Here is a 67,449-nt window from a genome sequence, read left to right on the forward strand (position 1 = left end):
CCAAGCTGGGTGGTTTCCTTGCAGACGTCTCATGACCCAACTAGGTGACATCCTCAGTGCTAGGAGGAAGAGGGGGTGGCAGAGAGAGGGAGGAGGAGGAGGAAGGAAGGAAGGAAGGAAGGAAGGAAGGAAGGAAGGAAGGAAGGAAGGAAGGACTGTGGGGATCCTCGCTGCTGTCCAAGCTGGGTGGTTTTCTTGCAGACGTCTCATGACCCAACTAGGTGACATCCTCAGTGTTAGGGAGAAGGGGTTGCAGACAGGGGGAGGAGGAAGGAAGGAAGGAAGGAAGGAAGGAAGGAAGGAAGGAAGGAAGGAAGGAAGGAAGGAAGGAAGGAAGGAAGGAAGGAAGGACTGTGGGGACCCTCGCTGCTGTCCAAGCTGGGTGGTTTCCTTGCAGACGTCTCATTACCCAACTAGGTGACATCCTCAGTGCTAGGAGGGAGAAGGGGTTGCAGACAGGGGGAGGAGGAGGAGGAGGAAGGAAGGAAGGAAGGAAGGAAGGAAGGAAGGAAGGAAGGAAGGAAGGAAGGAAGGAAGGAAGGACTGTGGGGACCCTCGCTGCTGTCCAAGCTGGGTGGTTTCCTTCCAGATGTCTCATGACCCAACTAGGTGACATCCTCAGTGCTAGGAGGAAGAGGGGGTTGCAGAGAGAGGGAGGAGGAGAAGGAGGAGGAAGGAAGGAAGGAAGGAAGGAAGGAAGGAAGGAAGGAAGGAAGGAAGGAAGGAAGGAAGGACTGTGGGGATCCTCGCTGCTGTCCAAGCTGGGTGGTTGTCTTGCAGACGTCTCATGACCCAACTAGGTGACATCCTCAGTGCTAGGAGGAAGATGGGGTTGCAGAGAGGGGGAGGAGGAGAAGGAGGAAGGAAGGAAGGAAGGAAGGAAGGAAGGAAGGAAGGAAGGAAGGAAGAAAGGAAGGAAGGAAGGAAGGAAGGAAGGACTGTGTGGATCCTCGCTGCTGTCCAAGCTGGGTGGTTGTCTTGCAGACGTCTCATGACCCAACTAGGTGACATCCTCAGTGTTAGGGAGAAGGGGTTGCAGACAGGGGGAGGAGGAGGAAGGAAGGAAGGAAGGAAGGAAGGAAGGAAGGAAGGAAGGAAGGAAGGACTGTGGGGACCCTCGCTGCTGTCCAAGCTGGGTGGTTTCCTTGCAGACGTCTCATGACCCAACTAGGTGACATCCTCAGTGCTAGGAGGAAGAGGGGGTGGCAGAGAGAGGGAGGAGGAGGAAGGAAGGAAGGAAGGAAGGAAGGAAGGAAGGAAGGAAGGAAGGACTGTGTGGACCCTCGCTGCTGTCCAAGCTGGGTGGTTTCCTTGCAGACGTCTCATGACCCAACTAGGTGACATCCTCAGTGCTAGGAGGAAGAGGGGGTGGCAGAGAGAGGGAGGAGGAGGAGGAAGGAAGGAAGGAAGGAAGGAAGGAAGGAAGGAAGGAAGGAAGGAAGGAAGGAAGGAAGGAAGGACTGTGGGGATCCTCGCTGCTGTCCAAGCTGGGTGGTTTTCTTGCAGACGTCTCATGACCCAACTAGGTGACATCCTCAGTGCTAGGAGGGAGAAGGGGTTGCAGAGAGGGGGAGGATGAGGAAGGAAGGAAGGAAGGAAGGAAGGAAGGAAGGAAGGAAGGACTGTGTGGACCCTCGCTGCTGTCCAAGCTGGGTGGTTTCCTTGCAGACGTCTCATGACCCAACTAGGTGACATCCTCAGTGCTAGGAGGAAGAGGGGGTTGCAGAGAGATGGAGGAGGAGAAGGAGGAGGAAGGAAGGAAGGAAGGAAGGAAGGAAGGAAGGAAGGAAGGAAGGAAGGAAGGAAGGACTGTGGGGATCCTCGCTGCTGTCTTGCAGACGTCTCATGACCCAACTAGGTGACATCCTCAGTGCTAGGAGGAAGAGGGGGTTGCAGAGAGGGGAAGGAAGGAAGGAAGGAAGGAAGGAAGGAAGGAAGGAAGGAAGGAAGGAAGGAAGGAAGGAAGGAAGGAAGGAAGGACTGTGGGGACCCTCGCTGCTGTCCAAGCTGGGTGGTTTCCTTGCAGACGTCTCATGACCCAACTAGGTGACATCCTCAGTGCTAGGAGGAAGAGGGGGTGGCAGAGAGAGGGAGGAGGAGGAAGGAAGGAAGGAAGGAAGGAAGGAAGGAAGGAAGGAAGGAAGGAAGGAAGGAAGGAAGGAAGGAAGGACTGTGGGGACCCTCGCTGCTGTCCAAGCTGGGTGGTTTCCTTGCAGACGTCTCATGACCCAACTAGGTGACATCCTCAGTGCTAGGAGGAAGAGGGGGTGGCAGAGAGAGGGAGGAGGAGGAGGAAGGAAGGAAGGAAGGAAGGAAGGAAGGAAGGAAGGAAGGAAGGAAGGAAGGAAGGAAGGAAGGACTGTGGGGATCCTCGCTGCTGTCCAAGCTGGGTGGTTTTCTTGCAGACGTCTCATGACCCAACTAGGTGACATCCTCAGTGTTAGGGAGAAGGGGTTGCAGACAGGGGGAGGAGGAAGGAAGGAAGGAAGGAAGGAAGGAAGGAAGGAAGGAAGGAAGGAAGGAAGGAAGGAAGGACTGTGGGGACCCTCGCTGCTGTCCAAGCTGGGTGGTTTCCTTGCAGACGTCTCATGACCCAACTAGGTGACATCCTCAGTGCTAGGAGGGAGAAGGGGTTGCAGACAGGGGGAGGAGGAGGAGAAGGAGGAGGAAGGAAGGAAGGAAGGAAGGAAGGAAGGAAGGAAGGAAGGAAGGAAGGAAGGAAGGACTGTGGGGATCCTCGCTGCTGTCCAAGCTGGGTGGTTGTCTTGCAGACGTCTCATGACCCAACTAGGTGACATCCTCAGTGCTAGGAGGAAGATGGGGTTGCAGAGAGGGGGAGGAGGAGAAGGAGGAAGGAAGGAAGGAAGGAAGGAAGGAAGGAAGGAAGGAAGGAAGGAAGGAAGGAAGAAAGGAAGGAAGGAAGGAAGGAAGGAAGGACTGTGTGGATCCTCGCTGCTGTCCAAGCTGGGTGGTTGTCTTGCAGACGTCTCATGACCCAACTAGGTGACATCCTCAGTGTTAGGGAGAAGGGGTTGCAGACAGGGGGAGGAGGAGGAAGGAAGGAAGGAAGGAAGGAAGGAAGGAAGGAAGGAAGGAAGGACTGTGGGGACCCTCGCTGCTGTCCAAGCTGGGTGGTTTTCTTGCAGACGTCTCGTGACCCAACTAGGTGACATCCTCAGTGCTAGGAGGAAGAGGGGGTTGCAGACAGAGAGGGGAAGGAAGGAAGGAAGGAAGGAAGGAAGGAAGGAAGGAAGGAAGGAAGGAAGGAAGGAAGGAAGGAAGGAAGGAAGGAAGGAAGGAAGGAAGGAAGGACTGTGGGGATCCTCGCTGCTGTCCAAGCTGGGTGGTTGTCTTGCAGACGTCTCATGACCCAACTAGGTGACATCCTCAGTGCTAGGTGGAAGAGGGGGTTGCAGAGAGGGGAAGGAAGGAAGGAAGGAAGGAAGGAAGGAAGGAAGGAAGGAAGGAAGGAAGGAAGGAAGGAAGGACTGTGGGGACCCTCGCTGCTGTCCAAGCTGGGTGGTTTCCTTGCAGACGTCTCATGACCCAACTAGGTGACATCCTCAGTGCTAGGAGGAAGAGGGGGTGGCAGAGAGAGGGAGGAGGAGGAAGGAAGGAAGGAAGGAAGGAAGGAAGGAAGGAAGGAAGGAAGGACTGTGTGGACCCTCGCTGCTGTCCAAGCTGGGTGGTTTCCTTGCAGACGTCTCATGACCCAACTAGGTGACATCCTCAGTGCTAGGAGGAAGAGGGGGTGGCAGAGAGAGGGAGGAGGAGGAGGAAGGAAGGAAGGAAGGAAGGAAGGAAGGAAGGAAGGAAGGAAGGAAGGAAGGAAGGAAGGAAGGAAGGAAGGAAGGACTGTGGGGATCCTCGCTGCTGTCCAAGCTGGGTGGTTTTCTTGCAGACGTCTCATGACCCAACTAGGTGACATCCTCAGTGTTAGGGAGAAGGGGTTGCAGACAGGGGGAGGAGGAAGGAAGGAAGGAAGGAAGGAAGGAAGGAAGGAAGGAAGGAAGGAAGGAAGGAAGGAAGGACTGTGGGGACCCTCGCTGCTGTCCAAGCTGGGTGGTTTCCTTGCAGACGTCTCGTGACCCAACTAGGTGACATCCTCAGTGCTAGGAGGAAGAGGGGGTTGCAGAGAGGGGAAGGAAGGAAGGAAGGAAGGAAGGAAGGAAGGAAGGAAGGAAGGAAGGAAGGAAGGAAGGACTGTGGGGATCCTCGCTGCTGTCCAAGCTGGGTGGTTGTCTTGCAGACGTCTCATGACCCAACTAGGTGACATCCTCAGTGCTAGGAGGAAGAGGGGGTTGCAGAGAGGGGAAGGAAGGAAGGAAGGAAGGAAGGAAGGAAGGAAGGAAGGAAGGAAGGAAGGAAAGAAGGACTGTGGGGACCCTCGCTGCTGTCCAAGCTGGGTGGTTTCCTTGCAGACGTCTCATGACCCAACTAGGTGACATCCTCAGTGCTAGGAGGAAGAGGGGGTGGCAGAGAGAGGGAGGAGGAGGAAGGAAGGAAGGAAGGAAGGAAGGAAGGAAGGAAGGAAGGACGGACTGTGGGGATCCTCGCTGCTGTACAAGCTGGGTGGTTTCCTTGCAGACGTCTCATGACCCAACTAGGTGACATCCTCAGTGGTAGGAGGAAGAGGGGGTGGCAGAGAGAGGGAGGAGGAGAAGGAGGAGGAAGGAAGGAAGGAAGGAAGGAAGGAAGGAAGGAAGGAAGGAAGGAAGGAAGGACTGTGGGGACCCTCGCTGCTGTCCAAGCTGGCTGGTTTCCTTGCAGACGTCTCGTGACCCAACTAGGTGACATCCTCAGTGCTAGGAGGAAGAGGGGGTTGCAGAGAGGGGAAGGAAGGAAGGAAGGAAGGAAGGAAGGAAGGAAGGAAGGAAGGAAGGAAGGAAGGACTGTGGGGATCCTCGCTGCTGTCCAAGCTGGGTGGTTGTCTTGCAGACGTCTCATGACCCAACTAGGTGACATCCTCAGTGCTAGGAGGAAGAGGGGGTTGCAGAGAGGGGAAGGAAGGAAGGAAGGAAGGAAGGAAGGAAGGAAGGAAGGAAGGAAGGAAGGAAGGACTGTGGGGACCCTCGCTGCTGTCCAAGCTGGTTGGTTTCCTTGCAGACGTCTCATGACCCAACTAGGTGACATCCTCAGTGCTAGGAGGAAGAGGGGGTAGCAGAGAGAGGGAGGAGGAGAAGGAGGAGGAAGGAAGGAAGGAAGGAAGGAAGGAAGGAAGGAAGGAAGGAAGGAAGGAAGGAAGGAAGGACTGTGGGGATCCTCGCTGCTGTCCAAGCTGGGTGGTTTTCTTGCAGACGTCTCATGACCCAACTAGGTGACATCCTCAGTGCTAGGAGGGAGAAGGGGTTGCAGAGAGGGGGAGGATGAGGAAGGAAGGAAGGAAGGAAGGAAGGAAGGAAGGAAGGAAGGAAGGACTGTGTGGACCCTCGCTGCTGTCCAAGCTGGGTGGTTTCCTTGCAGACGTCTCATGACCCAACTAGGTGACATCCTCAGTGCTAGGAGGAAGAGGGGGTTGCAGAGAGATGGAGGAGGAGAAGGAGGAGGAAGGAAGGAAGGAAGGAAGGAAGGAAGGAAGGAAGGAAGGAAGGAAGGAAGGAAGGACTGTGGGGATCCTCGCTGCTGTCCAAGCTGGGTGGTTTTCTTGCAGACGTCTCATGACCCAACTAGGTGACATCCTCAGTGTTAGGAGGGAGAAGGGGTTGCAGACAGAGGGAGGAGGAGGAGGAAGGAAGGAAGGAAGGAAGGAAGGAAGGAAGGAAGGAAGGAAGGAAGGAAGGAAGGAAGGAAGGAAGGACTGTGGGGACCCTCGCTGCTGTCCAAGCTGGGTGGTTTCCTTGCAGACGTCTCGTGACCCAACTAGGTGACATCCTCAGTGCTAGGAGGAAGAGGGGGTTGCAGAGAGGGGAAGGAAGGAAGGAAGGAAGGAAGGAAGGAAGGAAGGAAGGAAGGAAGGAAGGAAGGACTGTGGGGATCCTCGCTGCTGTCCAAGCTGGGTGGTTGTCTTGCAGACGTCTCATGACCCAACTAGGTGACATCCTCAGTGCTAGGAGGAAGAGGGGGTTGCAGAGAGGGGAAGGAAGGAAGGAAGGAAGGAAGGAAGGAAGGAAGGAAGGAAGGAAGGAAGGAAGGACTGTGTGGACCCTCGCTGCTGTCCAAGCTGGGTGGTTTCCTTGCAGACGTCTCATGACCCAACTAGGTGACATCCTCAGTGCTAGGAGGAAGAGGGGGTTGCAGAGAGGGGAAGGAAGGAAGGAAGGAAGGAAGGAAGGAAGGAAGGAAGGAAGGAAGGAAGGACTGTGGGGACCCTCGCTGCTGTCCAAGCTGGGTGGTTTCCTTGCAGACGTCTCATGACCCAACTAGGTGACATCCTCAGTGCTAGGAGGAAGAGGGGGTAGCAGAGAGAGGGAGGAGGAGAAGGAGGAGGAAGGAAGGAAGGAAGGAAGGAAGGAAGGAAGGAAGGAAGGAAGGAAGGAAGGACTGTGGGGATCCTCGCTGCTGTCCAAGCTGGGTGGTTTTCTTGCAGACGTCTCATGACCCAACTAGGTGACATCCTCAGTGCTAGGAGGGAGAAGGGGTTGCAGAGAGGGGGAGGATGAGGAAGGAAGGAAGGAAGGAAGGAAGGAAGGAAGGAAGGAAGGAAGGAAGGAAGGAAGGAAGGACTGTGTGGACCCTCGCTGCTGTCCAAGCTGGGTGGTTTCCTTGCAGACGTCTCATGACCCAACTAGGTGACATCCTCAGTGCTAGGAGGAAGAGGGGGTTGCAGAGAGATGGAGGAGGAGAAGGAGGAGGAAGGAAGGAAGGAAGGAAGGAAGGAAGGAAGGAAGGAAGGAAGGAAGGAAGGAAGGAAGGACTGTGGGGATCCTCGCTGCTGTCCAAGCTGGGTGGTTTTCTTGCAGACGTCTCATGACCCAACTAGGTGACATCCTCAGTGTTAGGAGGGAGAAGGGGTTGCAGACAGAGGGAGGAGGAGGAGGAAGGAAGGAAGGAAGGAAGGAAGGAAGGAAGGAAGGAAGGAAGGAAGGAAGGAAGGAAGGTAGGAAGGAAGGAAGGACTGTGGGGACCCTCGCTGCTGTCCAAGCTGGGTGGTTTCCTTGCAGACGTCTCGTGACCCAACTAGGTGACATCCTCAGTGCTAGGAGGAAGAGGGGGTTGCAGAGAGGGGAAGGAAGGAAGGAAGGAAGGAAGGAAGGAAGGAAGGAAGGAAGGAAGGAAGGAAGGAAGGAAGGACTGTGGGGATCCTCGCTGCTGTCCAAGCTGGGTGGTTGTCTTGCAGACGTCTCATGACCCAACTAGGTGACATCCTCAGTGCTAGGAGGAAGAGGGGGTTGCAGAGAGGGGAAGGAAGGAAGGAAGGAAGGAAGGAAGGAAGGAAGGAAGGAAGGAAGGAAGGAAGGAAGGACTGTGTGGACCCTCGCTGCTGTCCAAGCTGGGTGGTTTCCTTGCAGACGTCTCATGACCCAACTAGGTGACATCCTCAGTGCTAGGAGGAAGAGGGGGTTGCAGAGAGGGGAAGGAAGGAAGGAAGGAAGGAAGGAAGGAAGGAAGGAAGGAAGGAAGGAAGGACTGTGGGGACCCTCGCTGCTGTCCAAGCTGGGTGGTTTCCTTGCAGACGTCTCGTGACCCAACTAGGTGACATCCTCAGTGCTAGGAGGAAGAGGGGGTTGCAGAGAGGGGAAGGAAGGAAGGAAGGAAGGAAGGAAGGAAGGAAGGAAGGAAGGAAGGAAGGACTGTGGGGATCCTCGCTGCTGTCCAAGCTGGGTGGTTGTCTTGCAGACGTCTCATGACCCAACTAGGTGACATCCTCAGTGCTAGGAGGAAGAGGGGGTTGCAGAGAGGGGAAGGAAGGAAGGAAGGAAGGAAGGAAGGAAGGAAGGAAGGAAGGAAGGAAGGAAGGAAGGAAGGACTGTGGGGACCCTCGCTGCTGTCCAAGCTGGGTGGTTTCCTTGCAGACGTCTCATGACCCAACTAGGTGACATCCTCAGTGCTAGGAGGAAGAGGGGGTGGCAGAGAGAGGGAGGAGGAGGAAGGAAGGAAGGAAGGAAGGAAGGAAGGAAGGAAGGAAGGAAGGAAGGAAGGAAGGACTGTGTGGACCCTCGCTGCTGTCCAAGCTGGGTGGTTTCCTTGCAGACGTCTCATGACCCAACTAGGTGACATCCTCAGTGCTAGGAGGAAGAGGGGGTTGCAGAGAGAGGGAGGAGGAGAAGGAGGAGGAAGGAAGGAAGGAAGGAAGGAAGGAAGGAAGGAAGGAAGGAAGGAAGGACGGACTGTGGGGATCCTCGCTGCTGTCCAAGCTGGGTGGTTTCCTTGCAGACGTCTCATGACCCAACTAGGTGACATCCTCAGTGCTAGGAGGAAGAGGGGGTGGCAGAGAGAGGGAGGAGGAGAAGGAGGAGGAAGGAAGGAAGGAAGGAAGGAAGGAAGGAAGGAAGGAAGGAAGGAAGGAAGGAAGGAAGGACTGTGTGGACCCTCGCTGCTGTCCAAGCTGGGTGGTTTCCTTGCAGATGTCTCATGACCCAACTAGGTGACATCCTCAGTGTTAGGAGGGAGAAGGGGTTGCAGACAGAGGGAGGAGGAGGAGGAAGGAAGGAAGGAAGGAAGGAAGGAAGGAAGGAAGGAAGGAAGGAAGGAAGGAAGGAAGGAAGGAAGGAAGGACTGTGGGGACCCTCGCTGCTGTCCAAGCTGGGTGGTTTCCTTGCAGACGTCTCGTGACCCAACTAGGTGACATCCTCAGTGCTAGGAGGAAGAGGGGGTTGCAGAGAGGGGAAGGAAGGAAGGAAGGAAGGAAGGAAGGAAGGAAGGAAGGAAGGAAGGAAGGAAGGACTGTGGGGATCCTCGCTGCTGTCCAAGCTGGGTGGTTGTCTTGCAGACGTCTCATGACCCAACTAGGTGACATCCTCAGTGCTAGGAGGAAGAGGGGGTTGCAGAGAGGGGAAGGAAGGAAGGAAGGAAGGAAGGAAGGAAGGAAGGAAGGAAGGAAGGAAGGAAGGAAGGAAGGACTGTGTGGACCCTCGCTGCTGTCCAAGCTGGGTGGTTTCCTTGCAGACGTCTCATGACCCAACTAGGTGACATCCTCAGTGCTAGGAGGAAGAGGGGGTTGCAGAGAGGGGAAGGAAGGAAGGAAGGAAGGAAGGAAGGAAGGAAGGAAGGAAGGAAGGACTGTGGAGACCCTCGCTGCTGTCCAAGCTGGGTGGTTTCCTTGCAGACGTCTCGTGACCCAACTAGGTGACATCCTCAGTGCTAGGAGGAAGAGGGGGTTGCAGAGAGGGGAAGGAAGGAAGGAAGGAAGGAAGGAAGGAAGGAAGGAAGGAAGGAAGGAAGGAAGGACTGTGGGGATCCTCGCTGCTGTCCAAGCTGGGTGGTTGTCTTGCAGACGTCTCATGACCCAACTAGGTGACATCCTCAGTGCTAGGAGGAAGAGGGGGTTGCAGAGAGGGGAAGGAAGGAAGGAAGGAAGGAAGGAAGGAAGGAAGGAAGGAAGGAAGGAAGGAAGGAAGGAAGGAAGGAAGGACTGTGGGGACCCTCGCTGCTGTCCAAGCTGGGTGGTTTCCTTGCAGACGTCTCATGACCCAACTAGGTGACATCCTCAGTGCTAGGAGGAAGAGGGGGTGGCAGAGAGAGGGAGGAGGAGGAAGGAAGGAAGGAAGGAAGGAAGGAAGGAAGGAAGGAAGGAAGGAAGGAAGGACTGTGTGGACCCTCGCTGCTGTCCAAGCTGGGTGGTTTCCTTGCAGACGTCTCATGACCCAACTAGGTGACATCCTCAGTGCTAGGAGGAAGAGGGGGTTGCAGAGAGAGGGAGGAGGAGAAGGAGGAGGAAGGAAGGAAGGAAGGAAGGAAGGAAGGAAGGAAGGAAGGAAGGAAGGAAGGACTGTGGGGATCCTCGCTGCTGTCCAAGCTGGGTGGTTTCCTTGCAGACGTCTCATGACCCAACTAGGTGACATCCTCAGTGCTAGGAGGAAGAGGGGGTGGCAGAGAGAGGGAGGAGGAGAAGGAGGAGGAAGGAAGGAAGGAAGGAAGGAAGGAAGTAAGGAAGGAAGGAAGGAAGGAAGGAAGGACTGTGTGGACCCTCGCTGCTGTCCAAGCTGGGTGGTTTCCTTGCAGACGTCTCATGACCCAACTAGGTGACATCCTCAGTACTAGGAGGAAGAGGGGGTTGCAGAGAGAGGGAGGAGGAGAAGGAGGAGGAAGGAAGGAAGGAAGGAAGGAAGAAAGGAAGGAAGGAAGGAAGGAAGGAAGGAAGGAAGGAAGGAAGGAAGGAAGGAAGGAAGGAAGGAAGGAAGGAAGGACTGTGGGGATCCTCGCTGCTGTCCAAGCTGGGTGGTTTTCTTGCAGACGTCTCATGACCCAACTAGGTGACATCCTCAGTGTTAGGAGGGAGAAGGGGTTGCAGACAGGGGGAGGAGGAGGAGGAAGGAAGGAAGGAAGGAAGGAAGGAAGGAAGGAAGGAAGGAAGGAAGGACTGTGGGGATCCTCGCTGCTGTCCAAGCTGGGTGGTTTCCTTGCAGACGTCTCATGACCCAACTAGGTGACATCCTCAGTGCTAGGAGGAAGAGGGGGTGGCAGAGAGAGGGAGGAGGAGGAGGAAGGAAGGAAGGAAGGAAGGAAGGAAGGAAGGAAGGAAGGAAGGAAGGAAGGAAGGAAGGACTGTGGGGATCCTCGCTGCTGTCCAAGCTGGGTGGTTTTCTTGCAGACGTCTCATGACCCAACTAGGTGACATCCTCAGTGTTAGGGAGAAGGGGTTGCAGACAGGGGGAGGAGGAAGGAAGGAAGGAAGGAAGGAAGGAAGGAAGGAAGGAAGGAAGGAAGGAAGGAAGGAAGGAAGGAAGGAAGGACTGTGGGGACCCTCGCTGCTGTCCAAGCTGGGTGGTTTCCTTGCAGACGTCTCGTGACCCAACTAGGTGACATCCTCAGTGCTAGGAGGAAGAGGGGGTTGCAGAGAGGGGAAGGAAGGAAGGAAGGAAGGAAGGAAGGAAGGAAGGAAGGAAGGAAGGAAGGAAGGAAGGAAGGAAGGAAGGACTGTGGGGATCCTCGCTGCTGTCCAAGCTGGGTGGTTGTCTTGCAGACGTCTCATGACCTAACTAGGTGACATCCTCAGTGCTAGGAGGAAGAGGGGGTTGCAGAGAGGGGAAGGAAGGAAGGAAGGAAGGAAGGAAGGAAGGAAGGAAGGAAGGAAGGAAGGAAGGAAGGAAGGAAGGAAGGAAAGAAGGACTGTGGGGACCCTCGCTGCTGTCCAAGCTGGGTGGTTTCCTTGCAGACGTCTCATGACCCAACTAGGTGACATCCTCAGTGCTAGGAGGAAGAGGGGGTGGCAGAGAGAGGGAGGAGGAGGAAGGAAGGAAGGAAGGAAGGAAGGAAGGAAGGAAGGAAGGAAGGAAGGACGGACTGTGGGGATCCTCGCTGCTGTACAAGCTGGGTGGTTTCCTTGCAGACGTCTCATGACCCAACTAGGTGACATCCTCAGTGGTAGGAGGAAGAGGGGGTGGCAGAGAGAGGGAGGAGGAGAAGGAGGAGGAAGGAAGGAAGGAAGGAAGGAAGGAAGGAAGGAAGGAAGGAAGGAAGGAAGGACTGTGGGGACCCTCGCTGCTGTCCAAGCTGGCTGGTTTCCTTGCAGACGTCTCGTGACCCAACTAGGTGACATCCTCAGTGCTAGGAGGAAGAGGGGGTTGCAGAGAGGGGAAGGAAGGAAGGAAGGAAGGAAGGAAGGAAGGAAGGAAGGAAGGAAGGAAGGAAGGAAGGAAGGAAGGAAGGAAGGAAGGAAGGAAGGACTGTGGGGATCCTCGCTGCTGTCCAAGCTGGGTGGTTGTCTTGCAGACGTCTCATGACCCAACTAGGTGACATCCTCAGTGCTAGGAGGAAGAGGGGGTTGCAGAGAGGGGAAGGAAGGAAGGAAGGAAGGAAGGAAGGAAGGAAGGAAGGAAGGAAGGAAGGAAGGAAGGAAGGAAGGAAGGACTGTGGGGACCCTCGCTGCTGTCCAAGCTGGGTGGTTTCCTTGCAGACGTCTCATGACCCAACTAGGTGACATCCTCAGTGCTAGGAGGAAGAGGGGGTAGCAGAGAGAGGGAGGAGGAGAAGGAGGAGGAAGGAAGGAAGGAAGGAAGGAAGGAAGGAAGGAAGGAAGGAAGGAAGGAAGGAAGGAAGGAAGGAAGGAAGGAAGGACTGTGGGGATCCTCGCTGCTGTCCAAGCTGGGTGGTTTTCTTGCAGACGTCTCATGACCCAACTAGGTGACATCCTCAGTGCTAGGAGGGAGAAGGGGTTGCAGAGAGGGGGAGGATGAGGAAGGAAGGAAGGAAGGAAGGAAGGAAGGAAGGAAGGACTGTGTGGACCCTCGCTGCTGTCCAAGCTGGGTGGTTTCCTTGCAGACGTCTCATGACCCACCTAGGTGACATCCTCAGTGCTAGGAGGAAGAGGGGGTTGCAGAGAGATGGAGGAGGAGAAGGAGGAGGAAGGAAGGAAGGAAGGAAGGAAGGAAGGAAGGAAGGAAGGAAGGAAGGAAGGAAGGAAGGAAGGAAGGAAGGACTGTGGGGATCCTCGCTGCTGTCTTGCAGACGTCTCATGACCCAACTAGGTGACATCCTCAGTGCTAGGAGGAAGAGGGGGTTGCAGAGAGGGGAAGGAAGGAAGGAAGGAAGGAAGGAAGGAAGGAAGGAAGGAAGGAAGGAAGGAAGGAAGGAAGGAAGGAAGGAAGGAAGGAAGGACTGTGGGGACCCTCGCTGCTGTCCAAGCTGGGTGGTTTCCTTGCAGACGTCTCATGACCCAACTAGGTGACATCCTCAGTGCTAGGAGGAAGAGGGGGTGGCAGAGAGAGGGAGGAGGAGGAAGGAAGGAAGGAAGGAAGGAAGGAAGGAAGGAAGGAAGGAAGGAAGGAAGGAAGGACTGTGGGGACCCTCGCTGCTGTCCAAGCTGGGTGGTTTCCTTGCAGACGTCTCATGACCCAACTAGGTGACATCCTCAGTGCTAGGAGGAAGAGGGGGTGGCAGAGAGAGGGAGGAGGAGGAGGAAGGAAGGAAGGAAGGAAGGAAGGAAGGAAGGAAGGAAGGAAGGAAGGAAGGACTGTGGGGATCCTCGCTGCTGTCCAAGCTGGGTGGTTTTCTTGCAGACGTCTCATGACCCAACTAGGTGACATCCTCAGTGTTAGGGAGAAGGGGTTGCAGACAGGGGGAGGAGGAAGGAAGGAAGGAAGGAAGGAAGGAAGGAAGGAAGGAAGGAAGGAAGGACTGTGGGGACCCTCGCTGCTGTCCAAGCTGGGTGGTTTCCTTGCAGACGTCTCATGACCCAACTAGGTGACATCCTCAGTGCTAGGAGGGAGAAGGGGTTGCAGACAGGGGGAGGAGGAGGAGGAGGAAGGAAGGAAGGAAGGAAGGAAGGAAGGAAGGAAGGAAGGAAGGAAGGAAGGACTGTGGGGACCCTCGCTGCTGTCCAAGCTGGGTGGTTTCCTTCCAGATGTCTCATGACCCAACTAGGTGACATCCTCAGTGCTAGGAGGAAGAGGGGGTTGCAGAGAGAGGGAGGAGGAGAAGGAGGAGGAAGGAAGGAAGGAAGGAAGGAAGGAAGGAAGGAAGGAAGGAAGGAAGGAAGGAAGGACTGTGGGGATCCTCGCTGCTGTCCAAGCTGGGTGGTTGTCTTGCAGACGTCTCATGACCCAACTAGGTGACATCCTCAGTGCTAGGAGGAAGATGGGGTTGCAGAGAGGGGGAGGAGGAGAAGGAGGAAGGAAGGAAGGAAGGAAGGAAGGAAGGAAGGAAGGAAGGAAGGAAGGAAGGAAGGAAGGAAGGAAGGACTGTGTGGATCCTCGCTGCTGTCCAAGCTGGGTGGTTGTCTTGCAGACGTCTCATGACCCAACTAGGTGACATCCTCAGTGTTAGGGAGAAGGGGTTGCAGACAGGGGGAGGAGGAGGAAGGAAGGAAGGAAGGAAGGAAGGAAGGAAGGAAGGAAGGAAGGACTGTGGGGACCCTCGCTGCTGTCCAAGCTGGGTGGTTTTCTTGCAGACGTCTCGTGACCCAACTAGGTGACATCCTCAGTGCTAGGAGGAAGAGGGGGTTGCAGAGAGGGGAAGGAAGGAAGGAAGGAAGGAAGGAAGGAAGGAAGGAAGGAAGGAAGGAAGGACTGTGGGGATCCTCGCTGCTGTCCAAGCTGGGTGGTTGTCTTGCAGACGTCTCATGACCCAACTAGGTGACATCCTCAGTGCTAGGTGGAAGAGGGGGTTGCAGAGAGGGGAAGGAAGGAAGGAAGGAAGGAAGGAAGGAAGGAAGGAAGGAAGGAAGGAAGGAAGGAAGGAAGGAAGGAAGGACTGTGGGGACCCTCGCTGCTGTCCAAGCTGGGTGGTTTCCTTGCAGACGTCTCATGACCCAACTAGGTGTGACATCCTCAGTGCTAGGAGGAAGAGGGGGTGGCAGAGAGAGGGAGGAGGAGGAAGGAAGGAAGGAAGGAAGGAAGGAAGGAAGGAAGGAAGGACTGTGTGGACCCTCGCTGCTGTCCAAGCTGGGTGGTTTCCTTGCAGACGTCTCATGACCCAACTAGGTGACATCCTCAGTGCTAGGAGGAAGAGGGGGTGGCAGAGAGAGGGAGGAGGAGGAGGAAGGAAGGAAGGAAGGAAGGAAGGAAGGAAGGAAGGAAGGAAGGAAGGAAGGAAGGACTGTGGGGATCCTCGCTGCTGTCCAAGCTGGGTGGTTTTCTTGCAGACGTCTCATGACCCAACTAGGTGACATCCTCAGTGTTAGGGAGAAGGGGTTGCAGACAGGGGGAGGAGGAAGGAAGGAAGGAAGGAAGGAAGGAAGGAAGGAAGGAAGGAAGGAAGGAAGGAAGGAAGGAAGGAAGGAAGGACTGTGGGGACCCTCGCTGCTGTCCAAGCTGGGTGGTTTCCTTGCAGACGTCTCGTGACCCAACTAGGTGACATCCTCAGTGCTAGGAGGAAGAGGGGGTTGCAGAGAGGGGAAGGAAGGAAGGAAGGAAGGAAGGAAGGAAGGAAGGAAGGAAGGAAGGAAGGAAGGACTGTGGGGATCCTCGCTGCTGTCCAAGCTGGGTGGTTGTCTTGCAGACGTCTCATGACCCAACTAGGTGACATCCTCAGTGCTAGGAGGAAGAGGGGGTTGCAGAGAGGGGAAGGAAGGAAGGAAGGAAGGAAGGAAGGAAGGAAGGAAGGAAGGAAGGAAAGAAGGACTGTGGGGACCCTCGCTGCTGTCCAAGCTGGGTGGTTTCCTTGCAGACGTCTCATGACCCAACTAGGTGACATCCTCAGTGCTAGGAGGAAGAGGGGGTGGCAGAGAGAGGGAGGAGGAGGAAGGAAGGAAGGAAGGAAGGAAGGAAGGAAGGAAGGAAGGAAGGAAGGAAGGAAGGACGGACTGTGGGGATCCTCGCTGCTGTACAAGCTGGGTGGTTTCCTTGCAGACGTCTCATGACCCAACTAGGTGACATCCTCAGTGGTAGGAGGAAGAGGGGGTGGCAGAGAGAGGGAGGAGGAGAAGGAGGAGGAAGGAAGGAAGGAAGGAAGGAAGGAAGGAAGGAAGGAAGGAAGGAAGGACTGTGGGGACCCTCGCTGCTGTCCAAGCTGGCTGGTTTCCTTGCAGACGTCTCGTGACCCAACTAGGTGACATCCTCAGTGCTAGGAGGAAGAGGGGGTTGCAGAGAGGGGAAGGAAGGAAGGAAGGAAGGAAGGAAGGAAGGAAGGAAGGAAGGAAGGAAGGAAGGAAGGAAGGAAGGAAGGACTGTGGGGATCCTCGCTGCTGTCCAAGCTGGGTGGTTGTCTTGCAGACGTCTCATGACCCAACTAGGTGACATCCTCAGTGCTAGGAGGAAGAGGGGGTTGCAGAGAGGGGAAGGAAGGAAGGAAGGAAGGAAGGAAGGAAGGAAGGAAGGAAGGAAGGAAGGAAGGACTGTGGGGACCCTCGCTGCTGTCCAAGCTGGGTGGTTTCCTTGCAGACGTCTCATGACCCAACTAGGTGACATCCTCAGTGCTAGGAGGAAGAGGGGGTAGCAGAGAGAGGGAGGAGGAGAAGGAGGAGGAAGGAAGGAAGGAAGGAAGGAAGGAAGGAAGGAAGGAAGGAAGGAAGGAAGGAAGGACTGTGGGGATCCTCGCTGCTGTCCAAGCTGGGTGGTTTTCTTGCAGACGTCTCATGACCCAACTAGGTGACATCCTCAGTGCTAGGAGGGAGAAGGGGTTGCAGAGAGGGGGAGGATGAGGAAGGAAGGAAGGAAGGAAGGAAGGAAGGAAGGAAGGAAGGAAGGACTGTGTGGACCCTCGCTGCTGTCCAAGCTGGGTGGTTTCCTTGCAGACGTCTCATGACCCAACTAGGTGACATCCTCAGTGCTAGGAGGAAGAGGGGGTTGCAGAGAGATGGAGGAGGAGAAGGAGGAGGAAGGAAGGAAGGAAGGAAGGAAGGAAGGAAGGAAGGAAGGAAGGAAGGAAGGAAGGAAGGAAGGACTGTGGGGATCCTCGCTGCTGTCCAAGCTGGGTGGTTTTCTTGCAGACGTCTCATGACCCAACTAGGTGACATCCTCAGTGTTAGGAGGGAGAAGGGGTTGCAGACAGAGGGAGGAGGAGGAGGAAGGAAGGAAGGAAGGAAGGAAGGAAGGAAGGAAGGAAGGAAGGAAGGAAGGAAGGAAGGAAGGAAGGAAGGAAGGAAGGAAGGACTGTGGGGACCCTCGCTGCTGTCCAAGCTGGGTGGTTTCCTTGCAGACGTCTCGTGACCCAACTAGGTGACATCCTCAGTGCTAGGAGGGAGAAGGGGTTGCAGAGAGAGGAGGAGGAGGAGGAGGAAGGAAGGAAGGAAGGAAGGAAGGAAGGAAGGAAGGAAGGAAGGAAGGAAGGAAGGAAGGAAGGAAGGAAGGACTGTGGGGACCCTCGCTGCTGTCCAAGCTGGGTGGTTTCCTTGCAGACGTCTCATGACCCAACTAGGTGACATCCTCAGTACTAGGAGGAAGAGGGGGTGGCAGAGAGAGGGAGGAGGCGGAGGAAGGAAGGAAGGAAGGAAGGAAGGAAGGAAGGAAGGAAGGACTGTGTGGACCCTCGCTGCTGTCCAAGCTGGGTGGTTTCCTTGCAGACGTCTCATGACCCAACTAGGTGACATCCTCAGTGTTAGGAGGGAGAAGGGGTTGCAGACAGGGGGAGGAGGAGGAGGAGGAAGGAAGGAAGGAAGGAAGGAAGGAAGGAAGGAAGGAAGGAAGGAAGGAAGGAAGGAAGGAAGGAAGGACTGTGGGGACCCTCGCTGCTGTCCAAGCTGGGTGGTTTCCTTCCAGACGTCTCATGACCCAACTAGGTGACATCCTCAGTGCTAGGAGGAAGAGGGGGTTGCAGAGAGAGGGAGGAGGAGAAGGAGGAGGAAGGAAGGAAGGAAGGAAGGAAGGAAGGAAGGAAGGAAGGAAGGAAGGAAGGACTGTGGGGATCCTCGCTGCTGTCCAAGCTGGGTGGTTTTCTTGCAGACGTCTCATGACCCAACTAGGTGACATCCTCAGTGTTAGGAGGGAGAAGGGGTTGCAGACAGGGGGAGGAGGAGGAGGAAGGAAGGAAGGAAGGAAGGAAGGAAGGAAGGAAGGAAGGAAGGAAGGAAGGAAGGAAGGAAGGACTGTGTGGACCCTCGCTGCTGTCCAAGCTGGGTGGTTGTCTTGCAGACGTCTCATGACCCAACTAGGTGACATCCTCAGTGCTAGGAGGAAGATGGGGTTGCAGAGAGGGGGAGGAGGAGAAGGAGGAAGGAAGGAAGGAAGGAAGGAAGGAAGGAAAGAAGGAAGGAAGGAAGGAAGGAAGGAAGGAAGGAAGGACTGTGTGGATCCTCGCTGCTGTCCAAGCTGGGTGGTTGTCTTGCAGACGTCTCATGACCCAACTAGGTGACATCCTCAGTGCTAGGAGGGAGAAGGGGTTGCAGAGAGGAGGAGGAGGAGGAAGGAAGGAAGGAAGGAAGGAAGGAAGGAAGGAAGGAAGGAAGGAAGGAAGGAAGGACGGACTGTGTGGACCCTCGCTGCTGTCCAAGCTGGGTGGTTTCCTTGCAGACGTCTCATGACCCAACTAGGTGACATCCTCAGTGTTAGGAGGGAGAAGGGGTTGCAGACAGGGGGAGGAGGAGGAGGAAAGAAGGAAGGAAGGAAGGAAGGAAGGAAGGAAGGAAGGAAGGAAGGAAGGAAGGAAGGAAGGACTGTGGGGACCCTCGCTGCTGTCCAAGCTGGGTGGTTTCCTTGCAGACGTCTCATGACCCAACTAGGTGACATCCTCAGTGCTAGGAGGAAGAGGGGGTGGCAGAGAGAGGGAGGAGGAGGAGGAAGGAAGGAAGGAAGGAAGGAAGGAAGGAAGGAAGGAAGGAAGGAAGGAAGGAAGGAAGGAAGGAAGGAAGGAAGGACTGTGGGGACCCTCGCTGCTGTCCAAGCTGGGTGGTTTTCTTGCAGACGTCTCATGACCCAACTAGGTGACATCCTCAGTGTTAGGGAGAAGGGGTTGCAGACAGGGGGAGGAGGAGGAAGGAAGGAAGGAAGGAAGGAAGGAAGGAAGGACTGTGGGGACCCTCGCTGCTGTCCAAGCTGGGTGGTTTCCTTGCAGACGTCTCATGACCCAACTAGGTGACATCCTCAGTGTTAGGAGGGAGAAGGGGTTGCAGACAGGGGGAGGAGGAGGAGGAAGCAAGGAAGGAAGGAAGGAAGGAAGGAAGGAAGGAAGGAAGGAAGGAAGGAAGGACTGTGTGGACCCTCGCTGCTGTCCAAGCTGGGTGGTTTCCTTGCAGACGTCTCATGACCCAACTAGGTGACATCCTCAGTGTTAGGAGGGAGAAGGGGTTGCAGACAGGGGGAGGAGGAGGAGGAGGAAGGAAGGAAGGAAGGAAGGAAGGAAGGAAGGAAGGAAGGAAGGAAGGAAGGAAGGAAGGAAGGAAGGAAGGAAGGAAGGAAGGACTGTGGGGACCCTCGCTGCTGTCCAAGCTGGGTGGTTTCCTTCCAGACGTCTCATAACCCAACTAGGTGACATCCTCAGTGCTAGGAGGAAGAGGGGGTTGCAGAGAGAGGGAGGAGGAGAAGGAGGAGGAAGGAAGGAAGGAAGGAAGGAAGGAAGGAAGGAAGGAAGGAAGGAAGGAAGGAAGGAAGGAAGGAAGGACTGTGGGGATCCTCGCTGCTGTCCAAGCTGGGTGGTTTTCTTGCAGACGTCTCATGACCCAACTAGGTGACATCCTCAGTGTTAGGAGGGAGAAGGGGTTGCAGACAGGGGGAGGAGGAGGAGGAAGGAAGGAAGGAAGGAAGGAAGGAAGGAAGGAAGGAAGGAAGGAAGGAAGGAAGGAAGGACTGTGTGGACCCTCGCTGCTGTCCAAGCTGGGTGGTTGTCTTGCAGACGTCTCATGACCCAACTAGGTGACATCCTCAGTGCTAGGAGGAAGATGGGGTTGCAGAGAGGGGGAGGAGGAGAAGGAGGAAGGAAGGAAGGAAGGAAGGAAGGAAGGAAGGAAGGAAGGAAGGACTGTGTGGATCCTCGCTGCTGTCCAAGCTGGGTGGTTGTCTTGCAGACGTCTCATGACCCAACTAGGTGACATCCTCAGTGCTAGGAGGGAGAAGGGGTTGCAGAGAGGGGGAGGATGAGGAAGGAAGGAAGGAAGGAAGGAAGGAAGGAAGGAAGGAAGGAAGGAAGGAAGGAAGGAAGGACGGACTGTGTGGACCCTCGCTGCTGTCCAAGCTGGGTGGTTTCCTTGCAGACGTCTCATGACCCAACTAGGTGACATCCTCAGTGTTAGGAGGGAGAAGGGGTTGCAGACAGGGGGAGGAGGAGGAGGAAGGAAGGAAGGAAGGAAGGAAGGAAGGAAGGAAGGAAGGAAGGAAGGAAGGAAGGAAGGACTGTGGGGACCCTCGCTGCTGTCCAAGCTGGGTGGTTTCCTTGCAGACGTCTCATGACCCAACTAGGTGACATCCTCAGTGCTAGGAGGAAGAGGGGGTGGCAGAGAGAGGGAGGAGGAGGAGGAAGGAAGGAAGGAAGGAAGGAAGGAAGGAAGGAAGGAAGGAAGGAAGGAAGGAAGGAAGGAAGGACTGTGTGGACCCTCGCTGCTGTCCAAGCTGGGTGGTTTCCTTGCAGACGTCTCATGACCCTACTAGGTGACATCCTCAGTGCTAGGAGGAAGAGGGGGTTGCAGAGAGAGGGAGGAGGAGAAGGAGGAGGAAGGAAGGAAGGAAGGAAGGAAGGAAGGAAGGAAGGAAGGAAGGAAGGAAGGAAGGAAGGAAGGAAGGAAGGAAGGACTGTGGGGATCCTCGTTGCTGTCCAAGCTGGGTGGTTGTCTTGCAGACGTCTCATGACCCAACTAGGTGACATCCTCAGTGCTAGGAGGGAGAAGGGGTTGCAGAGAGGGGGAGGATGAGGAAGGAAGGAAGGAAGGAAGGAAGGAAGGAAGGAAGGACTGTGGGGATCCTCGCTGCTGTCCAAGCTGGGTGGTTTCCTTGCAGACGTCTCATGACCCAACTAGGTGACATCCTCAGTGCTAGGAGGGAGAAGGGGTTGCAGAGAGGGGGAGGAGGAGGAAGGAAGGAAGGAAGGAAGGAAGGAAGGAAGGAAGGAAGGAAGGAAGGAAGGAAGGAAGGAAGGAAGGAAGGACGGACTGTGTGGACCCTCGCTGCTGTCCAAGCTGGGTGGTTTCCTTGCAGACGTCTCATGACCCAACTAGGTGACATCCTCAGTGCTAGGAGGAAGAGGGGGTGGCAGAGAGAGGGAGGAGGAGGAGGAAGGAAGGAAGGAAGGAAGGAAGGAAGGAAGGAAGGAAGGAAGGAAGGAAGGACTGTGTGGACCCTCGCTGCTGTCCAAGCAGGGTGGTTTCCTTGCAGACGTCTCATGACCCAACTAGGTGACATCCTCAGTGCTAGGAGGAAGAGGGGGTGGCAGAGAGAGGGAGGAGGAGGAGGAAGGAAGGAAGGAAGGAAGGAAGGAAGGAAGGAAGGAAGGAAGGAAGGAAGGAAGGAAGGACGGACTGTGTGGACCCTCGCTGCTGTCCAAGCTGGGTGGTTTCCTTGCAGACGTCTCATGACCCAACTAGGTGACATCCTCAGTGTTAGGAGGGAGAAGGGGTTGCAGACAGGGGGAGGAGGAGGAGGAAGCAAGGAAGGAAGGAAGGAAGGAAGGAAGGAAGGAAGGAAGGAAGGAAGGAAGGACTGTGGGGACCCTCGCTGCTGTCCAAGCTGGGTGGTTTCCTTGCAGACGTCTCATGACCCAACTAGGTGACATCCTCAGTGTTAGGAGGGAGAAGGGGTTGCAGAAAGAGGGAGGAGGAGGAGGAGGAAGGAAGGAAGGAAGGAAGGAAGGAAGGAAGGAAGGAAGGAAGGAAGGAAGGAAGGAAGGAAGGACTGTGGGGACCCTCGCTGCTGTCCAAGCTGGGTGGTTTCCTTGCAGACGTCTCATGACCCAACTAGGTGACATCCTCAGTGTTAGGAGGGAGAAGGGGTTGCAGAGAGAGGGAGGAGGAGGAGGAGGAAGGAAGGAAGGAAGGAAGGAAGGAAGGAAGGAAGGACTGTGGGGACCCTCGCTGCTGTCCAAGCTGGGTGGTTTCCTTGCAGACGTCTCATGACCCAACTAGGTGACATCCTCAGTGTTAGGAGGGAGAAGGGGTTGCAGACAGGGGGAGGAGGAGGAGGAGGAAGGAAGGAAGGAAGGAAGGAAGGAAGGAAGGAAGGAAGGAAGGAAGGAAGGAAGGAAGGAAGGACTGTGGGGACCCTCGCTGCTGTCCAAGCTGGGTGGTTTCCTTCCAGACGTCTCATGACCCAACTAGGTGACATCCTCAGTGCTAGGAGGAAGAGGGGGTTGCAGAGAGAGGGAGGAGGAGAAGGAGGAGGAAGGAAGGAAGGAAGGAAGGAAGGAAGGAAGGAAGGAAGGAAGGAAGGAAGGAAGGACTGTGCGGATCCTCGCTGCTGTCCAAGCTGGGTGGTTTTCTTGCAGACGTCTCATGACCCAACTAGGTGACATCCTCAGTGTTAGGAGGGAGAAGGGGTTGCAGACAGGGGGAGGAGGAGGAGGAAGGAAGGAAGGAAGGAAGGAAGGAAGGAAGGAAGGAAGGAAGGAAGGACTGTGTGGACCCTCGCTGCTGTCCAAGCTGGGTGGTTGTCTTGCAGACGTCTCATGACCCAACTAGGTGACATCCTCAGTGCTAGGAGGAAGATGGGGTTGCAGAGAGGGGGAGGAGGAGAAGGAGGAAGGAAGGAAGGAAGGAAGGAAGGAAGGAAGGAAGGAAGGAAGGAAGGAAGGAAGGAAGGAAGGAAGGACTGTGTGGATCCTCGCTGCTGTCCAAGCTGGGTGGTTGTCTTGCAGACGTCTCATGACCCAACTAGGTGACATCCTCAGTGTTAGGGAGAAGGGGTTGCAGACAGGGAGGAGGAGGAAGGAAGGAAGGAAGGAAGGAAGGAAGGAAGGAAGGAAGGAAGGAAGGAAGGAAGGACTGTGGGGACCCTCGCTGCTGTCCAAGCTGGGTGGTTTTCTTGCAGACGTCTCGTGACCCAACTAGGTGACATCCTCAGTGCTAGGAGGAAGAGGGGGTTGCAGAGAGGGGAAGGAAGGAAGGAAGGAAGGAAGGAAGGAAGGAAGGAAGGAAGGAAGGAAGGAAGGAAGGAAGGAAGGAAGGACTGTGGGGATCCTCGCTGCTGTCCAAGCTGGGTGGTTGTCTTGCAGACGTCTCATGACCCAACTAGGTGACATCCTCAGTGCTAGGTGGAAGAGGGGGTTGCAGAGAGGGGAAGGAAGGAAGGAAGGAAGGAAGGAAGGAAGGAAGGAAGGAAGGAAGGACTGTGGGGACCCTCGCTGCTGTCCAAGCTGGGTGGTTTCCTTGCAGACGTCTCATGACCCAACTAGGTGACATCCTCAGTGCTAGGAGGAAGAGGGGGTGGCAGAGAGAGGGAGGAGGAGGAAGGAAGGAAGGAAGGAAGGAAGGAAGGAAGGAAGGAAGGAAGGAAGGAAGGAAGGACTGTGTGGACCCTCGCTGCTGTCCAAGCTGGGTGGTTTCCTTGCAGACGTCTCATGACCCAACTAGGTGACATCCTCAGTGCTAGGAGGAAGAGGGGGTGGCAGAGAGAGAGGAGGAGGAGGAAGGAAGGAAGGAAGGAAGGAAGGAAGGAAGGAAGGAAGGAAGGAAGGAAGGAAGGAAGGAAGGAAGGACTGTGGGGATCCTCGCTGCTGTCCAAGCTGGGTGGTTTTCTTGCAGACGTCTCATGACCCAACTAGGTGACATCCTCAGTGTTAGGGAGAAGGGGTTGCAGACAGGGGAGGAGGAAGGAAGGAAGGAAGGAAGGAAGGAAGGAAGGAAGGAAGGAAGGAAGGAAGGAAGGAAGGAAGGAAGGACTGTGGGGACCCTCGCTGCTGTCCAAGCTGGGTGGTTTCCTTGCAGACGTCTCGTGACCCAACTAGGTGACATCCTCAGTGCTAGGAGGAAGAGGGGGTTGCAGAGAGGAAGGAAGGAAGGAAGGAAGGAAGGAAGGAAGGAAGGAAGGAAGGAAGGAAGGAAGGACTGTGGGGATCCTCGCTGCTGTCCAAGCTGGGTGGTTGTCTTGCAGACGTCTCATGACCCAACTAGGTGACATCCTCAGTGCTAGGAGGAAGAGGGGGTTGCAGAGAGGGGAAGGAAGGAAGGAAGGAAGGAAGGAAGGAAGGAAGGAAGGAAGGAAGGAAGGAAGGAAGGAAAGAAGGACTGTGGGGACCCTCGCTGCTGTCCAAGCTGGGTGGTTTCCTTGCAGACGTCTCATGACCCAACTAGGTGACATCCTCAGTGCTAGGAGGAAGAGGGGGTGGCAGAGAGAGGGAGGAGGAGGAAGGAAGGAAGGAAGGAAGGAAGGAAGGAAGGAAGGAAGGAAGGAAGGACGGACTGTGGGGATCCTCGCTGCTGTACAAGCTGGGTGGTTTCCTTGCAGACGTCTCATGACCCAACTAGGTGACATCCTCAGTGGTAGGAGGAAGAGGGGGTGGCAGAGAGAGGGAGGAGGAGAAGGAGGAGGAAGGAAGGAAGGAAGGAAGGAAGGAAGGAAGGAAGGAAGGACTGTGTGGACCCTCGCTGCTGTCCAAGCTGGGTGGTTTCCTTGCAGACGTCTCATGACCCAACTAGGTGACATCCTCAGTGCTAGGAGGAAGAGGGGGTGGCAGAGAGAGGGAGGAGGAGGAGGAAGGAAGGAAGGAAGGAAGGAAGGAAGGAAGGAAGGAAGGAAGGAAGGAAGGACTGTGGGGATCCTCGCTGCTGTCCAAGCTGGGTGGTTTTCTTGCAGACGTCTCATGACCCAACTAGGTGACATCCTCAGTGTTAGGGAGAAGGGGTTGCAGACAGGGGGAGGAGGAAGGAAGGAAGGAAGGAAGGAAGGAAGGAAGGAAGGAAGGAAGGAAGGAAGGAAGGACTGTGGGGACCCTCGCTGCTGTCCAAGCTGGGTGGTTTCCTTGCAGACGTCTCGTGACCCAACTAGGTGACATCCTCAGTGCTAGGAGGAAGAGGGGGTTGCAGAGAGGGGAAGGAAGGAAGGAAGGAAGGAAGGAAGGAAGGAAGGAAGGAAGGAAGGAAGGAAGGACTGTGGGGATCCTCGCTGCTGTCCAAGCTGGGTGGTTGTCTTGCAGACGTCTCATGACCCAACTAGGTGACATCCTCAGTGCTAGGAGGAAGAGGGGGTTGCAGAGAGGGGAAGGAAGGAAGGAAGGAAGGAAGGAAGGAAGGAAGGAAGGAAGGAAGGAAGGAAGGAAAGAAGGACTGTGGGGACCCTCGCTGCTGTCCAAGCTGGGTGGTTTCCTTGCAGACGTCTCATGACCCAACTAGGTGACATCCTCAGTGCTAGGAGGAAGAGGGGGTGGCAGAGAGAGGGAGGAGGAGGAAGGAAGGAAGGAAGGAAGGAAGGAAGGAAGGAAGGAAGGAAGGAAGGACGGACTGTGGGGATCCTCGCTGCTGTACAAGCTGGGTGGTTTCCTTGCAGACGTCTCATGACCCAACTAGGTGACATCCTCAGTGGTAGGAGGAAGAGGGGGTGGCAGAGAGAGGGAGGAGGAGAAGGAGGAGGAAGGAAGGAAGGAAGGAAGGAAGGAAGGAAGGAAGGAAGGAAGGAAGGAAGGACTGTGGGGACCCTCGCTGCTGTCCAAGCTGGCTGGTTTCCTTGCAGACGTCTCGTGACCCAACTAGGTGACATCCTCAGTGCTAGGAGGAAGAGGGGGTTGCAGAGAGGGGAAGGAAGGAAGGAAGGAAGGAAGGAAGGAAGGAAGGAAGGAAGGAAGGAAGGAAGGAAGGACTGTGGGGATCCTCGCTGCTGTCCAAGCTGGGTGGTTGTCTTGCAGACGTCTCATGACCCAACTAGGTGACATCCTCATTGCTAGGAGGAAGAGGGGGTTGCAGAGAGGGGAAGGAAGGAAGGAAGGAAGGAAGGAAGGAAGGAAGGAAGGAAGGAAGGAAGGAAGGAAGGAAGGAAGGAAGGAAGGACTGTGGGGACCCTCGCTGCTGTCCAAGCTGGGTGGTTTCCTTGCAGACGTCTCATGACCCAACTAGGTGACATCCTCAGTGCTAGGAGGAAGAGGGGGTAGCAGAGAGAGGGAGGAGGAGAAGGAGGAGGAAGGAAGGAAGGAAGGAAGGAAGGAAGGAAGGAAGGAAGGAAGGAAGGAAGGACTGTGGGGATCCTCGCTGCTGTCCAAGCTGGGTGGTTTTCTTGCAGACGTCTCATGACCCAACTAGGTGACATCCTCAGTGCTAGGAGGGAGAAGGGGTTGCAGAGAGGGGGAGGATGAGGAAGGAAGGAAGGAAGGAAGGAAGGAAGGAAGGAAGGAAGGAAGGAAGGACTGTGTGGACCCTCGCTGCTGTCCAAGCTGGGTGGTTTCCTTGCAGACGTCTCATGACCCAACTAGGTGACATCCTCAGTGCTAGGAGGAAGAGGGGGTTGCAGAGAGATGGAGGAGGAGAAGGAGGAGGAAGGAAGGAAGGAAGGAAGGAAGGAAGGAAGGAAGGAAGGAAGGAAGGAAGGAAGGAAGGAAGGAAGGACTGTGGGGATCCTCGCTGCTGTCCAAGCTGGGTGGTTTTCTTGCAGACGTCTCATGACCCAACTAGGTGACATCCTCAGTGTTAGGAGGGAGAAGGGGTTGCAGACAGAGGGAGGAGGAGGAGGAAGGAAGGAAGGAAGGAAGGAAGGAAGGAAGGAAGGAAGGAAGGAAGGAAGGAAGGAAGGAAGGAAGGAAGGAAGGAAGGAAGGAAGGACTGTGGGGACCCTCGCTGCTGTCCAAGCTGGGTGGTTTCCTTGCAGACGTCTCGTGACCCAACTAGGTGACATCCTCAGTGCTAGGAGGGAGAAGGGGTTGCAGAGAGAGGGAGGAGGAGGAGGAGGAAGGAAGGAAGGAAGGAAGGAAGGAAGGAAGGAAGGAAGGAAGGAAGGAAGGAAGGAAGGAAGGAAGGAAGGAAGGACTGTGGGGACCCTCGCTGCTGTCCAAGCTGGGTGGTTTCCTTGCAGACGTCTCATGACCCAACTAGGTGACATCCTCAGTACTAGGAGGAAGAGGGGGTGGCAGAGAGAGGGAGGAGGAGGAGGAAGGAAGGAAGGAAGGAAGGAAGGAAGGAAGGAAGGAAGGAAGGAAGGAAGGAAGGAAGGACTGTGTGGACCCTCGCTGCTGTCCAAGCTGGGTGGTTTCCTTGCAGACGTCTCATGACCCAACTAGGTGACATCCTCAGTGTTAGGAGGGAGAAGGGGTTGCAGACAGGGGGAGGAGGAGGAGGAGGAAGGAAGGAAGGAAGGAAGGAAGGAAGGAAGGAAGGAAGGAAGGAAGGACTGTGGGGACCCTCGCTGCTGTCCAAGCTGGGTGGTTTCCTTCCAGACGTCTCATGACCCAACTAGGTGACATCCTCAGTGCTAGGAGGAAGAGGGGGTTGCAGAGAGAGGGAGGAGGAGAAGGAGGAGGAAGGAAGGAAGGAAGGAAGGAAGGAAGGAAGGAAGGAAGGAAGGAAGGAAGGAAGGAAGGAAGGACTGTGGGGATCCTCGCTGCTGTCCAAGCTGGGTGGTTTTCTTGCAGACGTCTCATGACCCAACTAGGTGACATCCTCAGTGTTAGGAGGGAGAAGGGGTTGCAGACAGGGGGAGGAGGAGGAGGAAGGAAGGAAGGAAGGAAGGAAGGAAGGAAGGAAGGAAGGAAGGAAGGAAGGAAGGAAGGAAGGAAGGAAGGACTGTGTGGACCCTCGCTGCTGTCCAAGCTGGGTGGTTGTCTTGCAGACGTCTCATGACCCAACTAGGTGACATCCTCAGTGCTAGGAGGAAGATGGGGTTGCAGAGAGGGGGAGGAGGAGAAGGAGGAAGGAAGGAAGGAAGGAAGGAAGGAAGGAAGGAAAGAAGGAAGGAAGGAAGGAAGGAAGGAAGGAAGGACTGTGTGGATCCTCGCTGCTGTCCAAGCTGGGTGGTTGTCTTGCAGACGTCTCATGACCCAACTAGGTGACATCCTCAGTGCTAGGAGGGAGAAGGGGTTGCAGAGAGGGGGAGGATGAGGAAGGAAGGAAGGAAGGAAGGAAGGAAGGAAGGAAGGAAGGAAGGAAGGAAGGAAGGACGGACTGTGTGGACCCTCGCTGCTGTCCAAGCTGGGTGGTTTCCTTGCAGACGTCTCATGACCCAACTAGGTGACATCCTCAGTGTTAGGAGGGAGAAGGGGTTGCAGACAGGGGGAGGAGGAGGAGGAAAGAAGGAAGGAAGGAAGGAAGGAAGGAAGGAAGGAAGGAAGGAAGGACTGTGGGGACCCTCGCTGCTGTCCAAGCTGGGTGGTTTCCTTGCAGACGTCTCATGACCCAACTAGGTGACATCCTCAGTGCTAGGAGGAAGAGGGGGTGGCAGAGAGAGGGAGGAGGAGGAGGAAGGAAGGAAGGAAGGAAGGAAGGAAGGAAGGAAGGAAGGAAGGAAGGAAGGAAGGAAGGAAGGAAGGAAGGAAGGACTGTGGGGACCCTCGCTGCTGTCCAAGCTGGGTGGTTTTCTTGCAGACGTCTCATGACCCAACTAGGTGACATCCTCAGTGTTAGGGAGAAGGGGTTGCAGACAGGGGGAGGAGGAGGAAGGAAGGAAGGAAGGAAGGAAGGAAGGAAGGACTGTGGGGACCCTCGCTGCTGTCCAAGCTGGGTGGTTTCCTTGCAGACGTCTCATGACCCAACTAGGTGACATCCTCAGTGTTAGGAGGGAGAAGGGGTTGCAGACAGGGGGAGGAGGAGGAGGAAGCAAGGAAGGAAGGAAGGAAGGAAGGAAGGAAGGAAGGAAGGAAGGAAGGACTGTGTGGACCCTCGCTGCTGTCCAAGCTGGGTGGTTTCCTTGCAGACGTCTCATGACCCAACTAGGTGACATCCTCAGTGTTAGGAGGGAGAAGGGGTTGCAGACAGGGGGAGGAGGAGGAGGAGGAAGGAAGGAAGGAAGGAAGGAAGGAAGGAAGGAAGGAAGGAAGGAAGGAAGGAAGGAAGGAAGGAAGGAAGGAAGGAAGGAAGGACTGTGGGGACCCTCGCTGCTGTCCAAGCTGGGTGGTTTCCTTCCAGACGTCTCATAACCCAACTAGGTGACATCCTCAGTGCTAGGAGGAAGAGGGGGTTGCAGAGAGAGGGAGGAGGAGAAGGAGGAGGAAGGAAGGAAGGAAGGAAGGAAGGAAGGAAGGAAGGAAGGAAGGAAGGAAGGAAGGAAGGAAGGAAGGACTGTGGGGATCCTCGCTGCTGTCCAAGCTGGGTGGTTTTCTTGCAGACGTCTCATGACCCAACTAGGTGACATCCTCAGTGTTAGGAGGGAGAAGGGGTTGCAGACAGGGGGAGGAGGAGGAGGAAGGAAGGAAGGAAGGAAGGAAGGAAGGAAGGAAGGAAGGACTGTGTGGACCCTCGCTGCTGTCCAAGCTGGGTGGTTGTCTTGCAGACGTCTCATGACCCAACTAGGTGACATCCTCAGTGCTAGGAGGAAGATGGGGTTGCAGAGAGGGGGAGGAGGAGAAGGAGGAAGGAAGGAAGGAAGGAAGGAAGGAAGGAAGGAAGGAAGGAAGGAAGGAAGGAAGGAAGGAAGGAAGGACTGTGTGGATCCTCGCTGCTGTCCAAGCTGGGTGGTTGTCTTGCAGACGTCTCATGACCCAACTAGGTGACATCCTCAGTGCTAGGAGGGAGAAGGGGTTGCAGAGAGGGGGAGGATGAGGAAGGAAGGAAGGAAGGAAGGAAGGAAGGAAGGAAGGAAGGAAGGAAGGAAGGAAGGAAGGAAGGACGGACTGTGTGGACCCTCGCTGCTGTCCAAGCTGGGTGGTTGTCTTGCAGACGTCTCATGACCCAACTAGGTGACATCCTCAGTGCTAGGAGGGAGAAGGGGTTGCAGAGAGGGGGAGGATGAGGAAGGAAGGAAGGAAGGAAGGAAGGAAGGAAGGAAGGAAGGAAGGAAGGAAGGAAGGACGGACTGTGTGGACCCTCGCTGCTGTCCAAGCTGGGTGGTTTCCTTGCAGACGTCTCATGACCCAACTAGGTGACATCCTCAGTGTTAGGAGGGAGAAGGGGTTGCAGACAGGGGGAGGAGGAGGAGGAAGGAAGGAAGGAAGGAAGGAAGGAAGGAAGGAAGGAAGGAAGGAAGGAAGGAAGGAAGGAAGGAAGGACTGTGGGGACCCTCGCTGCTGTCCAAGCTGGGTGGTTTCCTTGCAGACGTCTCATGACCCAACTAGGTGACATCCTCAGTGCTAGGAGGAAGAGGGGGTGGCAGAGAGAGGGAGGAGGAGGAGGAAGGAAGGAAGGAAGGAAGGAAGGAAGGAAGGAAGGAAGGAAGGAAGGAAGGAAGGACTGTGTGGACCCTCGCTGCTGTCCAAGCTGGGTGGTTTCCTTGCAGACGTCTCATGACCCTACTAGGTGACATCCTCAGTGCTAGGAGGAAGAGTGGGTTGCAGAGAGAGGGAGGAGGAGAAGGAGGAGGAAGGAAGGAAGGAAGGAAGGAAGGAAGGAAGGAAGGAAGGAAGGAAGGAAGGAAGGAAGGAAGGACTGTGGGGATCCTCGTTGCTGTCCAAGCTGGGTGGTTGTCTTGCAGACGTCTCATGACCCAACTAGGTGACATCCTCAGTGCTAGGAGGGAGAAGGGGTTGCAGAGAGGGGGAGGATGAGGAAGGAAGGAAGGAAGGAAGGAAGGAAGGAAGGAAGGAAGGACTGTGGGGATCCTCGCTGCTGTCCAAGCTGGGTGGTTTCCTTGCAGACGTCTCATGACCCAACTAGGTGACATCCTCAGTGCTAGGAGGGAGAAGGGGTTGCAGAGAGGGGGAGGAGGAGGAAGGAAGGAAGGAAGGAAGGAAGGAAGGAAGGAAGGAAGGAAGGAAGGAAGGACGGACTGTGTGGACCCTCGCTGCTGTCCAAGCTGGGTGGTTTCCTTGCAGACGTCTCATGACCCAACTAGGTGACATCCTCAGTGCTAGGAGGAAGAGGGGGTGGCAGAGAGAGGGAGGAGGAGGAGGAAGGAAGGAAGGAAGGAAGGAAGGAAGGAAGGAAGGAAGGAAGGAAGGAAGGACTGTGTGGACCCTCGCTGCTGTCCAAGCAGGGTGGTTTCCTTGCAGACGTCTCATGACCCAACTAGGTGACATCCTCAGTGCTAGGAGGAAGAGGGGGTGGCAGAGAGAGGGAGGAGGAGGAGGAAGGAAGGAAGGAAGGAAGGAAGGAAGGAAGGAAGGAAGGAAGGAAGGAAGGAAGGAAGGACGGACTGTGTGGACCCTCGCTGCTGTCCAAGCTGGGTGGTTTCCTTGCAGACGTCTCATGACCCAACTAGGTGACATCCTCAGTGTTAGGAGGGAGAAGGGGTTGCAGACAGGGGGAGGAGGAGGAGGAAGCAAGGAAGGAAGGAAGGAAGGAAGGAAGGAAGGAAGGAAGGAAGGAAGGACTGTGGGGACCCTCGCTGCTGTCCAAGCTGGGTGGTTTCCTTGCAGACGTCTCATGACCCAACTAGGTGACATCCTCAGTGTTAGGAGGGAGAAGGGGTTGCAGAGAGAGGGAGGAGGAGGAGGAGGAAGGAAGGAAGGAAGGAAGGAAGGAAGGAAGGAAGGAAGGAAGGAAGGAAGGAAGGACTGTGGGGACCCTCGCTGCTGTCCAAGCTGGGTGGTTTCCTTGCAGACGTCTCATGACCCAACTAGGTGACATCCTCAGTGTTAGGAGGGAGAAGGGGTTGCAGAGAGAGGGAGGAGGAGGAGGAGGAAGGAAGGAAGGAAGGAAGGAAGGAAGGAAGGAAGGAAGGAAGGAAGGAAGGAAGGAAGGACTGTGGGGACCCTCGCTGCTGTCCAAGCTGGGTGGTTTCCTTGCAGACGTCTCATGACCCAACTAGGTGACATCCTCAGTGTTAGGAGGGAGAAGGGGTTGCAGACAGGGGGAGGAGGAGGAGGAGGAAGGAAGGAAGGAAGGAAGGAAGGAAGGAAGGAAGGAAGGAAGGAAGGAAGGAAGGACTGTGGGGACCCTCGCTGCTGTCCAAGCTGGGTGGTTTCCTTCCAGACGTCTCATGACCCAACTAGGTGACATCCTCAGTGCTAGGAGGAAGAGGGGGTTGCAGAGAGAGGGAGGAGGAGAAGGAGGAGGAAGGAAGGAAGGAAGGAAGGAAGGAAGGAAGGAAGGAAGGAAGGAAGGACTGTGCGGATCCTCGCTGCTGTCCAAGCTGGGTGGTTTTCTTGCAGACGTCTCATGACCCAACTAGGTGACATCCTCAGTGTTAGGAGGGAGAAGGGGTTGCAGACAGGGGGAGGAGGAGGAGGAAGGAAGGAAGGAAGGAAGGAAGGAAGGAAGGAAGGAAGGAAGGAAGGAAGGAAGGAAGGAAGGAAGGACTGTGTGGACCCTCGCTGCTGTCCAAGCTGGGTGGTTGTCTTGCAGACGTCTCATGACCCAACTAGGTGACATCCTCAGTGCTAGGAGGAAGATGGGGTTGCAGAGAGGGGGAGGAGGAGAAGGAGGAAGGAAGGAAGGAAGGAAGGAAGGAAGGAAGGAAGGAAGGAAGGAAGGAAGGACTGTGTGGATCCTCGCTGCTGTCCAAGCTGGGTGGTTGTCTTGCAGACGTCTCATGACCCAACTAGGTGACATCCTCAGTGTTAGGGAGAAGGGGTTGCAGACAGGGGGAGGAGGAGGAAGGAAGGAAGGAAGGAAGGAAGGAAGGAAGGAAGGAAGGAAGGAAGGAAGGAAGGAAGGAAGGAAGGAAGGACTGTGGGGACCCTCGCTGCTGTCCAAGCTGGGTGGTTTCCTTGCAGACGTCTCGTGACTCAACTAGGTGACATCCTCAGTGCTAGGAGGAAGAGGGGGTTGCAGAGAGGGGAAGGAAGGAAGGAAGGAAGGAAGGAAGGAAGGAAGGAAGGAAGGAAGGAAGGAAGGAAGGAAGGAAGGAAGGAAGGAAGGAAGGAAGGAAGGACTGTGGGGATCCTCGCTGCTGTCCAAGCTGGGTGGTTGTCTTGCAGACGTCTCATGACCCAACTAGGTGACATCCTCAGTGCTAGGAGGAAGAGGGGGTTGCAGAGAGGGGAAGGAAGGAAGGAAGGAAGGAAGGAAGGAAGGAAGGAAGGAAGGAAGGAAGGAAGGACTGTGGGGACCCTCGCTGCTGTCCAAGCTGGGTGGTTTCCTTGCAGACGTCTCATGACCCAACTAGGTGACATCCTCAGTGCTAGGAGGAAGAGGGGGTGGCAGAGAGAGGGAGGAGGAGGAAGGAAGGAAGGAAGGAAGGAAGGAAGGAAGGAAGGAAGGAAGGACTGTGTGGACCCTCGCTGCTGTCCAAGCTGGGTGGTTTCCTTGCAGACGTCTCATGACCCAACTAGGTGACATCCTCAGTGCTAGGAGGAAGAGGGGGTGGCAGAGAGAGGGAGGAGGAGGAGGAAGGAAGGAAGGAAGGAAGGAAGGAAGGAAGGAAGGAAGGAAGGAAGGACTGTGGGGATCCTCGCTGCTGTCCAAGCTGGGTGGTTTTCTTGCAGACGTCTCATGACCCAACTAGGTGACATCCTCAGTGTTAGGGAGAAGGGGTTGCAGACAGGGGGAGGAGGAAGGAAGGAAGGAAGGAAGGAAGGAAGGAAGGAAGGAAGGAAGGAAGGAAGGAAGGAAGGAAGGAAGGACTGTGGGGACCCTCGCTGCTGTCCAAGCTGGGTGGTTTCCTTGCAGACGTCTCATGACCCAACTAGGTGACATCCTCAGTGCTAGGAGGGAGAAGGGGTTGCAGACAGGGGGAGGAGGAGGAGGAGGAAGGAAGGAAGGAAGGAAGGAAGGAAGGAAGGAAGGAAGGAAGGAAGGAAGGAAGGAAGGAAGGAAGGAAGGACTGTGGGGACCCTCGCTGCTGTCCAAGCTGGGTGGTTTCCTTCCAGACGTCTCATGACCCAACTAGGTGACATCCTCAGTGCTAGGAGGAAGAGGGGGTTGCAGAGAGAGGGAGGAGGAGAAGGAGGAGGAAGGAAGGAAGGAAGGAAGGAAGGAAGGAAGGAAGGAAGGAAGGAAGGAAGGACTGTGGGGATCCTCGCTGCTGTCCAAGCTGGGTGGTTGTCTTGCAGACGTCTCATGACCCAACTAGGTGACATCCTCAGTGCTAGGAGGAAGATGGGGTTGCAGAGAGGGGGAGGAGGAGAAGGAGGAAGGAAGGAAGGAAGGAAGGAAGGAAGGAAGGAAGGAAGGAAGGAAGGAAGGAAGGAAGGAAGGAAGGAAGGAAGGACTGTGTGGATCCTCGCTGCTGTCCAAGCTGGGTGGTTGTCTTGCAGACGTCTCATGACCCAACTAGGTGACATCCTCAGTGTTAGGGAGAAGGGGTTGCAGACAGGGGGAGGAGGAGGAAGGAAGGAAGGAAGGAAGGAAGGAAGGAAGGAAGGAAGGAAGGACTGTGGGGACCCTCGCTGCTGTCCAAGCTGGGTGGTTTTCTTGCAGACGTCTCGTGACCCAACTAGGTGACATCCTCAGTGCTAGGAGGAAGAGGGGGTTGCAGAGAGGGGAAGGAAGGAAGGAAGGAAGGAAGGAAGGAAGGAAGGAAGGAAGGAAGGAAGGAAGGACTGTGGGGATCCTCGCTGCTGTCCAAGCTGGGTGGTTGTCTTGCAGACTTCTCATGACCCAACTAGGTGACATCCTCAGTGCTAGGAGGAAGAGGGGGTTGCAGAGAGGGGAAGGAAGGAAGGAAGGAAGGAAGGAAGGAAGGAAGGAAGGAAGGAAGGAAGGAAGGAAGGAAGGACTGTGGGGACCCTCGCTGCTGTCCAAGCTGGGTGGTTTCCTTGCAGACGTCTCATGACCCAACTAGGTGACATCCTCAGTGCTAGGAGGAAGAGGGGGTGGCAGAGAGAGGGAGGAGGAGGAAGGAAGGAAGGAAGGAAGGAAGGAAGGAAGGAAGGACTGTGTGGACCCTCGCTGCTGTCCAAGCTGGGTGGTTTCCTTGCAGACGTCTCATGACCCAACTAGGTGACATCCTCAGTGCTAGGAGGAAGAGGGGGTGGCAGAGAGAGGGAGGAGGAGGAGGAAGGAAGGAAGGAAGGAAGGAAGGAAGGAAGGAAGGAAGGAAGGAAGGAAGGAAGGAAGGAAGGAAGGACTGTGGGGATCCTCGCTGCTGTCCAAGCTGGGTGGTTTTCTTGCAGACGTCTCATGACCCAACTAGGTGACATCCTCAGTGTTAGGGAGAAGGGGTTGCAGACAGGGGGAGGAGGAAGGAAGGAAGGAAGGAAGGAAGGAAGGAAGGAAGGAAGGAAGGAAGGAAGGAAGGAAGGAAGGAAGGACTGTGGGGACCCTCGCTGCTGTCCAAGCTGGGTGGTTTCCTTGCAGACGTCTCGTGACCCAACTAGGTGACATCCTCAGTGCTAGGAGGAAGAGGGGGTTGCAGAGAGGGGAAGGAAGGAAGGAAGGAAGGAAGGAAGGAAGGAAGGAAGGAAGGAAGGAAGGACTGTGGGGATCCTCGCTGCTGTCCAAGCTGGGTGGTTGTCTTGCAGACGTCTCATGACCCAACTAGGTGACATCCTCAGTGCTAGGAGGAAGAGGGGGTTGCAGAGAGGGGAAGGAAGGAAGGAAGGAAGGAAGGAAGGAAGGAAGGAAGGAAGGAAGGAAGGAAGGAAGGAAAGAAGGACTGTGGGGACCCTCGCTGCTGTCCAAGCTCGGTGGTTTCCTTGCAGACGTCTCATGACCCAACTAGGTGACATCCTCAGTGCTAGGAGGAAGAGGGGGTGGCAGAGAGAGGGAGGAGGAGGAAGGAAGGAAGGAAGGAAGGAAGGAAGGAAGGAAGGAAGGAAGGAAGGAAGGAAGGACGGACTGTGGGGATCCTCGCTGCTGTACAAGCTGGGTGGTTTCCTTGCAGACGTCTCATGACCCAACTAGGTGACATCCTCAGTGGTAGGAGGAAGAGGGGGTGGCAGAGAGAGGGAGGAGGAGAAGGAGGAGGAAGGAAGGAAGGAAGGAAGGAAGGAAGGAAGGAAGGAAGGAAGGAAGGACTGTGGGGACCCTCGCTGCTGTCCAAGCTGGCTGGTTTCCTTGCAGACGTCTCGTGACCCAACTAGGTGACATCCTCAGTGCTAGGAGGAAGAGGGGGTTGCAGAGAGGGGAAGGAAGGAAGGAAGGAAGGAAGGAAGGAAGGAAGGAAGGAAGGAAGGAAGGACTGTGGGGATCCTCGCTGCTGTCCAAGCTGGGTGGTTGTCTTGCAGACGTCTCATGACCCAACTAGGTGACATCCTCAGTGCTAGGAGGAAGAGGGGGTTGCAGAGAGGGGAAGGAAGGAAGGAAGGAAGGAAGGAAGGAAGGAAGGAAGGAAGGAAGGAAGGAAGGAAGGAAGGAAGGACTGTGTGGACCCTCGCTGCTGTCCAAGCTGGGTGGTTTCCTTGCAGACGTCTCATGACCCAACTAGGTGACATCCTCAGTGCTAGGAGGAAGAGGGGGTTGCAGAGAGGGGAAGGAAGGAAGGAAGGAAGGAAGGAAGGAAGGAAGGAAGGAAGGAAGGAAGGAAGGAAGGAAGGAAGGAAGGAAGGAAGGACTGTGGGGACCCTCGCTGCTGTCCAAGCTGGGTGGTTTCCTTGCAGACGTCTCGTGACCCAACTAGGTGACATCCTCAGTGCTAGGAGGAAGAGGGGGTTGCAGAGAGGGGAAGGAAGGAAGGAAGGAAGGAAGGAAGGAAGGAAGGAAGGAAGTACTGTGGGGATCCTCGCTGCTGTCCAAGCTGGGTGGTTGTCTTGCAGACGTCTCATGACCCAACTAGGTGACATCCTCAGTGCTAGGAGGAAGAGGGGGTTGCAGAGAGGGGAAGGAAGGAAGGAAGGAAGGAAGGAAGGAAGGAAGGAAGGAAGGAAGGAAGGAAGGAAGGAAGGAAGGAAGGACTGTGGGGACCCTCGCTGCTGTCCAAGCTGGGTGGTTTCCTTGCAGACGTCTCATGACCCAACTAGGTGACATCCTCAGTGCTAGGAGGAAGAGGGGGTGGCAGAGAGAGGGAGGAGGAGGAAGGAAGGAAGGAAGGAAGGAAGGAAGGAAGGAAGGAAGGAAGGAAGGAAGGAAGGAAGGACTGTGTGGACCCTCGCTGCTGTCCAAGCTGGGTGGTTTCCTTGCAGACGTCTCATGACCCAACTAGGTGACATCCTCAGTGCTAGGAGGAAGAGGGGGTTGCAGAGAGAGGGAGGAGGAGAAGGAGGAGGAAGGAAGGAAGGAAGGAAGGAAGGAAGGAAGGAAGGAAGGAAGGAAGGACGGACTGTGGGGATCCTCGCTGCTGTCCAAGCTGGGTGGTTTCCTTGCAGACGTCTCATGACCCAACTAGGTGACATCCTCAGTGCTAGGAGGAAGAGGGGGTGGCAGAGAGAGGGAGGAGGAGAAGGAGGAGGAAGGAAGGAAGGAAGGAAGGAAGGAAGGAAGGAAGGAAGGAAGGAAGGAAGGAAGGAAGGAAGGAAGGAAGGACTGTGTGGACCCTCGCTGCTGTCCAAGCTGGGTGGTTTCCTTGCAGACGTCTCATGACCCAACTAGGTGACATCCTCAGTACTAGGAGGAAGAGGGGGTTGCAGAGAGAGGGAGGAGGAGAAGGAGGAGGAAGGAAGGAAGGAAGGAAGGAAGAAAGGAAGGAAGGAAGGAAGGAAGGAAGGAAGGAAGGAAGGAAGGAAGGACTGTGGGGATCCTCGCTGCTGTCCAAGCTGGGTGGTTTTCTTGCAGACGTCTCATGACCCAACTAGGTGACATCCTCAGTGTTAGGAGGGAGAAGGGGTTGCAGACAGGGGGAGGAGGAGGAGGAAGGAAGGAAGGAAGGAAGGAAGGAAGGAAGGAAGGAAGGAAGGAAGGAAGGAAGGAAGGAAGGAAGGAAGGACTGTGGGGATCCTCGCTGCTGTCCAAGCTGGGTGGTTTCCTTGCAGACGTCTCATGACCCAACTAGGTGACATCCTCAGTGCTAGGAGGAAGAGGGGGTGGCAGAGAGAGGGAGGAGGAGGAGGAAGGAAGGAAGGAAGGAAGGAAGGAAGGAAGGAAGGAAGGAAGGACTGTGGGGATCCTCGCTGCTGTCCAAGCTGGGTGGTTTTCTTGCAGACGTCTCATGACCCAACTAGGTGACATCCTCAGTGTTAGGGAGAAGGGGTTGCAGACAGGGGGAGGAGGAAGGAAGGAAGGAAGGAAGGAAGGAAGGAAGGAAGGAAGGAAGGAAGGAAGGACTGTGGGGACCCTCGCTGCTGTCCAAGCTGGGTGGTTTCCTTGCAGACGTCTCGTGACCCAACTAGGTGACATCCTCAGTGCTAGGAGGAAGAGGGGGTTGCAGAGAGGGGAAGGAAGGAAGGAAGGAAGGAAGGAAGGAAGGAAGGAAGGAAGGAAGGAAGGAAGGAAGGAAGGAAGGAAGGACTGTGGGGATCCTCGCTGCTGTCCAAGCTGGGTGGTTGTCTTGCAGACGTCTCATGACCCAACTAGGTGACATCCTCAGTGCTAGGAGGAAGAGGGGGTTGCAGAGAGGGGAAGGAAGGAAGGAAGGAAGGAAGGAAGGAAGGAAGGAAGGAAGGAAGGAAGGAAGGAAGGAAGGAAGGAAGGAAGGAAGGAAGGAAGGAAAGAAGGACTGTGGGGACCCTCGCTGCTGTCCAAGCTGGGTGGTTTCCTTGCAGACGTCTCATGACCCAACTAGGTGACATCCTCAGTGCTAGGAGGAAGAGGGGGTGGCAGAGAGAGGGAGGAGGAGGAAGGAAGGAAGGAAGGAAGGAAGGAAGGAAGGAAGGAAGGAAGGACGGACTGTGGGGATCCTCGCTGCTGTACAAGCTGGGTGGTTTCCTTGCAGACGTCTCATGACCCAACTAGGTGACATCCTCAGTGGTAGGAGGAAGAGGGGGTGGCAGAGAGAGGGAGGAGGAGAAGGAGGAGGAAGGAAGGAAGGAAGGAAGGAAGGAAGGAAGGAAGGAAGGAAGGAAGGAAGGACTGTGGGGACCCTCGCTGCTGTCCAAGCTGGCTGGTTTCCTTGCAGACGTCTCGTGACCCAACTAGGTGACATCCTCAGTGCTAGGAGGAAGAGGGGGTTGCAGAGAGGGGAAGGAAGGAAGGAAGGAAGGAAGGAAGGAAGGAAGGAAGGAAGGAAGGAAGGACTGTGGGGATCCTCGCTGCTGTCCAAGCTGGGTGGTTGTCTTGCAGACGTCTCATGACCCAACTAGGTGACATCCTCAGTGCTAGGAGGAAGAGGGGGTTGCAGAGAGGGGAAGGAAGGAAGGAAGGAAGGAAGGAAGGAAGGAAGGAAGGAAGGAAGGAAGGAAGGAAGGAAGGAAGGACTGTGGGGACCCTCGCTGCTGTCCAAGCTGGGTGGTTTCCTTGCAGACGTCTCATGACCCAACTAGGTGACATCCTCAGTGCTAGGAGGAAGAGGGGGTAGCAGAGAGAGGGAGGAGGAGAAGGAGGAGGAAGGAAGGAAGGAAGGAAGGAAGGAAGGAAGGAAGGAAGGAAGGAAGGAAGGAAGGAAGGAAGGACTGTGGGGATCCTCGCTGCTGTCCAAGCTGGGTGGTTTTCTTGCAGACGTCTCATGACCCAACTAGGTGACATCCTCAGTGCTAGGAGGGAGAAGGGGTTGCAGAGAGGGGGAGGATGAGGAAGGAAGGAAGGAAGGAAGGAAGGAAGGAAGGACTGTGTGGACCCTCGCTGCTGTCCAAGCTGGGTGGTTTCCTTGCAGACGTCTCATGACCCAACTAGGTGACATCCTCAGTGCTAGGAGGAAGAGGGGGTTGCAGAGAGATGGAGGAGGAGAAGGAGGAGGAAGGAAGGAAGGAAGGAAGGAAGGAAGGAAGGAAGGAAGGAAGGAAGGAAGGAAGGAAGGAAGGACTGTGGGGATCCTCGCTGCTGTCTTGCAGACGTCTCATGACCCAACTAGGTGACATCCTCAGTGCTAGGAGGAAGAGGGGGTTGCAGAGAGGGGAAGGAAGGAAGGAAGGAAGGAAGGAAGGAAGGAAGGAAGGAAGGAAGGAAGGAAGGACTGTGGGGACCCTCGCTGCTGTCCAAGCTGGGTGGTTTCCTTGCAGACGTCTCATGACCCAACTAGGTGACATCCTCAGTGCTAGGAGGGAGAAGGGGTTGCAGACAGGGGGAGGAGGAGGAGGAGGAAGGAAGGAAGGAAGGAAGGAAGGAAGGAAGGAAGGAAGGAAGGAAGGAAGGAAGGAAGGACTGTGGGGACCCTCGCTGCTGTCCAAGCTGGGTGGTTTCCTTCCAGATGTCTCATGACCCAACTAGGTGACATCCTCAGTGCTAGGAGGAAGAGGGGGTTGCAGAGAGAGGGAGGAGGAGAAGGAGGAGGAAGGAAGGAAGGAAGGAAGGAAGGAAGGAAGGAAGGAAGGAAGGAAGGAAGGACTGTGGGGATCCTCGCTGCTGTCCAAGCTGGGTGGTTGTCTTGCAGACGTCTCATGACCCAACTAGGTGACATCCTCAGTGCTAGGAGGAAGATGGGGTTGCAGAGAGAGGGAGGAGGAGAAGGAGGAGGAAGGAAGGAAGGAAGGAAGGAAGGAAGGAAGGAAGGAAGGAAGGAAGGAAGGAAGGAAGGACTGTGGGGATCCTCGCTGCTGTCCAAGCTGGGTGGTTGTCTTGCAGACGTCTCATGACCCAACTAGGTGACATCCTCAGTGCTAGGAGGAAGATGGGGTTGCAGAGAGGGGGAGGAGGAGAAGGAGGAAGGAAGGAAGGAAGGAAGGAAGGAAGGAAGGAAGGAAGAAAGGAAGGAAGGAAGGAAGGAAGGAAGGACTGTGTGGATCCTCGCTGCTGTCCAAGCTGGGTGGTTGTCTTGCAGACGTCTCATGACCCAACTAGGTGACATCCTCAGTGTTAGGGAGAAGGGGTTGCAGACAGGGGGAGGAGGAGGAAGGAAGGAAGGAAGGAAGGAAGGAAGGAAGGAAGGAAGGAAGGAAGGACTGTGGGGACCCTCGCTGCTGTCCAAGCTGGGTGGTTTTCTTGCAGACGTCTCGTGACCCAACTAGGTGACATCCTCAGTGCTAGGAGGAAGAGGGGGTTGCAGAGAGGGGAAGGAAGGAAGGAAGGAAGGAAGGAAGGAAGGAAGGAAGGAAGGAAGGAAGGAAGGAAGGACTGTGGGGATCCTCGCTGCTGTCCAAGCTGGGTGGTTGTCTTGCAGACGTCTCATGACCCAACTAGGTGACATCCTCAGTGCTAGGTGGAAGAGGGGGTTGCAGAGAGGGGAAGGAAGGAAGGAAGGAAGGAAGGAAGGAAGGAAGGAAGGAAGGAAGGAAGGAAGGACTGTGGGGACCCTCGCTGCTGTCCAAGCTGGGTGGTTTCCTTGCAGACGTCTCATGACCCAACTAGGTGACATCCTCAGTGCTAGGAGGAAGAGGGGGTGGCAGAGAGAGGGAGGAGGAGGAAGGAAGGAAGGAAGGAAGGAAGGAAGGAAGGAAGGAAGGACTGTGTGGACCCTCGCTGCTGTCCAAGCTGGGTGGTTTCCTTGCAGACGTCTCATGACCCAACTAGGTGACATCCTCAGTGCTAGGAGGAAGAGGGGGTGGCAGAGAGAGGGAGGAGGAGGAGGAAGGAAGGAAGGAAGGAAGGAAGGAAGGAAGGAAGGAAGGAAGGAAGGAAGGAAGGAAGGAAGGAAGGACTGTGGGGATCCTCGCTGTTGTCCAAGCTGGGTGGTTTTCTTGCAGACGTCTCATGACCCAACTAGGTGACATCCTCAGTGTTAGGGAGAAGGGGTTGCAGACAGGGGGAGGAGGAAGGAAGGAAGGAAGGAAGGAAGGAAGGAAGGAAGGAAGGAAGGAAGGAAGGAAGGAAGGACTGTGGGGACCCTCGCTGCTGTCCAAGCTGGGTGGTTTCCTTGCAGACGTCTCGTGACCCAACTAGGTGACATCCTCAGTGCTAGGAGGAAGAGGGGGTTGCAGAGAGGGGAAGGAAGGAAGGAAGGAAGGAAGGAAGGAAGGAAGGAAGGAAGGAAGGAAGGAAGGAAGGAAGGAAGGACTGTGGGGATCCTCGCTGCTGTCCAAGCTGGGTGGTTGTCTTGCAGACGTCTCATGACCCAACTAGGTGACATCCTCAGTGCTAGGAGGAAGAGGGGGTTGCAGAGAGGGGAAGGAAGGAAGGAAGGAAGGAAGGAAGGAAGGAAGGAAGGAAGGAAGGAAGGAAGGAAAGAAGGACTGTGGGGACCCTCGCTGCTGTCCAAGCTGGGTGGTTTCCTTGCAGACGTCTCATGACCCAACTAGGTGACATCCTCAGTGCTAGGAGGAAGAGGGGGTGGCAGAGAGAGGGAGGAGGAGGAAGGAAGGAAGGAAGGAAGGAAGGAAGGAAGGAAGGAAGGAAGGAAGGACGGACTGTGGGGATCCTCGCTGCTGTACAAGCTGGGTGGTTTCCTTGCAGACGTCTCATGACCCAACTAGGTGACATCCTCAGTGGTAGGAGGAAGAGGGGGTGGCAGAGAGAGGGAGGAGGAGAAGGAGGAGGAAGGAAGGAAGGAAGGAAGGAAGGACTGTGGGGACCCTCGCTGCTGTCCAAGCTGGCTGGTTTCCTTGCAGACGTCTCGTGACCCAACTAGGTGACATCCTCAGTGCTAGGAGGAAGAGGGGGTTGCAGAGAGGGGAAGGAAGGAAGGAAGGAAGGAAGGAAGGAAGGAAGGAAGGAAGGAAGGAAGGAAGGAAGGAAGGACTGTGGGGATCCTCGCTGCTGTTCAAGCTGGGTGGTTGTCTTGCAGACGTCTCATGACCCAACTAGGTGACATCCTCAGTGCTAGGAGGAAGAGGGGGTTGCAGAGAGGGGAAGGAAGGAAGGAAGGAAGGAAGGAAGGAAGGAAGGAAGGAAGGAAGGACTGTGGGGACCCTCGCTGCTGTCCAAGCTGGGTGGTTTCCTTGCAGACGTCTCATGACCCAACTAGGTGACATCCTCAGTGCTAGGAGGAAGAGGGGGTAGCAGAGAGAGGGAGGAGGAGAAGGAGGAGGAAGGAAGGAAGGAAGGAAGGAAGGAAGGAAGGAAGGAAGGAAGGAAGGAAGGACTGTGGGGATCCTCGCTGCTGTCCAAGCTGGGTGGTTTTCTTGCAGACGTCTCATGACCCAACTAGGTGACATCCTCAGTGCTAGGAGGGAGAAGGGGTTGCAGAGAGGGGGAGGATGAGGAAGGAAGGAAGGAAGGAAGGAAGGAAGGAAGGAAGGAAGGAAGGAAGGAAGGACTGTGTGGACCCTCGCTGCTGTCCAAGCTGGGTGGTTTCCTTGCAGATGTCTCATGACCCAACTAGGTGACATCCTCAGTGCTAGGAGGAAGAGGGGGTTGCAGAGAGATGGAGGAGGAGAAGGAGGAGGAAGGAAGGAAGGAAGGAAGGAAGGAAGGAAGGAAGGAAGGAAGGAAGGAAGGAAGGAAGGACTGTGGGGATCCTCGCTGCTGTCCAAGCTGGGTGGTTTTCTTGCAGACGTCTCATGACCCAACTAGGTGACATCCTCAGTGTTAGGAGGGAGAAGGGGTTGCAGACAGAGGGAGGAGGAGGAGGAAGGAAGGAAGGAAGGAAGGAAGGAAGGAAGGAAGGAAGGAAGGAAGGAAGGAAGGAAGGAAGGAAGGAAGGAAGGAAGGAAGGACTGTGGGGACCCTCGCTGCTGTCCAAGCTGGGTGGTTTCCTTGCAGACGTCTCGTGACCCAACTAGGTGACATCCTCAGTGCTAGGAGGAAGAGGGGGTTGCAGAGAGGGGAAGGAAGGAAGGAAGGAAGGAAGGAAGGAAGGAAGGAAGGAAGGAAGGAAGGAAGGACTGTGGGGATCCTCGCTGCTGTCCAAGCTGGGTGGTTGTCTTGCAGACGTCTCATGACCCAACTAGGTGACATCCTCAGTGCTAGGAGGAAGAGGGGGTTGCAGAGAGGGGAAGGAAGGAAGGAAGGAAGGAAGGAAGGAAGGAAGGAAGGAAGGAAGGAAGGAAGGAAGGACTGTGTGGACCCTCGCTGCTGTCCAAGCTGGGTGGTTTCCTTGCAGACGTCTCATGACCCAACTAGGTGACATCCTCAGTGCTAGGAGGAAGAGGGGGTTGCAGAGAGGGGAAGGAAGGAAGGAAGGAAGGAAGGAAGGAAGGAAGGAAGGAAGGAAGGAAGGAAGGAAGGAAGGAAGGAAGGACTGTGGGGACCCTCGCTGCTGTCCAAGCTGGGTGGTTTCCTTGCAGACGTCTCATGACCCAACTAGGTGACATCCTCAGTGCTAGGAGGAAGAGGGGGTAGCAGAGAGAGGGAGGAGGAGAAGGAGGAGGAAGGAAGGAAGGAAGGAAGGAAGGAAGGAAGGAAGGAAGGAAGGAAGGAAGGACTGTGGGGATCCTCGCTGCTGTCCAAGCTGGGTGGTTTTCTTGCAGACGTCTCATGACCCAACTAGGTGACATCCTCAGTGCTAGGAGGGAGAAGGGGTTGCAGAGAGGGGGAGGATGAGGAAGGAAGGAAGGAAGGAAGGAAGGAAGGAAGGAAGGAAGGACTGTGTGGACCCTCGCTGCTGTCCAAGCTGGGTGGTTTCCTTGCAGACGTCTCATGACCCAACTAGGTGACATCCTCAGTGCTAGGAGGAAGAGGGGGTTGCAGAGAGAGGGAGGAGGAGAAGGAGGAGGAAGGAAGGAAGGAAGGAAGGAAGGAAGGAAGGAAGGAAGGAAGGACTGTGTGGACCCTCGCTGCTGTCCAAGCTGGGTGGTTTCCTTGCAGACGTCTCATGACCCAACTAGGTGACATCCTCAGTGCTAGGAGGAAGAGGGGGTTGCAGAGAGATGGAGGAGGAGAAGGAGGAGGAAGGAAGGAAGGAAGAAGGAAGGAAGGAAGGAAGGAAGGAAGGAAGGAAGGAAGGAAGGAAGGAAGGAAGGACTGTGGGGATCCTCGCTGCTGTCCAAGCTGGGTGGTTTTCTTGCAGACGTCTCATGACCCAACTAGGTGACATCCTCAGTGTTAGGAGGGAGAAGGGGTTGCAGACAGAGGGAGGAGGAGGAGGAAGGAAGGAAGGAAGGAAGGAAGGAAGGAAGGAAGGAAGGAAGGAAGGTAGGAAGGAAGGAAGGACTGTGGGGACCCTCGCTGCTGTCCAAGCTGGGTGGTTTCCTTGCAGACGTCTCGTGACCCAACTAGGTGACATCCTCAGTGCTAGGAGGAAGAGGGGGTTGCAGAGAGGGGAAGGAAGGAAGGAAGGAAGGAAGGAAGGAAGGAAGGAAGGAAGGAAGGAAGGAAGGACTGTGGGGATCCTCGCTGCTGTCCAAGCTGGGTGGTTGTCTTGCAGACGTCTCATGACCCAACTAGGTGACATCCTCAGTGCTAGGAGGAAGAGGGGGTTGCAGAGAGGGGAAGGAAGGAAGGAAGGAAGGAAGGAAGGAAGGAAGGAAGGAAGGAAGGAAGGAAGGAAGGAAGGACTGTGTGGACCCTCGCTGCTGTCCAAGCTGGGTGGTTTCCTTGCAGACGTCTCATGACCCAACTAGGTGACATCCTCAGTGCTAGGAGGAAGAGGGGGTTGCAGAGAGGGGAAGGAAGGAAGGAAGGAAGGAAGGAAGGAAGGAAGGAAGGAAGGAAGGACTGTGGGGACCCTCGCTGCTGTCCAAGCTGGGTGGTTTCCTTGCAGACGTCTCGTGACCCAACTAGGTGACATCCTCAGTGCTAGGAGGAAGAGGGGGTTGCAGAGAGGGGAAGGAAGGAAGGAAGGAAGGAAGGAAGGAAGGAAGGAAGGAAGGAAGGACTGTGGGGATCCTCGCTGCTGTCCAAGCTGGGTGGTTGTCTTGCAGACGTCTCATGACCCAACTAGGTGACATCCTCAGTGCTAGGAGGAAGAGGGGGTTGCAGAGAGGGGAAGGAAGGAAGGAAGGAAGGAAGGAAGGAAGGAAGGAAGGAAGGAAGGAAGGAAGGAAGGAAGGAAGGAAGGAAGGACTGTGGGGACCCTCGCTGCTGTCCAAGCTGGGTGGTTTCCTTGCAGACGTCTCATGACCCAACTAGGTGACATCCTCAGTGCTAGGAGGAAGAGGGGGTGGCAGAGAGAGGGAGGAGGAGGAAGGAAGGAAGGAAGGAAGGAAGGAAGGAAGGAAGGAAGGAAGGAAGGACTGTGTGGACCCTCGCTGCTGTCCAAGCTGGGTGGTTTCCTTGCAGACGTCTCATGACCCAACTAGGTGACATCCTCAGTGCTAGGAGGAAGAGGGGGTTGCAGAGAGAGGGAGGAGGAGAAGGAGGAGGAAGGAAGGAAGGAAGGAAGGAAGGAAGGAAGGAAGGAAGGAAGGAAGGAAGGACGGACTGTGGGGATCCTCGCTGCTGTCCAAGCTGGGTGGTTTCCTTGCAGACGTCTCATGACCCAACTAGGTGACATCCTCAGTGCTAGGAGGAAGAGGGGGTGGCAGAGAGAGGGAGGAGGAGAAGGAGGAGGAAGGAAGGAAGGAAGGAAGGAAGGAAGGAAGGAAGGAAGGAAGGAAGGAAGGAAGGAAGGAAGGAAGGAAGGACTGTGTGGACCCTCGCTGCTGTCCAAGCTGGGTGGTTTCCTTGCAGATGTCTCATGACCCAACTAGGTGACATCCTCAGTGTTAGGAGGGAGAAGGGGTTGCAGACAGAGGGAGGAGGAGGAGGAAGGAAGGAAGGAAGGAAGGAAGGAAGGAAGGAAGGAAGGAAGGAAGGAAGGAAGGAAGGAAGGAAGGACTGTGGGGACCCTCGCTGCTGTCCAAGCTGGGTGGTTTCCTTGCAGACGTCTCATGACCCAACTAGGTGACATCCTCAGTGCTAGGAGGAAGAGGGGGTTGCAGAGAGGGGAAGGAAGGAAGGAAGGAAGGAAGGAAGGAAGGAAGGAAGGAAGGAAGGAAGGAAGGAAGGAAGGAAGGAAGGAAGGAAGGAAGGACTGTGGGGATCCTCGCTGCTGTCCAAGCTGGGTGGTTGTCTTGCAGACGTCTCATGACCCAACTAGGTGACATCCTCAGTGCTAGGAGGAAGAGGGGGTTGCAGAGAGGGGAAGGAAGGAAGGAAGGAAGGAAGGAAGGAAGGAAGGAAGGAAGGAAGGAAGGAAGGAAGGAAGGACTGTGTGGACCCTCGCTGCTGTCCAAGCTGGGTGGTTTCCTTGCAGACGTCTCATGACCCAACTAGGTGACATCCTCAGTGCTAGGAGGAAGAGGGGGTTGCAGAGAGGGGAAGGAAGGAAGGAAGGAAGGAAGGAAGGAAGGAAGGAAGGAAGGAAGGAAGGAAGGAAGGACTGTGGGGACCCTCGCTGCTGTCCAAGCTGGGTGGTTTCCTTGCAGACGTCTCGTGACCCAACTAGGTGACATCCTCAGTGCTAGGAGGAAGAGGGGGTTGCAGAGAGGGGAAGGAAGGAAGGAAGGAAGGAAGGAAGGAAGGAAGGAAGGAAGGAAGGAAGGAAGGAAGGACTGTGGGGATCCTCGCTGCTGTCCAAGCTGGGTGGTTGTCTTGCAGACGTCTCATGACCCAACTAGGTGACATCCTCAGTGCTAGGAGGAAGAGGGGGTTGCAGAGAGGGGAAGGAAGGAAGGAAGGAAGGAAGGAAGGAAGGAAGGAAGGAAGGAAGGAAGGAAGGAAGGAAGGAAGGAAGGAAGGAAGGAAGGAAGGACTGTGGGGACCCTCGCTGCTGTCCAAGCTGGGTGGTTTCCTTGCAGACGTCTCATGACCCAACTAGGTGACATCCTCAGTGCTAGGAGGAAGAGGGGGTGGCAGAGAGAGGGAGGAGGAGGAAGGAAGGAAGGAAGGAAGGAAGGAAGGAAGGAAGGAAGGAAGGAAGGAAGGACTGTGTGGACCCTCGCTGCTGTCCAAGCTGGGTGGTTTCCTTGCAGACGTCTCATGACCCAACTAGGTGACATCCTCAGTGCTAGGAGGAAGAGGGGGTTGCAGAGAGAGGGAGGAGGAGAAGGAGGAGGAAGGAAGGAAGGAAGGAAGGAAGGAAGGAAGGAAGGAAGGAAGGAAGGAAGGAAGGAAGGAAGGAAGGAAGGAAGGAAGGAAGGAAGGACTGTGGGGATCCTCGCTGCTGTCCAAGCTGGGTGGTTTCCTTGCAGACGTCTCATGACCCAACTAGGTGACATCCTCAGTGCTAGGAGGAAGAGGGGGTGGCAGAGAGAGGGAGGAGGAGAAGGAGGAGGAAGGAAGGAAGGAAGGAAGGAAGGAAGGAAGGAAGGAAGGAAGGAAGGAAGGACTGTGTGGACCCTCGCTGCTGTCCAAGCTGGGTGGTTTCCTTGCAGACGTCTCATGACCCAACTAGGTGACATCCTCAGTACTAGGAGGAAGAGGGGGTTGCAGAGAGAGGGAGGAGGAGAAGGAGGAGGAAGGAAGGAAGGAAGGAAGGAAGAAAGGAAGGAAGGAAGGAAGGAAGGAAGGAAGGAAGGAAGGAAGGAAGGAAGGAAGGAAGGAAGGAAGGAAGGACTGTGGGGATCCTCGCTGCTGTCCAAGCTGGGTGGTTTTCTTGCAGACGTCTCATGACCCAACTAGGTGACATCCTCAGTGTTAGGAGGGAGAAGGGGTTGCAGACAGGGGGAGGAGGAGGAGGAAGGAAGGAAGGAAGGAAGGAAGGAAGGAAGGAAGGAAGGAAGGAAGGAAGGAAGGAAGGAAGGACTGTGGGGATCCTCGCTGCTGTCCAAGCTGGGTGGTTTCCTTGCAGACGTCTCATGACCCAACTAGGTGACATCCTCAGTGCTAGGAGGAAGAGGGGGTGGCAGAGAGAGGGAGGAGGAGGAGGAAGGAAGGAAGGAAGGAAGGAAGGAAGGAAGGAAGGAAGGAAGGAAGGAAGGAAGGAAGGAAGGAAGGAAGGAAGGACTGTGGGGATCCTCGCTGCTGTCCAAGCTGGGTGGTTTTCTTGCAGACGTCTCATGACCCAACTAGGTGACATCCTCAGTGTTAGGGAGAAGGGGTTGCAGACAGGGGGAGGAGGAAGGAAGGAAGGAAGGAAGGAAGGAAGGAAGGAAGGAAGGAAGGAAGGAAGGAAGGAAGGACTGTGGGGATCCTCGCTGCTGTCCAAGCTGGGTGGTTGTCTTGCAGACGTCTCGTGACCCAACTAGGTGACATCCTCAGTGCTAGGAGGAAGAGGGGGTTGCAGAGAGGGGAAGGAAGGAAGGAAGGAAGGAAGGAAGGAAGGAAGGAAGGAAGGAAGGAAGGAAGGAAGGAAGGAAGGACTGTGGGGATCCTCGCTGCTGTCCAAGCTGGGTGGTTGTCTTGCAGACGTCTCATGACCCAACTAGGTGACATCCTCAGTGCTAGGAGGAAGAGGGGGTTGCAGAGAGGGGAAGGAAGGAAGGAAGGAAGGAAGGAAGGAAGGAAGGAAGGAAGGAAAGAAGGACTGTGGGGACCCTCGCTGCTGTCCAAGCTGGGTGGTTTCCTTGCAGACGTCTCATGACCCAACTAGGTGACATCCTCAGTGCTAGGAGGAAGAGGGGGTGGCAGAGAGAGGGAGGAGGAGGAAGGAAGGAAGGAAGGAAGGAAGGAAGGAAGGAAGGAAGGAAGGAAGGAAGGAAGGAAGGACGGACTGTGGGGATCCTCGCTGCTGTACAAGCTGGGTGGTTTCCTTGCAGACGTCTCATGACCCAACTAGGTGACATCCTCAGTGGTAGGAGGAAGAGGGGGTGGCAGAGAGAGGGAGGAGGAGAAGGAGGAGGAAGGAAGGAAGGAAGGAAGGAAGGAAGGAAGGAAGGAAGGAAGGAAGGAAGGAAGGAAGGACTGTGGGGACCCTCGCTGCTGTCCAAGCTGGCAGGTTTCCTTGCAGACGTCTCGTGACCCAACTAGGTGACATCCTCAGTGCTAGGAGGAAGAGGGGGTTGCAGAGAGGGGAAGGAAGGAAGGAAGGAAGGAAGGAAGGAAGGAAGGAAGGAAGGAAGGAAGGAAGGAAGGAAGGAAGGAAGGAAGGACTGTGGGGATCCTCGCTGCTGTCCAAGCTGGGTGGTTGTCTTGCAGACGTCTCATGACCCAACTAGGTGACATCCTCAGTGCTAGGAGGAAGAGGGGGTTGCAGAGAGGGGAAGGAAGGAAGGAAGGAAGGAAGGAAGGAAGGAAGGAAGGAAGGAAGGAAGGAAGGACTGTGGGGATCCTCGCTGCTGTCCAAGCTGGGTGGTTGTCTTGCAGACGTCTCATGACCCAACTAGGTGACATCCTCAGTGCTAGGAGGAAGAGGGGGTTGCAGAGAGGGGAAGGAAGGAAGGAAGGAAGGAAGGAAGGAAGGAAGGAAGGAAGGAAGGAAGGAAGGAAGGAAAGAAGGACTGTGGGGACCCTCGCTGCTGTCCAAGCTGGGTGGTTTCCTTGCAGACGTCTCATGACCCAACTAGGTGACATCCTCAGTGCTAGGAGGAAGAGGGGGTGGCAGAGAGAGGGAGGAGGAGGAAGGAAGGAAGGAAGGAAGGAAGGAAGGAAGGAAGGAAGGAAGGAAGGACGGACTGTGGGGATCCTCGCTGCTGTACAAGCTGGGTGGTTTCCTTGCAGACGTCTCATGACCCAACTAGGTGACATCCTCAGTGGTAGGAGGAAGAGGGGGTGGCAGAGAGAGGGAGGAGGAGAAGGAGGAGGAAGGAAGGAAGGAAGGAAGGAAGGAAGGAAGGAAGGAAGGAAGGAAGGAAGGAAGGAAGGACTGTGGGGACCCTCGCTGCTGTCCAAGCTGGCTGGTTTCCTTGCAGACGTCTCGTGACCCAACTAGGTGACATCCTCAGTGCTAGGAGGAAGAGGGGGTTGCAGAGAGGGGAAGGAAGGAAGGAAGGAAGGAAGGAAGGAAGGAAGGAAGGAAGGAAGGAAGGAAGGAAGGAAGGAAGGAAGGAAGGAAGGACTGTGGGGATCCTCGCTGCTGTCCAAGCTGGGTGGTTGTCTTGCAGACGTCTCATGACCCAACTAGGTGACATCCTCAGTGCTAGGAGGAAGAGGGGGTTGCAGAGAGGGGAAGGAAGGAAGGAAGGAAGGAAGGAAGGAAGGAAGGAAGGAAGGAAGGACTGTGGGGACCCTCGCTGCTGTCCAAGCTGGGTGGTTTCCTTGCAGACGTCTCATGACCCAACTAGGTGACATCCTCAGTGCTAGGAGGAAGAGGGGGTAGCAGAGAGAGGGAGGAGGAGAAGGAGGAGGAAGGAAGGAAGGAAGGAAGGAAGGAAGGAAGGAAGGAAGGAAGGAAGGAAGGAAGGAAGGACTGTGGGGATCCTCGCTGCTGTCCAAGCTGGGTGGTTTTCTTGCAGACGTCTCATGACCCAACTAGGTGACATCCTCAGTGCTAGGAGGGAGAAGGGGTTGCAGAGAGGGGGAGGATGAGGAAGGAAGGAAGGAAGGAAGGAAGGAAGGAAGGAAGGACTGTGTGGACCCTCGCTGCTGTCCAAGCTGGGTGGTTTCCTTGCAGACGTCTCATGACCCAACTAGGTGACATCCTCAGTGCTAGGAGGAAGAGGGGGTTGCAGAGAGATGGAGGAGGAGAAGGAGGAGGAAGGAAGGAAGGAAGGAAGGAAGGAAGGAAGGAAGGAAGGAAGGAAGGAAGGAAGGAAGGACTGTGGGGATCCTCGCTGCTGTCTTGCAGACGTCTCATGACCCAACTAGGTGACATCCTCAGTGCTAGGAGGAAGAGGGGGTTGCAGAGAGGGGAAGGAAGGAAGGAAGGAAGGAAGGAAGGAAGGAAGGAAGGAAGGAAGGAAGGAAGGACTGTGGGGACCCTCGCTGCTGTCCAAGCTGGGTGGTTTCCTTGCAGACGTCTCATGACCCAACTAGGTGACATCCTCAGTGCTAGGAGGAAGAGGGGGTGGCAGAGAGAGGGAGGAGGAGGAAGGAAGGAAGGAAGGAAGGAAGGAAGGAAGGAAGGAAGGAAGGAAGGAAGGAAGGAAGGACTGTGGGGACCCTCGCTGCTGTCCAAGCTGGGTGGTTTCCTTGCAGACGTCTCATGACCCAACTAGGTGACATCCTCAGTGCTAGGAGGAAGAGGGGGTGGCAGAGAGAGGGAGGAGGAGGAGGAAGGAAGGAAGGAAGGAAGGAAGGAAGGAAGGAAGGAAGGAAGGAAGGAAGGAAGGAAGGAAGGAAGGAAGGAAGGACTGTGGGGATCCTCGCTGCTGTCCAAGCTGGGTGGTTTTCTTGCAGACGTCTCATGACCCAACTAGGTGACATCCTCAGTGTTAGGGAGAAGGGGTTGCAGACAGGGGGAGGAGGAAGGAAGGAAGGAAGGAAGGAAGGAAGGAAGGAAGGAAGGAAGGAAGGAAGGAAGGAAGGAAGGACTGTGGGGACCCTCGCTGCTGTCCAAGCTGGGTGGTTTCCTTGCAGACGTCTCATGACCCAACTAGGTGACATCCTCAGTGCTAGGAGGGAGAAGGGGTTGCAGACAGGGGGAGGAGGAGGAGGAGGAAGGAAGGAAGGAAGGAAGGAAGGAAGGAAGGAAGGACTGTGGGGACCCTCGCTGCTGTCCAAGCTGGGTGGTTTCCTTCCAGATGTCTCATGACCCAACTAGGTGACATCCTCAGTGCTAGGAGGAAGAGGGGGTTGCAGAGAGAGGGAGGAGGAGAAGGAGGAGGAAGGAAGGAAGGAAGGAAGGAAGGAAGGAAGGAAGGAAGGAAGGAAGGAAGGAAGGAAGGAAGGAAGGACTGTGGGGATCCTCGCTGCTGTCCAAGCTGGGTGGTTGTCTTGCAGACGTCTCATGACCCAACTAGGTGACATCCTCAGTGCTAGGAGGAAGATGGGGTTGCAGAGAGGGGGAGGAGGAGAAGGAGGAAGGAAGGAAGGAAGGAAGGAAGGAAGGAAGGAAGGAAGGAAGGAAGGAAGGAAGGAAGGACTGTGTGGATCCTCGCTGCTGTCCAAGCTGGGTGGTTGTCTTGCAGACGTCTCATGACCCAACTAGGTGACATCCTCAGTGTTAGGGAGAAGGGGTTGCAGACAGGGGGAGGAGGAGGAAGGAAGGAAGGAAGGAAGGAAGGAAGGAAGGAAGGAAGGAAGGACTGTGGGGACCCTCGCTGCTGTCCAAGCTGGGTGGTTTTCTTGCAGACGTCTCGTGACCCAACTAGGTGACATCCTCAGTGCTAGGAGGAAGAGGGGGTTGCAGAGAGGGGAAGGAAGGAAGGAAGGAAGGAAGGAAGGAAGGAAGGAAGGAAGGAAGGACTGTGGGGATCCTCGCTGCTGTCCAAGCTGGGTGGTTGTCTTGCAGACGTCTCATGACCCAACTAGGTGACATCCTCAGTGCTAGGTGGAAGAGGGGGTTGCAGAGAGGGGAAGGAAGGAAGGAAGGAAGGAAGGAAGGAAGGAAGGAAGGAAGGAAGGAAGGAAGGAAGGAAGGAAGGACTGTGGGGACCCTCGCTGCTGTCCAAGCTGGGTGGTTTCCTTGCAGACGTCTCATGACCCAACTAGGTGACATCCTCAGTGCTAGGAGGAAGAGGGGGTGGCAGAGAGAGGGAGGAGGAGGAAGGAAGGAAGGAAGGAAGGAAGGAAGGAAGGAAGGAAGGACTGTGTGGACCCTCGCTGCTGTCCAAGCTGGGTGGTTTTCTTGCAGACGTCTCATGACCCAACTAGGTGACATCCTCAGTGTTAGGGAGAAGGGGTTGCAGACAGGGGGAGGAGGAAGGAAGGAAGGAAGGAAGGAAGGAAGGAAGGAAGGAAGGAAGGAAGGAAGGAAGGAAGGAAGGAAGGAAGGAAGGAAGGAAGGAAGGACTGTGGGGACCCTCGCTGCTGTCCAAGCTGGGTGGTTTCCTTGCAGACGTCTCGTGACCCAACTAGGTGACATCCTCAGTGCTAGGAGGAAGAGGGGGTTGCAGAGAGGGGAAGGAAGGAAGGAAGGAAGGAAGGAAGGAAGGAAGGAAGGAAGGAAGGACTGTGGGGATCCTCGCTGCTGTCCAAGCTGGGTGGTTGTCTTGCAGACGTCTCATGACCCAACTAGGTGACATCCTCAGTGCTAGGAGGAAGAGGGGGTTGCAGAGAGGGGAAGGAAGGAAGGAAGGAAGGAAGGAAGGAAGGAAGGAAGGAAGGAAGGAAGGAAGGAAAGAAGGACTGTGGGGACCCTCGCTGCTGTCCAAGCTGGGTGGTTTCCTTGCAGACGTCTCATGACCCAACTAGGTGACATCCTCAGTGCTAGGAGGAAGAGGGGGTGGCAGAGAGAGGGAGGAGGAGGAAGGAAGGAAGGAAGGAAGGAAGGAAGGAAGGAAGGAAGGAAGGAAGGACGGACTGTGGGGATCCTCGCTGCTGTACAAGCTGGGTGGTTTCCTTGCAGACGTCTCATGACCCAACTAGGTGACATCCTCAGTGGTAGGAGGAAGAGGGGGTGGCAGAGAGAGGGAGGAGGAGAAGGAGGAGGAAGGAAGGAAGGAAGGAAGGAAGGAAGGAAGGAAGGAAGGAAGGAAGGAAGGAAGGAAGGAAGGACTGTGGGGACCCTCGCTGCTGTCCAAGCTGGCTGGTTTCCTTGCAGACGTCTCGTGACCCAACTAGGTGACATCCTCAGTGCTAGGAGGAAGAGGGGGTTGCAGAGAGGGGAAGGAAGGAAGGAAGGAAGGAAGGAAGGAAGGAAGGAAGGAAGGAAGGAAGGAAGGACTGTGGGGATCCTCGCTGCTGTCCAAGCTGGGTGGTTGTCTTGCAGACGTCTCATGACCCAACTAGGTGACATCCTCAGTGCTAGGAGGAAGAGGGGGTTGCAGAGAGGGGAAGGAAGGAAGGAAGGAAGGAAGGAAGGAAGGAAGGAAGGAAGGAAGGAAGGAAGGAAGGAAGGAAGGAAGGAAGGAAGGACTGTGGGGACCCTCGCTGCTGTCCAAGCTGGGTGGTTTCCTTGCAGACGTCTCATGACCCAACTAGGTGACATCCTCAGTGCTAGGAGGAAGAGGGGGTAGCAGAGAGAGGGAGGAGGAGAAGGAGGAGGAAGGAAGGAAGGAAGGAAGGAAGGAAGGAAGGAAGGAAGGAAGGAAGGAAGGAAGGAAGGAAGGAAGGACTGTGGGGATCCTCGCTGCTGTCCAAGCTGGGTGGTTTTCTTGCAGACGTCTCATGACCCAACTAGGTGACATCCTCAGTGCTAGGAGGGAGAAGGGGTTGCAGAGAGGGGGAGGATGAGGAAGGAAGGAAGGAAGGAAGGAAGGAAGGAAGGAAGGAAGGAAGGAAGGAAGGACTGTGTGGACCCTCGCTGCTGTCCAAGCTGGGTGGTTTCCTTGCAGACGTCTCATGACCCAACTAGGTGACATCCTCAGTGCTAGGAGGAAGAGGGGGTTGCAGAGAGATGGAGGAGGAGAAGGAGGAGGAAGGAAGGAAGGAAGGAAGGAAGGAAGGAAGGAAGGAAGGAAGGAAGGAAGGAAGGAAGGAAGGAAGGAAGGACTGTGGGGATCCTCGCTGCTGTCCAAGCTGGGTGGTTTTCTTGCAGACGTCTCATGACCCAACTAGGTGACATCCTCAGTGTTAGGAGGGAGAAGGGGTTGCAGACAGAGGGAGGAGGAGGAGGAAGGAAGGAAGGAAGGAAGGAAGGAAGGAAGGAAGGAAGGAAGGAAGGAAGGAAGGAAGGAAGGAAGGAAGGAAGGACTGTGGGGACCCTCGCTGCTGTCCAAGCTGGGTGGTTTCCTTGCAGACGTCTCGTGACCCAACTAGGTGACATCCTCAGTGCTAGGAGGAAGAGGGGGTTGCAGAGAGGGGAAGGAAGGAAGGAAGGAAGGAAGGAAGGAAGGAAGGAAGGAAGGAAGGAAGGACTGTGGGGATCCTCGCTGCTGTCCAAGCTGGGTGGTTGTCTTGCAGACGTCTCATGACCCAACTAGGTGACATCCTCAGTGCTAGGAGGAAGAGGGGGTTGCAGAGAGGGGAAGGAAGGAAGGAAGGAAGGAAGGAAGGAAGGAAGGAAGGAAGGAAGGAAGGAAGGAAGGAAGGAAGGAAGGACTGTGTGGACCCTCGCTGCTGTCCAAGCTGGGTGGTTTCCTTGCAGACGTCTCATGACCCAACTAGGTGACATCCTCAGTGCTAGGAGGAAGAGGGGGTTGCAGAGAGGGGAAGGAAGGAAGGAAGGAAGGAAGGAAGGAAGGAAGGAAGGAAGGAAGGAAGGAAGGAAGGAAGGAAGGACTGTGGGGACCCTCGCTGCTGTCCAAGCTGGGTGGTTTCCTTGCAGACGTCTCGTGACCCAACTAGGTGACATCCTCAGTGCTAGGAGGAAGAGGGGGTTGCAGAGAGGGGAAGGAAGGAAGGAAGGAAGGAAGGAAGGAAGGAAGGAAGGAAGGAAGGAAGGAAGGAAGGACTGTGGGGATCCTCGCTGCTGTCCAAGCTGGGTGGTTGTCTTGCAGACGTCTCATGACCCAACTAGGTGACATCCTCAGTGCTAGGAGGAAGAGGGGGTTGCAGAGAGGGGAAGGAAGGAAGGAAGGAAGGAAGGAAGGAAGGAAGGAAGGAAGGAAGGAAGGAAGGAAGGAAGGAAGGAAGGAAGGAAGGAAGGACTGTGGGGACCCTCGCTGCTGTCCAAGCTGGGTGGTTTCCTTGCAGACGTCTCATGACCCAACTAGGTGACATCCTCAGTGCTAGGAGGAAGAGGGGGTGGCAGAGAGAGGGAGGAGGAGGAAGGAAGGAAGGAAGGAAGGAAGGAAGGAAGGAAGGAAGGAAGGAAGGAAGGAAGGAAGGACTGTGTGGACCCTCGCTGCTGTCCAAGCTGGGTGGTTTCCTTGCAGACGTCTCATGACCCAACTAGGTGACATCCTCAGTGCTAGGAGGAAGAGGGGGTTGCAGAGAGAGGGAGGAGGAGAAGGAGGAGGAAGGAAGGAAGGAAGGAAGGAAGGAAGGAAGGAAGGAAGGAAGGAAGGAAGGAAGGAAGGACGGACTGTGGGGATCCTCGCTGCTGTCCAAGCTGGGTGGTTTCCTTGCAGACGTCTCATGACCCAACTAGGTGACATCCTCAGTGCTAGGAGGAAGAGGGGGTGGCAGAGAGAGGGAGGAGGAGAAGGAGGAGGAAGGAAGGAAGGAAGGAAGGAAGGAAGGAAGGAAGGAAGGAAGGAAGGAAGGAAGGAAGGAAGGACTGTGTGGACCCTCGCTGCTGTCCAAGCTGGGTGGTTTCCTTGCAGACGTCTCATGACCCAACTAGGTGACATCCTCAGTGTTAGGAGGGAGAAGGGGTTGCAGACAGAGGGAGGAGGAGGAGGAAGGAAGGAAGGAAGGAAGGAAGGAAGGAAGGAAGGAAGGAAGGAAGGAAGGAAGGAAGGAAGGAAGGACTGTGGGGACCCTCGCTGCTGTCCAAGCTGGGTGGTTTCCTTGCAGACGTCTCGTGACCCAACTAGGTGACATCCTCAGTGCTAGGAGGAAGAGGGGGTTGCAGAGAGGGGAAGGAAGGAAGGAAGGAAGGAAGGAAGGAAGGAAGGAAGGAAGGAAGGAAGGAAGGAAGGAAGGAAGGAAGGACTGTGGGGATCCTCGCTGCTGTCCAAGCTGGGTGGTTGTCTTGCAGACGTCTCATGACCCAACTAGGTGACATCCTCAGTGCTAGGAGGAAGAGGGGGATGCAGAGAGGGGAAGGAAGGAAGGAAGGAAGGAAGGAAGGAAGGAAGGAAGGAAGGAAGGAAGGAAGGACTGTGTGGACCCTCGCTGCTGTCCAAGCTGGGTGGTTTCCTTGCAGACGTCTCATGACCCAACTAGGTGACATCCTCAGTGCTAGGAGGAAGAGGGGGTTGCAGAGAGGGGAAGGAAGGAAGGAAGGAAGGAAGGAAGGAAGGAAGGAAGGAAGGAAGGAAGGACTGTGGGGACCCTCGCTGCTGTCCAAGCTGGGGGGTTTCCTTGCAGACGTCTCGTGACCCAACTAGGTGACATCCTCAGTGCTAGGAGGAAGAGGGGGTTGCAGAGAGGGGAAGGAAGGAAGGAAGGAAGGAAGGAAGGAAGGAAGGAAGGAAGGAAGGACTGTGGGGATCCTCGCTGCTGTCCAAGCTGGGTGGTTGTCTTGCAGACGTCTCATGACCCAACTAGGTGACATCCTCAGTGCTAGGAGGAAGAGGGGGTTGCAGAGAGGGGAAGGAGGGAAGGAAGGAAGGAAGGAAGGAAGGAAGGAAGGAAGGAAGGAAGGAAGGACTGTGGGGACCCTCGCTGCTGTCCAAGCTGGGTGGTTTCCTTGCAGACGTCTCATGACCCAACTAGGTGACATCCTCAGTGCTAGGAGGAAGAGGGGGTGGCAGAGAGAGGGAGGAGGAGGAAGGAAGGAAGGAAGGAAGGAAGGAAGGAAGGAAGGAAGGAAGGACTGTGTGGACCCTCGCTGCTGTCCAAGCTGGGTGGTTTCCTTGCAGACGTCTCATGACCCAACTAGGTGACATCCTCAGTGCTAGGAGGAAGAGGGGGTTGCAGAGAGAGGGAGGAGGAGAAGGTGGAGGAAGGAAGGAAGGAAGGAAGGAAGGAAGGAAGGAAGGAAGGAAGGAAGGAAGGAAGGAAGGAAGGAAGGACGGACGGACTGTGGGGATCCTCGCTGCTGTCCAAGCTGGGTGGTTTCCTTGCAGACGTCTCATGACCCAACTAGGTGACATCCTCAGTGCTAGGGAGAAGGGGTTGCAGACAGGGGGAGGAGGAGGAAGGAAGGAAGGAAGGAAGGAAGGAAGGAAGGAAGGACTGTGGGGACCCTCGCTGCTGTCCAAGCTGGGTGGTTTTCTTGCAGACGTCTCGTGACCCAACTAGGTGACATCCTCAGTGCTAGGAGGAAGAGGGGGTTGCAGAGAGGGGAAGGAAGGAAGGAAGGAAGGAAGGAAGGAAGGAAGGAAGGAAGGAAGGAAGGAAGGAAGGAAGGACTGTGGGGATCCTCGCTGCTGTCCAAGCTGGGTGGTTGTCTTGCAGACGTCTCATGACCCAACTAGGTGACATCCTCAGTGCTAGGTGGAAGAGGGGGTTGCAGAGAGGGGAAGGAAGGAAGGAAGGAAGGAAGGAAGGAAGGAAGGAAGGAAGGAAGGAAGGAAGGAAGGAAGGAAGGACTGTGGGGACCCTCGCTGCTGTCCAAGCTGGGTGGTTTCCTTGCAGACGTCTCATGACCCAACTAGGTGACATCCTCAGTGCTAGGAGGAAGAGGGGGTGGCAGAGAGAGGGAGGAGGAGGAAGGAAGGAAGGAAGGAAGGAAGGAAGGAAGGAAGGAAGGAAGGAAGGAAGGAAGGAAGGACTGTGTGGACCCTCGCTGCTGTCCAAGCTGGGTGGTTTCCTTGCAGACGTCTCATGACCCAACTAGGTGACATCCTCAGTGCTAGGAGGAAGAGGGGGTGGCAGAGAGAGGGAGGAGGAGGAGGAAGGAAGGAAGGAAGGAAGGAAGGAAGGAAGGAAGGAAGGAAGGAAGGAAGGAAGGAAGGACTGTGGGGATCCTCGCTGCTGTCCAAGCTGGGTGGTTTTCTTGCAGACGTCTCATGACCCAACTAGGTGACATCCTCAGTGCTAGGAGGAAGAGGGGGTTGCAGAGAGAGGGAGGAGGAGAAGGAGGAGGAAGGAAGGAAGGAAGGAAGGAAGGAAGGAAGGAAGGAAGGAAGGAAGGAAGGAAGGACTGTGGGGACCCTCGCTGCTGTCCAAGCTGGGTGGTTTCCTTGCAGACGTCTCGTGACCCAACTAGGTGACATCCTCAGTGCTAGGAGGAAGAGGGGGTTGCAGAGAGGGGAAGGAAGGAAGGAAGGAAGGAAGGAAGGAAGGAAGGAAGGAAGGAAGGAAGGAAGGAAGGAAGGAAGGAAGGAAGGAAGGAAGGACTGTGGGGATCCTCGCTGCTGTCCAAGCTGGGTGGTTGTCTTGCAGACGTCTCATGACCCAACTAGGTGACATCCTCAGTGCTAGGAGGAAGAGGGGGTTGCAGAGAGGGGAAGGAAGGAAGGAAGGAAGGAAGGAAGGAAGGAAGGAAGGAAGGAAGGAAGGAAGGAAGGAAGGAAGGAAGGAAAGAAGGACTGTGGGGACCCTCGCTGCTGTCCAAGCTGGGTGGTTTCCTTGCAGACGTCTCATGACCCAACTAGGTGACATCCTCAGTGCTAGGAGGAAGAGGGGGTGGCAGAGAGAGGGAGGAGGAGGAAGGAAGGAAGGAAGGAAGGAAGGAAGGAAGGAAGGAAGGAAGGAAGGAAGGAAGGAAGGACGGACTGTGGGGATCCTCGCTGCTGTACAAGCTGGGTGGTTTCCTTGCAGACGTCTCATGACCCAACTAGGTGACATCCTCAGTGGTAGGAGGAAGAGGGGGTGGCAGAGAGAGGGAGGAGGAGAAGGAGGAGGAAGGAAGGAAGGAAGGAAGGAAGGAAGGAAGGAAGGAAGGAAGGAAGGACTGTGGGGACCCTCGCTGCTGTCCAAGCTGGCTGGTTTCCTTGCAGACGTCTCGTGACCCAACTAGGTGACATCCTCAGTGCTAGGAGGAAGAGGGGGTTGCAGAGAGGGGAAGGAAGGAAGGAAGGAAGGAAGGAAGGAAGGAAGGAAGGAAGGAAGGAAGGACTGTGGGGATCCTCGCTGCTGTCCAAGCTGGGTGGTTGTCTTGCAGACGTCTCATGACCCAACTAGGTGACATCCTCAGTGCTAGGAGGAAGAGGGGGTTGCAGAGAGGGGAAGGAAGGAAGGAAGGAAGGAAGGAAGGAAGGAAGGAAGGAAGGAAGGAAGGAAGGAAGGAAGGACTGTGGGGACCCTCGCTGCTGTCCAAGCTGGGTGGTTTCCTTGCAGACGTCTCATGACCCAACTAGGTGACATCCTCAGTGCTAGGAGGAAGAGGGGGTAGCAGAGAGAGGGAGGAGGAGAAGGAGGAGGAAGGAAGGAAGGAAGGAAGGAAGGAAGGAAGGAAGGAAGGAAGGAAGGAAGGAAGGACTGTGGGGATCCTCGCTGCTGTCCAAGCTGGGTGGTTTTCTTGCAGACGTCTCATGACCCAACTAGGTGACATCCTCAGTGCTAGGAGGGAGAAGGGGTTGCAGAGAGGGGGAGGATGAGGAAGGAAGGAAGGAAGGAAGGAAGGAAGGAAGGAAGGAAGGAAGGAAGGAAGGAAGGACTGTGTGGACCCTCGCTGCTGTCCAAGCTGGGTGGTTTCCTTGCAGACGTCTCATGACCCAACTAGGTGACATCCTCAGTGCTAGGAGGAAGAGGGGGTTGCAGAGAGATGGAGGAGGAGAAGGAGGAGGAAGGAAGGAAGGAAGGAAGGAAGGAAGGAAGGAAGGAAGGAAGGAAGGAAGGAAGGAAGGAAGGACTGTGGGGATCCTCGCTGCTGTCCAAGCTGGGTGGTTTTCTTGCAGACGTCTCATGACCCAACTAGGTGACATCCTCAGTGTTAGGAGGGAGAAGGGGTTGCAGACAGAGGGAGGAGGAGGAGGAAGGAAGGAAGGAAGGAAGGAAGGAAGGAAGGAAGGAAGGAAGGAAGGAAGGAAGGAAGGAAGGAAGGAAGGACTGTGGGGACCCTAGCTGCTGTCCAAGCTGGGTGGTTTCCTTGCAGACGTCTCGTGACCCAACTAGGTGACATCCTCAGTGCTAGGAGGAAGAGGGGGTTGCAGAGAGGGGAAGGAAGGAAGGAAGGAAGGAAGGAAGGAAGGAAGGAAGGAAGGAAGGAAGGAAGGAAGGACTGTGGGGATCCTCGCTGCTGTCCAAGCTGGGTGGTTGTCTTGCAGACGTCTCATGACCCAACTAGGTGACATCCTCAGTGCTAGGAGGAAGAGGGGGTTGCAGAGAGGGGAAGGAAGGAAGGAAGGAAGGAAGGAAGGAAGGAAGGAAGGAAGGAAGGAAGGAAGGAAGGAAGGAAGGACTGTGTGGACCCTCGCTGCTGTCCAAGCTGGGTGGTTTCCTTGCAGACGTCTCATGACCCAACTAGGTGACATCCTCAGTGCTAGGAGGAAGAGGGGGTTGCAGAGAGGGGAAGGAAGGAAGGAAGGAAGGAAGGAAGGAAGGAAGGAAGGAAGGAAGGAAGGAAGGACTGTGGGGACCCTCGCTGCTGTCCAAGCTGGGTGGTTTCCTTGCAGACGTCTCGTGACCCAACTAGGTGACATCCTCAGTGCTAGGAGGAAGAGGGGGTTGCAGAGAGGGGAAGGAAGGAAGGAAGGAAGGAAGGAAGGAAGGAAGGAAGGAAGGAAGGAAGGACTGTGGGGATCCTCGCTGCTGTCCAAGCTGGGTGGTTGTCTTGCAGACGTCTCATGACCCAACTAGGTGACATCCTCAGTGCTAGGAGGAAGAGGGGGTTGCAGAGAGGGGAAGGAAGGAAGGAAGGAAGGAAGGAAGGAAGGAAGGAAGGAAGGAAGGAAGGAAGGAAGGAAGGAAGGAAGGACTGTGGGGACCCTCGCTGCTGTCCAAGCTGGGTGGTTTCCTTGCAGACGTCTCATGACCCAACTAGGTGACATCCTCAGTGCTAGGAGGAAGAGGGGGTGGCAGAGAGAGGGAGGAGGAGGAAGGAAGGAAGGAAGGAAGGAAGGAAGGAAGGAAGGAAGGAAGGAAGGAAGGAAGGACTGTGTGGACCCTCGCTGCTGTCCAAGCTGGGTGGTTTCCTTGCAGACGTCTCATGACCCAACTAGGTGACATCCTCAGTGCTAGGAGGAAGAGGGGGTTGCAGAGAGAGGGAGGAGGAGAAGGAGGAGGAAGGAAGGAAGGAAGGAAGGAAGGAAGGAAGGAAGGAAGGAAGGAAGGAAGGAAGGAAGGAAGGACGGACTGTGGGGATCCTCGCTGCTGTCCAAGCTGGGTGGTTTCCTTGCAGACGTCTCATGACCCAACTAGGTGACATCCTCAGTGCTAGGAGGAAGAGGGGGTTGCAGAGAGGGGAAGGAAGGAAGGAAGGAAGGAAGGAAGGAAGGAAGGAAGGAAGGAAGGAAGGACTGTGGGGATCCTCGCTGCTGTCCAAGCTGGGTGGTTGTCTTGCAGACGTCTCATGACCCAACTAGGTGACATCCTCAGTGCTAGGAGGAAGAGGGGGTTGCAGAGAGGGGAAGGAAGGAAGGAAGGAAGGAAGGAAGGAAGGAAGGAAGGAAGGAAGGAAGGAAGGAAGGAAGGAAGGAAGGACTGTGGGGACCCTCGCTGCTGTCCAAGCTGGGTGGTTTCCTTGCAGACGTCTCATGACCCAACTAGGTGACATCCTCAGTGCTAGGAGGAAGAGGGGGTGGCAGAGAGAGGGAGGAGGAGGAAGGAAGGAAGGAAGGAAGGAAGGAAGGAAGGAAGGAAGGAAGGAAGGAAGGAAGGACTGTGTGGACCCTCGCTGCTGTCCAAGCTGGGTGGTTTCCTTGCAGACGTCTCATGACCCAACTAGGTGACATCCTCAGTGCTAGGAGGAAGAGGGGGTTGCAGAGAGAGGGAGGAGGAGAAGGAGGAGGAAGGAAGGAAGGAAGGAAGGAAGGAAGGAAGGAAGGAAGGAAGGAAGGAAGGAAGGACGGACTGTGGGGATCCTCGCTGCTGTCCAAGCTGGGTGGTTTCCTTGCAGACGTCTCATGACCCAACTAGGTGACATCCTCAGTGCTAGGAGGAAGAGGGGGTGGCAGAGAGAGGGAGGAGGAGAAGGAGGAGGAAGGAAGGAAGGAAGGAAGGAAGGAAGGAAGGAAGGAAGGAAGGAAGGAAGGAAGGACTGTGTGGACCCTCGCTGCTGTCCAAGCTGGGTGGTTTCCTAGCAGACGTCTCATGACCCAACTAGGTGACATCCTCAGTGTTAGGAGGGAGAAGGGGTTGCAGACAGAGGGAGGAGGAGGAGGAAGGAAGGAAGGAAGGAAGGAAGGAAGGAAGGAAGGAAGGAAGGAAGGAAGGAAGGAAGGAAGGAAGGAAGGAAGGAAGGAAGGACTGTGGGGACCCTCGCTGCTGTCCAAGCTGGGTGGTTTCCTTGCAGACGTCTCGTGACCCAACTAGGTGACATCCTCAGTGCTAGGAGGAAGAGGGGGTTGCAGAGAGGGGAAGGAAGGAAGGAAGGAAGGAAGGAAGGAAGGAAGGAAGGAAGGAAGGAAGGAAGGAAGGAAGGAAGGAAGGACTGTGGGGATCCTCGCTGCTGTCCAAGCTGGGTGGTTGTCTTGCAGACGTCTCATGACCCAACTAGGTGACATCCTCAGTGCTAGGAGGAAGAGGGGGTTGCAGAGAGGGGAAGGAAGGAAGGAAGGAAGGAAGGAAGGAAGGAAGGAAGGAAGGAAGGAAGGAAGGAAGGAAGGAAGGACTGTGTGGACCCTCGCTGCTGTCCAAGCTGGGTGGTTTCCTTGCAGACGTCTCATGACCCAACTAGGTGACATCCTCAGTGCTAGGAGGAAGAGGGGGTTGCAGAGAGGGGAAGGAAGGAAGGAAGGAAGGAAGGAAGGAAGGAAGGAAGGAAGGAAGGAAGGAAGGAAGGAAGGACTGTGGGGACCCTCGCTGCTGTCCAAGCTGGGTGGTTTCCTTGCAGACGTCTCGTGACCCAACTAGGTGACATCCTCAGTGCTAGGAGGAAGAGGGGGTTGCAGAGAGGGGAAGGAAGGAAGGAAGGAAGGAAGGAAGGAAGGAAGGAAGGAAGGAAGGAAGGAAGGACTGTGGGGATCCTCTCTGCTGTCCAAGCTGGGTGGTTGTCTTGCAGACGTCTCATGACCCAACTAGGTGACATCCTCAGTGCTAGGAGGAAGAGGGGGTTGCAGAGAGGGGAAGGAAGGAAGGAAGGAAGGAAGGAAGGAAGGAAGGAAGGAAGGAAGGAAGGAAGGACTGTGGGGACCCTCGCTGCTGTCCAAGCTGGGTGGTTTCCTTGCAGACGTCTCATGACCCAACTAGGTGACATCCTCAGTGCTAGGAGGAAGAGGGGGTGGCAGAGAGAGGGAGGAGGAGGAAGGAAGGAAGGAAGGAAGGAAGGAAGGAAGGAAGGAAGGAAGGAAGGAAGGAAGGAAGGACTGTGTGGACCCTCGCTGCTGTCCAAGCTGGGTGGTTTCCTTGCAGACGTCTCATGACCCAACTAGGTGACATCCTCAGTGCTAGGAGGAAGAGGGGGTTGCAGAGAGAGGGAGGAGGAGAAGGTGGAGGAAGGAAGGAAGGAAGGAAGGAAGGAAGGAAGGAAGGAAGGAAGGAAGGAAGGACGGACTGTGGGGATCCTCGCTGCTGTCCAAGCTGGGTGGTTTCCTTGCAGACGTCTCATGACCCAACTAGGTGACATCCTCAGTGCTAGGAGGAAGAGGGGGTGGCAGAGAGAGGGAGGAGGAGAAGGAGGAGGAAGGAAGGAAGGAAGGAAGGAAGGAAGGAAGGAAGGAAGGAAGGAAGGAAGGAAGGACTGTGTGGACCCTCGCTGCTGTCCAAGCTGGGTGGTTTCCTTGCAGACGTCTCATGACCCAACTAGGTGACATCCTCAGTACTAGGAGGAAGAGGGGGTTGCAGAGAGAGGGAGGAGGAGAAGGAGGAGGAAGGAAGGAAGGAAGGAAGGAAGAAAGGAAGGAAGGAAGGAAGGAAGGAAGGAAGGAAGGAAGGAAGGAAGGAAGGAAGGACTGTGGGGACCCTCGCTGCTGTCCAAGCTGGGTGGTTTCCTTGCAGACGTCTCGTGACTCAACTAGGTGACATCCTCAGTGCTAGGAGGAAGAGGGGGTTGCAGAGAGGGGAAGGAAGGAAGGAAGGAAGGAAGGAAGGAAGGAAGGAAGGAAGGAAGGAAGGAAGGAAGGAAGGACTGTGGGGATCCTCGCTGCTGTCCAAGCTGGGTGGTTGTCTTGCAGACGTCTCATGACCCAACTAGGTGACATCCTCAGTGCTAGGAGGAAGAGGGGGTTGCAGAGAGGGGAAGGAAGGAAGGAAGGAAGGAAGGAAGGAAGGAAGGAAGGAAGGAAGGAAGGAAGGAAGGAAGGAAGGAAGGACTGTGGGGACCCTCGCTGCTGTCCAAGCTGGGTGGTTTCCTTGCAGACGTCTCATGACCCAACTAGGTGACATCCTCAGTGCTAGGAGGAAGAGGGGGTGGCAGAGAGAGGGAGGAGGAGGAAGGAAGGAAGGAAGGAAGGAAGGAAGGAAGGAAGGAAGGAAGGAAGGAAGGAAGGAAGGAAGGACTGTGTGGACCCTCGCTGCTGTCCAAGCTGGGTGGTTTCCTTGCAGATGTCTCATGACCCAACTAGGTGACATCCTCAGTGCTAGGAGGAAGAGGGGGTGGCAGAGAGAGGGAGGAGGAGGAGGAAGGAAGGAAGGAAGGAAGGAAGGAAGGAAGGAAGGAAGGAAGGAAGGAAGGACTGTGGGGATCCTCGCTGCTGTCCAAGCTGGGTGGTTTTCTTGCAGACGTCTCATGACCCAACTAGGTGACATCCTCAGTGTTAGGGAGAAGGGGTTGCAGACAGGGGGAGGAGGAAGGAAGGAAGGAAGGAAGGAAGGAAGGAAGGAAGGAAGGAAGGAAGGAAGGAAGGAAGGAAGGAAGGACTGTGGGGACCCTCGCTGCTGTCCAAGCTGGGTGGTTTCCTTGCAGAAGTCTCATGACCCAACTAGGTGACATCCTCAGTGCTAGGAGGGAGAAGGGGTTGCAGACAGGGGGAGGAGGAGGAGGAGGAAGGAAGGAAGGAAGGAAGGAAGGAAGGAAGGAAGGAAGGAAGGAAGGACTGTGGGGACCCTCGCTGCTGTCCAAGCTGGGTGGTTTCCTTCCAGACGTCTCATGACCCAACTAGGTGACATCCTCAGTGCTAGGAGGAAGAGGGGGTTGCAGAGAGAGGGAGGAGGAGAAGGAGGAGGAAGGAAGGAAGGAAGGAAGGAAGGAAGGAAGGAAGGAAGGAAGGAAGGAAGGAAGGAAGGAAGGACTGTGGGGATCCTCGCTGCTGTCCAAGCTGGGTGGTTGTCTTGCAGACGTCTCATGACCCAACTAGGTGACATCCTCAGTGCTAGGAGGAAGATGGGGTTGCAGAGAGGGGGAGGAGGAGAAGGAGGAAGGAAGGAAGGAAGGAAGGAAGGAAGGAAGGAAGGAAGGAAGGAAGGAAGGAAGGAAGGACTGTGTGGATCCTCGCTGCTGTCCAAGCTGGGTGGTTGTCTTGCAGACGTCTCATGACCCAACTAGGTGACATCCTCAGTGTTAGGAGGGAGAAGGGGTTGCAGACAGGGGGAGGAGGAGGAAGGAAGGAAGGAAGGAAGGAAGGAAGGAAGGAAGGAAGGAAGGAAGGAAGGAAGGAAGGAAGGACTGTGGGGACCCTCGCTGCTGTCCAAGCTGGGTGGTTTTCTTGCAGACGTCTCGTGACCCAACTAGGTGACATCCTCAGTGCTAGGAGGAAGAGGGGGTTGCAGAGAGGGGAAGGAAGGAAGGAAGGAAGGAAGGAAGGAAGGAAGGAAGGAAGGAAGGAAGGAAGGAAGGACTGTGGGGATCCTCGCTGCTGTCCAAGCTGGGTGGTTGTCTTGCAGACGTCTCATGACCCAACTAGGTGACATCCTCAGTGCTAGGAGGAAGAGGGGGTTGCAGAGAGGGGAAGGAAGGAAGGAAGGAAGGAAGGAAGGAAGGAAGGAAGGAAGGAAGGAAGGACTGTGGGGACCCTCGCTGCTGTCCAAGCTGGGTGGTTTCCTTGCAGACGTCTCATGACCCAACTAGGTGACATCCTCAGTGCTAGGAGGAAGAGGGGGTGGCAGAGAGAGGGAGGAGGAGGAAGGAAGGAAGGAAGGAAGGACGGACTGTGGGGATCCTCGCTGCTGTCCAAGCTGGGTGGTTTCCTTGCAGACGTCTCATGACCCAACTAGGTGACATCCTCAGTGCTAGGAGGAAGAGGGGGTGGCAGAGAGAGGGAGGAGGAGAAGGAGGAGGAAGGAAGGAAGGAAGGAAGGAAGGAAGGAAGGAAGGAAGGAAGGAAGGAAGGAAGGAAGGACTGTGTGGACCCTCGCTGGTGTCAAAGCTGGGTGGTTTCCTTGCAGACGTCTCATGACCCAACTAGGTGACATCCTCAGTACTAGGAGGAAGAGGGGGTTGCAGAGAGAGGGAGGAGGAGAAGGAGGAGGAAGGAAGGAAGGAAGGAAGGAAGAAAGGAAGGAAGGAAGGAAGGAAGGAAGGAAGGAAGGAAGGAAGGAAGGAAGGAAGGACTGTGGGGATCCTCGCTGCTGTCCAAGCTGGGTGGTTTTCTTGCAGACGTCTCATGACCCAACTAGGTGACATCCTCAGTGTTAGGAGGGAGAAGGGGTTGCAGACAGGGGGAGGAGGAGGAGGAAGGAAGGAAGGAAGGAAGGAAGGAAGGAAGGAAGGAAGGAAGGAAGGAAGGAAGGAAGGAAGGAAGGAAGGAAGGAAGGACTGTGGGGACCCTCGCTGCTGTCCAAGCTGGGTGGTTTCCTTGCAGACGTCTCGTGACTCAACTAGGTGACATCCTCAGTGCTAGGAGGAAGAGGGGGTTGCAGAGAGGGGAAGGAAGGAAGGAAGGAAGGAAGGAAGGAAGGAAGGAAGGAAGGAAGGAAGGAAGGAAGGAAGGAAGGAAGGACTGTGGGGATCCTCGCTGCTGTCCAAGCTGGGTGGTTGTCTTGCAGACGTCTCATGACCCAACTAGGTGACATCCTCA

Source organism: Vipera berus, assembly GCF_964194415.1.
Source record: "Vipera berus genome assembly, chromosome: Z".
Taxonomy (NCBI): Eukaryota; Metazoa; Chordata; class Lepidosauria; order Squamata; family Viperidae; genus Vipera; species Vipera berus.